General features: G+C 45.6%; 2 protein-coding genes across 2 annotated transcripts; one reads left to right on the forward strand and one right to left on the reverse strand.

Annotated features, from left to right (window-relative positions):
* The first annotated feature begins 6,150 nt into the window (after positions 1-6,150).
* On the forward strand, positions 6,151-7,263 carry LOC121047009. The gene has a single exon (XM_040501810.1). It carries the CDS (start codon positions 6,151-6,153, stop codon positions 7,261-7,263), a length of 1,113 nt encoding a protein of 370 aa, XP_040357744.1.
* Positions 7,264-11,246: 3,983 nt separating this feature from the next.
* LOC121832904 (beta-alanine-activating enzyme-like) lies at positions 11,247-32,267 on the reverse strand. The gene is made up of 7 exons (XM_042289745.1): positions 32,173-32,267; positions 29,147-29,336; positions 23,795-24,024; positions 20,133-20,230; positions 17,814-18,191; positions 15,958-16,049; positions 11,247-11,477 (listed from the first exon to the last, which is right to left on the reverse strand). The coding sequence occupies exons 1-7, from the start codon at positions 32,265-32,267 to the stop codon at positions 11,247-11,249; spliced, it is 1,314 nt and encodes a 437-aa protein (XP_042145679.1).
* Positions 32,268-72,089: the final 39,822 nt, after the last annotated feature.

Raw genomic sequence — 72,089 nt, forward strand, 5'->3', positions numbered from 1 at the left:
TGCTGTATTGGCTCGTAACAAGGAGTGAGTGGAGCAGCCAACTGTGCGAACTGTGGAACAAAACGACGAAAATAAGAAGAAAGTCCTAGAAAACGGCGAAGTTGTTTTATGTTAAGGGGAACAGGAAACTCGCGTACTGCCTTAATCTTGTCTGGGTCGGGTCGGATGCCATCTTTATTTACGAGGTGGCCAAGGATCTTAACTTGTCGAGAGGCGAAGCGGCACTTTTTTGTGTTGAGTACAAGGTTAGCTTTCTTGAGACAGCCGAGCACATCGGAGAGTCGACAGAGATGGTCGTCAAATGTACGAGAAAATATAATAATATCATCAAGGTAGCAAAGGCATATGTGCCATTTAAGACCGCGGAGGACGTTATCTATCATGCGCTCAAACGTTGCCGGAGCATTACGAAGCCCGAAAGGCATAGCATTGAACTCGAAAAGACCGTTCGATGTAATAAAAGCTGTTTTGTTTTGTCCTCTTCCTTCATTGGTATTTGCCAGTAGCCGGACTTTAAATCTAGTGACGAAAAATATTCAGCTCCTTGTAACATGTCTATTGTGTCATCAATCCGTGGTAAAGGGTATACGTCCTTGCTAGTGATCTTATTGAGCCTACGATAATCAATACAGAAACGTAGGCTGCCATCCTTCTTTTTTACAAGGACTACTGGTGAGAACCAGGGGCTCGATGACTGGTGAATGATACCTTTACGCATCATATCTGATACCTCTTGGTCAATAATACGGCGATCTGTAGGAGATACGCGATATGGACGCTGGAGTGTGCCACTGACTTTGTTGAACCTGCAAAGGACGTATAAACATCGAAGTACGATGTGAAGCGAGTGATTAAATGAATTACTTGCTTTTTATGAGTGTCTGCAAGGTTCGGATCGATGGCGTTCACTAATATTTCGTTCGAGATAATGGAAGCGCTGTTGGATCAAAATTACATGTGGATTCGAGTGACCCAAGTTCCAAAGAGGCATCAGGTTCGATATTTACGACGATTGTACTTTTTACAAAAAGCAATCGCTGATGTATACGTTACAGAGAGGCAGCACTCTGCTGCCATGGGTAAGCGTAGAAATGGAATGGGGTATAATAAACTCGTGCGATAGTAAGAGGTTTGAAAAAGGAGTTACTAGAAAAGTGCCTGAAACGCTTGGTTCACTCGAGAAATTCGTGACAAGAGATGCAAGCGGTTGAATAACAGTGTCTTCACGGGCACGTAATTTGGTTTTAGGAATACTGGAGTGAGATTCGCAGCTATTTGAATTTCCCAAAACGATCCCTTTGCAGGTAATGACAGCTTCCGCAGAGTTAAGAAAATCCCAGCCGAGAATGAGATCGTTGCGTACAAGATAATAAAACAACGAATTGAATGGTGTGGCACGTACCCTGTATAAAAACACGTGCCGTGCACTGGGCTGTTGGATGAGTAATGTCTGTGGATGCTGCCCGCAATGAACAACCATGGAGGCATGTTCTTACTTTATGAAGACGGATGCAGATGTCCTCTCTAATCACAGAAGTAGCCGCTCCTCTGTCAACCAAGGCGTACAGAAGTAAGCCGTCGATGTATACTTCAATGAGGTTAGATGGGTCGGAAGGAGGATGAGGAAGACCTTTTTGTGACGCAGTTGCTCCTCCGACAACTGCGGTGCCTAGTTTCCCGTGTTAGGCCTCGCGTCTCTCGTTGAGACCATGGGCGAGTAGGATCGAGGATAGGGAGACGGGGAGCGGCGGCGAGGAGCCTGTGGACGACGTGCTGGATAAGGGTCCGGGGGGGGGGGGGGGGGGAGGATCGATCGCGCGGCTGACTCCTGAACTCTCGGTGGCTTCGGTCTCAGTTGTAGTAGTAGTAGTCGCGGGTTGCGTGGTCTTGTTGTAGTCCCCAGCAAACTCGTGCGACGTGGCCGGTAATTCCACACTAATAGCAGACTGGCCTCTGTCGATATCCCCAAGATGCGTTGTTAACATAAGCGGGGCGACTGCGCCAGGCGGGTAAAGAACCCCCAGTGAAGGCAGGAGAGATGGCAGCCAGAGCAGGAGTATCCGAGGTCATTTGAGGAAATCCCGAACGAAGAGTTTCATCGGAAGAACAGACTCTGTCCGTGATGGAAAAGGGAGTCGCTGTTGGTGGAACTACGGAAGCAAGCTCCTGTTTAATAATGCGTCGCAACCCGGTGTCGTCGGTCTCAGGCGTGGAGTTGCTTGTAGTTGGTCGGAGAAAACGGGTAAGCTCATCTCGTACAATATTTTGTATTATCTGCTTGAGAGAGTCAGTGGATACAGAATGCAGTGCAATTGACGAGCTGTCATGCAGAGCTCGGACTTGAAGGCGGGAATTCCGGGCCTCATCTAGCCGCTGACAGTGCGCAGTGATGTCCTTCACTGTCGTCGGGTTTCGCACGAGAAGGACATTAAATGCCTCTTCAGGCCTTTCATAACATGGCGGACTCGGTGGGCCTCGGACATCTCTTTGTCGTATCGGCGGCAAAGTGAAAGAACGTCTTCACTATAAGAAGTGTACGTCTCGCCAGATGTCTGGATCCTGGCTGCCAATTTACGCTCAGCTATAGCTTTATGGTTGGTGGGTTTTCCGAACATTTCCGCCAGCTGAGTTTTGAATTGCTTCGTGGTTCGTGAAGCATATTTTCTCCACATCGGAGAGATAAAAAATAGCGTTGCGCAGCTTTGCTTGGTCGTCGCACTTGTTGTAAAGGCTCACCCGCTCATAGACGTCCAGCCAGTCCTCTACGTCGTCTTCGCGGAGTCCCGCGAAGCTTTCGGGATGTCCGAAGCTGGCTGGGGGCAGGACTGACGGCAGCTGCAGGGGCACCGGAGGAGGATTGGCCAGTGCTGGTCATCGTTGCTGGTCGCCTTCTGGGACAAAGCTCCGGAGTGATAGGAACGCCGCTACGGGGATCTGGCCACCTCCACCAATAATGTGAGGGAGACAGAGGCTTGACGACCGGTTTCAACTATGTTTACGTACGAGCTGACCCGCGCTGCCCCGAGCGTGCAGCGCGAGCTATCGGCGATGGTGGTGATGACGATAATGAGGGTGATGGCTGCACGGGACGATGGGTGGGTCACAATATATATATATATATATATCAGGGTGTCGAACAGGAACCGAACCGAACCAAAAACCGGAACCGAACCGGTATTTTTTCCGGAACTGAACCCGAACCCGAACCGTTATATTGTTATCGCGATGAACCCCAACCGGAACGGAACCGGAAAAAAAATAACGGTTACCGGCTCATGTCAAAACGGTTCGGCCACGCGCTGTTGACAATGAATGTGCTATCAATGCCATTTGTGTTTTAAGTGCCGTCAACTGACACACACCTCGCTTACATATTTTTCTTCTCCACTCAGTCTTAGGAATATAAACGCTGCATCCATGAATCTTGACAAACGCTGCATTCATGAATCTTGACATAGGAACCAGTATTGCGCTGGTCGCGGCTTGCATGGAAGAAAGAGAATTAAAAGGCTGTGCAAAAAAAAAAAAAAAAAATTGCGTCACGGGATTTCATTTTTTTACAATCTCGTAAATCCTAAATGCTGCTGTGTGCTCATTTCATAACACGTTTCTAGAACGCGCGAGTTCTTGAAGCTTGCTTCCATCGGAATGAGAAAAGAAAAGGCTGTGGAGTTTGATAATAATGCATCCGGTTTCGTATAGGCACTTAGAAGCTAACATATTTGTGAGACAGCGAACTCTTTTATTTTAATATTTATACTATTACGTCCTTCTGGCGTTGCGTTCGGTGAAGTGTTTTTCATATTCCGTATCTTGTTTAATGAAAACTTCTTTAAGGGTCTAATTTGAGTTACCGAAGGCTAGTTCAAATAAAGAAAGCTGTATTTTCTCCCCACTGTTCCTTCAATTGCTTACACGCCGAGGTGGCGGGATAGTTAGCGAGTTCTACTTGTAAGTGGGTTTGTAAGGAGGTCGCGGATTTTACAGCTACTGCGTCCGACCCAATTAGATGAAGTCCGAATGCGTAAACGTCGGTGAGGTAACCTTTGAGTGCACATAAACCATTCCTGGTAGAAATCCCTGAGCCTTACACTACGATGTATCCCGTTTCGTAAGTGCTGATTGCAGATGTTTTATTTGTAATTTATTTTGATGTTGCAATTCGTCATTTATAATTTCCGAACCGGTTCGCGAACCGGTTCGCGATCCAATTAATCGAACCGGAACTGAACCGGCACAAAATAAATTTACCTGAACCTGAACCGTAACCGAACCCGTATTTTTTTCGGTTCGACACACTGATATATATATATATATATATATATATATATATATATATATATATATATATATATATATATATATATATATATATATATATATATATATATATATAAAACTGAGAAGAAAAAACCCTTAGTGAAAGCAGCAACAACGGGCGATTTAATTTTCGACGTTTCGGCCGGAGTCCGGCCTTCGTCAGGAAGAACTTTTACAGATGAACGCGAGTGGTATTTATACAGTAGCACTGTATAAATACCACCCGCGTTAATTTTTTATTAATGGCTCAAAATATTTCCTATTTGGTCGTAATGTTCTTTCTTTAACAATTTATATTTTGTGGTTGTTGATTAAAAAGAATTTTGTGATTATGTCATATTTCAATTGATCACTAAAATAAAATACGCCTATTTCTCTATGTATCTCATCTATTAAATCGCTTCTCTTTTTGATTTGGCAACCGATTCTTCTGAATATCTGTTTTTGGAGAGTTTCAACTTTTCTTTGTAGGTATTTGGCACAGTGCCCATAAACAGTTATTCCATATTGAATTACAGATTTTCCTAACGAGTTATAAATCATTTTAAGTACAGAATGGGGGACCATATCTTGAATGTGAAACATATAGGCCATCAGTGTCCTTAATTTTTTGCAAACTTGCTCTATGTGTGAGTCCCACTTAAGATGTTGGTCTATATGAATTTCAAGGTATTTTACATTTTTTACATACTCAATTGGTAGGCATGAACAGTTATTACAATTTTTATTGTGCATTTTAATGGGTAATTCAGTTAATAGTATTTTTCTGGGATCTCTAAAGCACATTATTTGAGTTTTTGAAGTATTTACGATAATCTAATTTCTACAGTACCACTGAAAAATATTGTGAATGTCTTCTTGTACTTCTCGAACGGCAACTTCATAATTTTTATGCCGGGTTGCTCTGGCAACGCCGGGTACGCAAGTCAGCGTAAAGCGAACCTTCTCAGATCAAGTTCGTGCTTTCACCGCTTCGGGCTAACTTGAACCAGTCGACGATAGATAACATCATGTTCATCCGCGCGAACAGAAAGGGTATATATAACTCTATGAAACGTCATAACATGTAAACGCTTTAGTGGGGTTTGATCAAATATATTCCACTTTTGCTGTGTGATGAAATAATTCAAAATATAATGATTACCATGCGCCCCCGATTTTTGCGTATTTTTTATGTATTTCTTTTGTTTAAACGCTTTAAACAACTCGGGTGATATTTTATAGGAGATGGGTTACTATGAAAACAGGTAACAAACTGGTAAAAGCGCGCAAACAAACGGATGCAGAAAAGGAATGGACAGGACTAGCGCTGGCACTTCATCTAAATGTTTAATGGAAAGAAAACACAAAGGAAAACAACGAAATCACCAGGCCGTCACTGCATCAACACGTGCTCAAAAAAGCTGACGGAATGGACTTCTCCTTTTCGGTTTCCAGCAGTTCGCGTGCAGTTTTGTCAGCCCCCCTCCCCAAAACCGTGATGCTCTCAAATGTCCGCACACACAAGCAAGTGACGCAGTGTAAAGGAAGGTGGCCTCCCGAGGTTGACTACAGCGACAGTGCGTGCTCACGTGTTCCCGGTCATTGACACGACGGCCAGTTTGGACGATGTATACACGACCACAGATTAACGGGATTCGATAAACTAGCCATACCTACCTGTCTAGGGAAGCCACAAGAAGAGAAGATCCCGACTCGAAGCGGGTGACCATGGAGCATGCTGCAATGCAAAAAGCTATCGCGGAGTCCGGGGAGATGTTTAACAGGGCACATGAAGAGTACAAAGTCCATTCTTTAGGAAAACTAATCGGAAACTTGCGGAGCAAGGAGATGAAGTTTTGGAACATAATAGAAAGGGACGAAAGGCTTGTTGTTATCCACATCGTCGACGATGAGGCCCCGTGGCTGAAGTACTCTGTCTGCGTAAAAGGAGACATGAGCGTGACGCTACATGTCATGAAAACGGCGGTAAAAAAGTTAGATGAAAATCTGGTCGTTCCAGAAATTGCTGACAGTAAGAAGGGTATAGTGGAACTCCTCGAAGGCATCGAGAAGTGGGACGGGGACCTGATTTCCAACTCAGTCGAGGAAATTTGCGAGGCTATTTGCCTACTGCTGGATCAGTTGTCCATGTCCCACGCAGAAGACGGCGCCGGCTCCATTAGATTTCTGCGAGAGCAAGAAAGCTTGTTCCAAGCGAAAAAACAGCGCAGACGCTACTCTGCAGATTTCATGGTGTTCTGTTGCATTCTTTTCACCATATCGCCCCATGCGTACGCTTATATACGCAGCCATGGACGCCTCACTTTGCCGCATCCCATGACGATCAGACCGGTATGCTCTTCTTATGGCATGAGCTTTCAACAAGAGCATCAGAGCGAAGCATTCCTCAGTTACATGGCGAAAAGAATTTCTGACCTCAAAGATGACCAGCGCTTCGTCACCGTAATGGTAGACGAAATACACATCAAACCTTACTTTGAATACAAAGGGGGCCATATTACCGGAGCTGCGCTTAACTTAAATGAAGCTGCAAACTGTGCGCTCGTTTTCATGGTGCGCAGCCTGAAGTGCAAATTCAAAGAAGTTGCGCACATCGTGCCAGTGCACAGACTGGACGCGGAGTTCCCGCACAAGATGCTGAAAGATGTGATTTGCGGGCTGGAAAAAAATGGGTACTGCGTTGTGTGCGTCGTGAGTAACAACAACTCTGTGAACAGAAAAGCAATGTCCCACTTCGAATCGCCCGCTTCTAACAGAATTGTGTATCAACACCCATCAAACCCTGCAAGGCCGTTGTTTTTTGTTATAGACCCGGTACACATACTAAAATGCATACAAAACAACTGGATCAACCAGAAGAATGACCAAGTTTGCTTCTACTTCCCTGAGATGCAAACAAATGCGGCACAGTCAGAGCGCATGCAAACAGTGTCATTTTAGACAATCAGGGACCTTCACAGCAAAGAATGTGACCAGCTGTTGAAATATGGCTATGGGCTATCGAGAAAAGTCCTTTATCCGTCGAATATTGAAAGGCAGAACGTAAAGCTTGCCTTGCAAATCTTGAATGATTCCTTGCCTGTGGCGTTGCGTGCTCTTGGAGCGAAGCACAACCTGTTCTCATTTGAGGCCACTGCTACTTTCATCGACATCATACTCAAGTGGTGGAAAATTGTGAATGTGAAAACTCCGCGGAAGAGAAAGAGGCTGAGAGACCAGTTCCAACAACCAGTGTTCTCCATGGACAACGATCCAAAAATTGACTTCTTGCAGTTGCTTTTGAAATGGCTGGATGAGTGGAAAAACAAAGGCCTTGACAAAGGTACTCTGACAAAGGAGACTCACGCTGCGCTCGAGCACACTATCTATGCGCTTGTGGAGCTCGCTAGGTACAGCTTCGAAGAGTTTAAAATGACCTATGTTATTTTTGGTAAGATACAAACAGACTGCCTAGAGGACCGGTTCGGAAAGTATAGACAACTGGCAGGTACGCAGTATCATGTTTCTATCAGGCAGATTTATGAAGTCGAAAACAAGCTGTGCCTGCAGAGCACCTTGCCGACTATTTCCACTGACCAGCATTGGGAATGTGTACGAAAGCAGGTACAGGCATTGCATCCCAGCTGCAACGTAGTTGTAAGCAGCGAGACGCTTTCGAAGATACAGGACATCCTTCCGATCCTGCTCTACGTTGCAGGATATGCCGTGTACGTGACCCTCAAAAAGTTAAATTGCGAAAAATGCAAGGACGCGTTGACTGTGGATAAGACAATCACAGTGTCTGCCGCCCATGAACACTATGATCTCGTGAAGCAGTTAGACTGAGGAGGTCTAGTGTACCCATCGATGTTTGCGCTTAATGCGCAAATCTCACAACTACGTTGTCGTAGAGCAGCTCGCTACGCAACCAGAACTGCTACTAATGCCCGAACAGCGCCAGGTCATCACGAAGCTGACGCTGCATTTGCTGACCAACGAAGAGCCATCTGACTTCGACGCCTGCGAGAACGGCCACACGAGTGAATCTGTGCTGAAAGACATCCTTCGGTGCAGCACGAACGTTTTACTGAAGAACTTCTGTGGAAAGCTAAGCGACAAGCTTCTCGACGCTGCTGACAAGTAAAAAAAACGGAAAGCCGCAACTCTCCAGAAGAAATAGGTGTATTGCTCCTGATGAAGCGCAAACACAAACGAAACTGGATTGTGTAAATGAATGTTTCGCTCCTGTAATTTTAGACCAGTGAAATTTCTTTTACAGCACATGCATGCTCGTTCTTGCAAGAAAAAAAAAAGTGCCCGCGCGGTAAATCGGTGCGACAACCTCTCTTGAACAGCGCTCCGCACTTTTACCAATCCGCCCTATCGTGTGACTCACGGGAAGAGAGCTAAGACCTTATACGTTTCTAGAGGGTGTTGGTGTCCGTGTAGGTCAGCTGGTGATAGTAAATCATGATGTTTTAAACCCAGGAATTCTTTTCCTGTTTTTTTTTTTTTATTTCTAAGTATCCCTCGCCACAGTCTCGGGTTTTAAATATAATGATAATTTTTAGTTTAGGGTCCATTTAAGGTCGGTGAGAGAATATAGGCATATACTAATTTTTCGTGTAGATCATTTGAATTTGTCAAAGCTTTCCACTGAACTACACTGTGCGTCAACAAGGGTCACAGACTCTGACAAAAATGTTTTCTTTCTAGAGCAACTGCTTTCCTCTCATGCTTCAAGACACTTGGTCGTCTTTGCTGATTCATGGCTCTAATTTGGTCATAATGGAAGCTCGTGAGGTCAGTGTCATCTCACTATACAACAGCAGCAGCTTTGGCGACCTCCGGCAAAAGAACGTCGTGCGTCCGACAGATCGTCTATTTGCGTAGCGCTGTAAGTTTGGAACATACTACATTGTAATTGATTGAGGACGCTTGAAAGTTTAATGAGCGTCTACGAAACGCGTTTATTTATCAACCGGTTCTTAAAATCACATAGAATAGAAATGCCCAGGATGCAAAATTCAAAGTGAAACGTATTTATATGCCGAAATAAATGATAAAAACTCAAATTGTAGAAGTGTTAATAAACGTTTTATTCATGAAAATACAGATGGCTTCTTCAGTTATAGCTCGTGAAGCTTTGATTAGAAATTATACAACTTCACTTCAAGTAAACTAGGCAATAAGCATGTGTATGCATCAAGTCAGAAGCTCATTTAATTACTCTGTCAATTGGCGATCCCTAAACCACCATTCCTGCTCCGTTTATTAAAAGCAGATGCTACGTATGAAGTACAGCAATTACAACAATTATCAAATGTGTGAAGCGCACAGACACTAGCGGCTAGCTCAACGAATTGTATATGTTGCCTAAGCTCTCAGAAAGCCGATTCTTGAGACACGACCTCGAGCCCGGGACTCTTTGAACCTGGCAAAAAACACCTGAGACGGAGATTACAAAATTAAAATATCTGAAAACAGTATACAATCCAGCTTGTATTAAAAGAAAAAAGAAAAGAATGTATCTATTTCCTACGGATAAAGTTGGGGGATAGATTGTGCAGCTTGGCTCGAGCTGCGCTGGGCGTTTATTTAAGAGCTCCTTAACGTCGAAAGTGAAGCTAAATTTGACGGGAAGCGTTTCCCCGCTAAGTCTATAGCACTAGCAGGAATACTGAATTGCTGTAAAATTATACACCAATCAAATTTCGTAGGTTCACTAAATATAACGCTTTATATTTTCGCATAACACGCTTTTGGGACAGCCTTTTCTTTTCCGAAACACATAGAAGGAAATCATGGTTCAAACGTACCGACAGTTGAAATAACAGCTGTTAGACGCCCTTCTGGAGAAAATTCGAGAGACCGCCGATTTCGAAATTCTTTGCATGTGGATTGCATTTTATCATTCCGTCTGCACGAGACTTACAGCACACCATAGCATTTTAAGCAATTTTTGCAACATAATCTACTTAAGAAGCTTAAGAAACTTCAGCATTCTTTGGAAGCTAAGCAGCTTAAAGGGCAACTCCTGTCCAAATTGTCGAATTGGGGATTACGACTGTTTTCAGCCCCTGCAGTCTCCCTGATTAAGAAAGTCTATTTTTTTCTCGGTATTTTGTTTAGTTTCCTAAATATCGCGGCTCGAAATTTTGTTTCGGACGTCTACGGCAAAACCGAAACTATATATCTGCTAGAGAGATGGCAACACTGATCATCTGCCGTACGGCCGCTTCGTGACGTCACCGCGGTGCTGCGGTACGCGGTACAACGTGCGGAATCAACCGCAGCTTCACAGCGACGTGACGTCACGTGGGTGCGCCGCCCAGTGTTCCTTGACGAAAAGCTAACCCTCTCGCCACCCACTGAAGAGCAGCTGGGTGCATCTCTAAAAGTGATTTTAGTGGAATACGCGGCTTCACTTTAACGTAATACTTCGGCTGGGAGCAAAATTAGAGAAACTAAAGCGATACCAGTCATTTATTGTGGTTTCGTTTCCGACCCGAGTTTCCCTTTGAGTAACTTAAACAGCCTATGCTACCTAAGCTTCTTTTGCGTCCTAAGCACATAATGCAACCTAAGCAACATAAACGACTTTAGTCACTCAAATTAAAGGAGCACTAAAGTGTTTTTTGAGATCGTCTATTTATGGCGCAACCCCAATCAAGTCACTCTAAGCACCCTTAGAAAATCCAACATTACAATCGTGCGCTATACTTTAGCCTAATCAAATGCGATGAAGCATTGCGGCGCGCCCCTTTTTCTGAGATATCTAGAAAAAGGGGTGTGTCATGAATTTCTGGTCGTATTTCTAATTGCATAAAATGTGATGCGTGATCACAATTATAATTTCAGAGACGCAGGGCGCGCGTCGATTGAATTATTGCCGTAAAAACAAAATCTCAAAATTTACTTTAGTGTCGCTTTAATTAAGCAACTTAACCTTTCAAACCGAAATTTCGTGGACCGGTTCCTTCGATGATTTCGTTCAGGTAAGCGGTGACCTCCCCGAACGTTTCATGCAAAACCTTGCCGGGCAAAAGTGGCAGGGGGTGCTTTGTCGCGAACTCCATCTCTTGGCAGATGGTGGAAGCCCTCAGGGTACTTCCTCCGTTCTGAAGAAAGTTTTCCTGTGGATCAATGATGTCCGTTGTCCTGGTGGTGAATTTCTGCACAGTAATATTGCGAGGGTTACAAAATAGGATTCTATGTTTTCGTATAAATCCGAAATACTCCGAAAAACACCCGCCGGTCAGATTTTCGTTAATCCCGATTTATCGGATAAACACCGAGTTTTGAGATCACGATGTCATAAAAAAAAAAAAGTAAGAAACGTAGCAGCACGAATTTAAGCCAAGCATTAGCCAATGTCTTGCGATGGTCTTTTGGCCAATGCCCATATAGTGCCCATGCATCGGCCAATGCTTGGCCGATGGGTGATGGCCAGTGGCCAGTGGCCAAAGGCCAGAGAGAGGCCAGTCATCGGCCAATGGCTGGCCACTGGCCAAAGAACCATTGCCAGTGATTGGCCAATGATTGGCCAAATCTTTGCTTCTTGGGTCTACAAATTGTTTCGGTACAGGGTCTGAAAGTATGAGCTCCTATATTCTATTGGAGATGGTGGGAGGGCAGTTGGTGAGTTTGAATCACTATAGCATTTTACCCGATGCAGCAGGCAGAGTAGGTGAATGGGATGGAAAGGAAACAAGTTTCCCAGCTTCTAGGGCCAAAAGGTTTCTGATTTTAAGGTATGGGCGTCTTGTGAAGGAACACTTTTCTGGAAGTTTTATTCTGGCACAATTAGTAATATCAACGGCGAGGGCGCCAACGCCGAATTCATATATCACCCGATAGTTTTATTAAATTGAATTCGCCTTCATGACAGGATATTATTTTTAATAAATTCCAAAAAGCTTTGCATGTAGGACGAAAAAGAAACTCCGAAAAGCATCTCCGGAATTTTACATTAAATAAGTTCCGAAATCAAGAAACTCTAGTTATAATTAATAAAGTACCGGAATGTACCGGCTTCGATTGCGAACACGAAACCCAAGTTTTTGCTCCGCATAAAGAAACTCCCCATTGCAGAAAGCTGAACCTTTATCGAAATAAGACGCTAGCGTTGAGACAGAACGTCAGAGTTTGAGAACATGACGTTATCTGGATCAAATATTATCACAAATGACAGACGATGAGGCAGAAGAAAACGGAATGAACTAAAGATTTAATGGGGCGAACTTGTGACAGAAACGAAAAAGAGACGAACACACGTTGAGAAAGCAGCAGCGAGCCTGGACGACGGAAGCAGCAAGCGTCGGTACGTCGGCGTAACAGCTGGCTATCGCTAGAGATAACCTGGGAATGAATCGGCAATACAGCGATCGGCTCCTTGCCTACTATGCTTGTCATCTCGAATAGTCAACCTAGAATGTTCCGGCAAGAGCTCCCAGGAATCGAACGCGGTAACCACTCGGCCACCCATGTGCTCGCTCGCTTACGCGCGTGGCACTACTCCCCCTTTAAAGAGAGCATCGTCTCGATGCCAGGTAAAGGGGGAAAAAAACAAAAAAGTGAAAGCCGTTTACCACTCCCTGTAACGCCGAATTGGAGCGCAGCTCTTGAGGAGGAGGAGGGGAGGGTACTGAGGGCCACGTGTTCTCGGGGGGGGGGTCACGTGACCTCGGGGGTCACGTGCCCCCTCAGAGGTCACGTGACCTCGGGAGGGGGTCACGTGACTCCCCAGGTCACGTGACCCCCGGGTCACGTGACCAAAATTTTTCCGCTAGATTTAGCGGGGAAATTTTTTCCGCTAGATTTAGCGGGGAAAGTTTTCCGCTAGATTTAGCGGGGAAATTTTTTCCGCTAGATTTAGCGGGGAAATTTTTTCCGCTAGATTTAGCGGGGAAATTTTCCCGCTAGATTTAGCGGGGAAATTTTTTCCGCTAGATTTAGCGGGGAAAGTTTTCCGCTAGATTTAGCGGGGAAATTTTTTCCGCTACATTTAGCGGGGAAATTTTTTCCGCTAGGATTTAGCGGGGAAAGTTTTCCGCTAGATTTAGCGGGAAAATTTTTTCCGCTAGATTTGACGGGGAAATTTTCCCGCTAGATTTAGCGGGGAAATTTTTCCGCTAGATTTAGCGGGGGAATTTTTTCCGCTAGATTTAGCGGGGAAAGTTTTCCGCTAGATTTAGCGGGAAAATTTTTTCCGCTAGATTTGACGGGGAAATTTTTCCGCTAGATTTAGCGGGGAAATTTTTTTCCGCTAGATTTAGCGGGGAAATTTTTTCCGCTAGATTTAGCGGGGAAATTTTTCCGCTAGATTTAGCGGGGAAATTTTTTCCGCTAGATTTAGCGGGGAAATTTACCCATAATGCACCGCGCGGTTACGCCGACGGCGACGCCGACGCCGACGGCGACGGCGACGGCGACGGCGACGGCGACGGCGACGCCGCTCAAGCCGGGAACGGGCCCCTAAGAGCTGCGCTCTAAAACTAAAACAGAGCAAGGCAAAAAAATAATAATAGGAAAATAGGGAGGGTGGACATACACAGTTTTATCAAGCGTTGCGCTGGATCACAGTTCACAGTCTTATTGTGCGTAGTACGTCTTGAGGCGCACGACGTGAGCGACTTCAGGTCGTGGTGGGTGGCTTAGTGATTTTCTTGTTCCGTCGGGCCGCATCGACGAATGGGTGTCCACACTCACACCCTTCCTCCGGGCTGGAAGTGGACGTCCCTGCAACGAAGGTTGTAGCCGCCCGCGTCGACGCATTGCTGGTTTTGAATCAGGTGTCGGGCGAGCTGGCGGACTTCTTCGGCCCGTTGAGCAACCACCTGGGCCGGTTTGCTCATCTTGCGGTCGCGGCTGCGGCTGCGGCCAAGATTGATTTTTATGCCACGCGACGAGCTCCATGGGGACAAGGAAGTACCTAGCGTCCCTGCCTGATGGCAGAAAAGTCCGTGGCGCTTCGAGTACAAAAGTCTAATTTCGCCTGCAGAAACTGACTGCAGATGCTTTCAACTGAAGTCCAGTGTCTGACTGTAACCAAGGTATCCAGACGTCGGGTCGTCGTGACATTCTTGAAAGATCTCTCGAATGTCGGTCGGAACCACCTGCAGCCATGGCGAGTTGTTGTGCCCGAATTGCTTTTTGTAGAGTACACCTTGTCGAATGGCAAAGGTCGGCAGGGCTCGTGAGAAAGGGTACGGTACTCCCGCGCCCTTTTAGGTGCTCGATTAATGCGCGCAGCTCCGGATCGTCTCGTTGATGTCGTTCCATGTCGTCGGTGATCACTGCTCCTAGCAAGCACTCGTCGTCATCGTCGTCGCTGCTGCCGGAAGGTGTTTCAACAGGGGACCTGGACAGGCAGTCGGCGTCGCTGTGCTTGCGGCCTGACTTGTAGATTACAGTCATGGTGAACTCTTGTAGTCGGAGACTCCATGGAGCGAGGCGCCCTAAAGGGTTTTTAAGGTTCGCAAGTCAGCAGAGAGAGTGATGGTCTGTGACTGTGCGGAACGGGCTCCCGTACAAGTACGGCCGGAACTTCGTGATTGCCCAGACGACTGCAAAACATTATTTTTCAGTTGTGGAGTAATTTCTCCCCGACTTGGACAGTGTCCGACTTGCGTAGGCGATGACTTGCTCGGTGCTTTTTCGCACTTGAACCAGTACCGCCCCAACACCGCATTACTAGCGTCCGTGTGAATCTCGGTTTCCGCATCCCGATCAAAGTGTCCAAGAACAGGAGGAGTCTGGAGCCTTCGCTTCAGATCGTCGAATGCCTTCTGCTGCTCCTCGGCCCATTCTAACTTATCGGCGTCATTCGTGAGGTTTGTTAGCGGTTCGGAAATCTTTGCAAAATCCCGAATCAAGCTCGATAGTAGGCTCAAAATCCAAGGAACGTTCGCACGGTTTTCTTGTCTGTCGGCGCTGAAAATGCCGCGACGACGCTTGTTGTCGCTAGAGTGGGGGCAATCGGACATTTTTGGAGGATGTTTCCGACGGTTGTCTTTGGAAAATCCACCTACAGGGGTTGCCGAACATAGTTTCCCGACGAGTTAGGGCAGAAGAGCCCTCTCGGTGGGAAGTACGAAATGGCGACATGGGACGTCGTGCTGACGGCGAAAGGGATCTCCGGGGGGAAGCGGGTGCTGGTGGCGGCGGGCGATGCAGGTACTCCTTGATGTCCCGCGGTCATTCACCGCTCCTCGGTTGGTGTATGTGTGTGTGTGTGTGTGTGTGTGTGGGGGGGGGGGGGGGGGAGTCGTTCAGTGCGAACCCATGAACCTCAGCTGCGCCAGGTTGCTGGTGCGAGAACGTATCTGTGCGGCTTTTCTGTGCCTGCTGCACAAGTGCCATCTTTAACGCACTACGGCGCCTCCCACAGACTCACGATCATTTACGATTCAGCGGTTTTTATGATGTTCCAGCAAGAACATACCTGGCAGAATCTTTTTTTATTTTCTCTAAATAAAACATTAATAAACAAAATTAATTCGCCGACTTATCGTGACAGTTATTCTCCTATTCAATGTGCCACTGGCCGCATAACTAGACTGCACAAACATCAGTAGTCTAGGTTTCAAGGTTTTTTAAACAAATATATATATATTTTTTTTATTTATTTATTTATATGGAACTATTTATTACCTTCCACAAGGTAGACAGAAGCCGATTGTATGCAGCAGCATGATTCATCTTCTCTGAAGTTCTTTTAAGCAGCGCCTTAAGGTCGAGTTTCCCTGTGGACAAACGAACAAGAATCGGTTTCAATGCCACAATACGTTATCCCTTAAAAATGTCGCCCGAGTTCAAATCTCGGCTTTATAAAGCGAGTAGGACTATAGTTAAGACACTGCTCGCACCAGGAAGGCAAACACCAAACACCCGTTGGAAGGGGTACGAATGCTCTCAGGCTAGGTGGCGCGAGCTACCGCCCTATAAGAAGAGTATGGCAACAGCCATAGTCTCGTTTAACCATGTTAGACAGACCTTATCAGCAAACCTATAGTAAGCGCGATAAGCGTAATACACGGACTTGACAAAATATTCTGATCTAGATTTGCATCTCTACTGCATGATGCACGTTAAAGACGAGCAGTCGTACTGCCGTGGCTATATTTCCTATCAACAGCGCAAACCAGTGTCGCCATACCTCAAAGGTAGACCGGCCTTACAGTGTCTGAGGCCAACATCGAATTTGTTTGTTCTTAAAAAAAATGGCCGAATCCGACCAGGCGCCGGATACACATAACGTTACTCAAGGCGTGACGTTGAGAGGCAGCACGTAGTGCCAAGCGCGACCCTTACTTAAAAAAAGAAAGTATTGGTGTAGTGCAAATTACAGAAAATTACAGTGATAAAGTTTCAGGCATGTGGGTTGGAATTACTGCAGACATGCAAACTATTTCATATTTTAAGAGTTCTAAACTTCTCATATATTTGTGTGATAATTTTGTATTTCAATTCACGAATAATATGAATATTAGAGTGTCTACGTATTCAACCAAATGTATCTGAATGCTGTCAACGCATAACACAAGAACAAGATAGGGCATTCAAATGAGATTCGAAATACCAGAGGACGCAGTGGTCGTTGCTATACAAGAAGAACCGGAATTTATTCTTTGTATTTGTAGCTTTTACCATTCCTATTTTACCTGAAACCATCTTTGCGTAAACTCGTGTTTTTTCTGTTTTCTTTTTGAGATTCTGATTTTACCTTTGTACTACGACATCTTCTGTCTGAATATGTTTGCTTAGTCCAGTACACAGAATAGTAGTCTCCTAGAGTTGTTTACGCGCGTCTTCTGGTGTGTTTACCGCGTCCAAAAAAGGTGGTCCCTCGATTTCTGCTTTATGACGTCATGGAAGTGCATGTTGTCGAGGGCCGCGATCCTGGCGGCGTCCCAACGGCGTTGGTGGATGCGAGAGACGCCTGCTTCGCTGCAAGTCGCCCTCCAGCCTCACAGACCACAGAAGCTTCGGCAGACAGAAGTCGGGACACCGCGACGACAGCGAAGCTCGCGTTCGCTCCTCTTTTTTCGCTAACATTTTTAAAACCAACCGCCAGGATCGCGACATCTGACAGCACGACAGGCCAGTTTGCGTGACGTCATTTGTTGCGTCTGAGGGACCACTTTCGAACCTATGGGCGGGAGGTATAAGACGCTAAACACATCGGTCCAAGGCGCGTTCCAGGTACCGTAGACAAGGCATCCGTCAAAACTGTGTAAAAAACACGGTTTTTGCTGATGACTGCATTGATCGGAACTTGTTTGCTTCATACATTATGCTTCCAACAAGAAAGATTTTTTTACATCCTCATCTTGACGGAACCTTCATTCGACGAAGGCCTCACGCAGTATCTGCAAACTGTCTTTTGTATGGTGTAGTAGCAGTGTCAAAAGCGGCTAGAAAGTTCGAAGAAACAAAGTAGAAACGTTCCATGGGCCACGGACGGAGGGCCCCTTTTTGCCCTACTGCGGACATCGCAAAGAGCTCACCGTGTCTGTTCAGCGGCGACGAGTTCAGCGCGACGATTTCGAACGGGCAGAGGCACTCCATCTCGATGCTTTTGGTCAGAGAGGGCAGGGCGTCTTCGGCATCGCAGCCGGGCGACAGCGTGACGAAGATGTACAGCATCTTTTCTTCCTTCGAGAAGTGGGTCCGACAGGTTTCGACGGAAGGCGAGCGGAGCAGGATGGCTGTCGCGGGATCACCGCGCACCTTCCGGCCATTGTACTGGAAACTCGAGTCGTTCCTATGTAGGAACGTCAAGACGTTCCCGCATTTTTTCACTCGATCGCCAGAGTCTCGAAGAAGTACCGGGTCGACGTCTTGCCACGTCTCGTTGCCCACGAGACACCGGCGGTTGGTTCCACCTGAAATATCGAGTCCACAATAACTGAACGAACTAATCTTTTAGATAGATGACTGGATGAATGCCCTCCTTGAATCGGGCGGTGACTTGCGCCACCCAGCCAAATCGTATTGTCTAGCTCCAGATTGAATGATGTTAAGCGAGTTTAATCATTTTTAACCGTTATCCGCCCCTTAATTTTAGTCACCATTCCTCTAATTTTTTCAAGTAAGCTGCTTTACTTATTGAAAACGTTTTGATACACGGTGTTTCAGGTTCCTGAGGTAGTCAGCCTCGGATGGATGGATGGATGAATACGGCTGAGCCCTTTGGATCGGGCGGTAGCTTACGCCACCTAGCCATTTTGTTTTACCATTTAAGCTTAGAATATTTAAATGTGAAATCTATATTCACTCCGCAGTGCAAAGAAAGTGAGGCTATGAAACCCCCTTGCCATCAGTGGATAAGAAAATACCTAGTTTTCTCTCGATTTCTGCCACCATTCACTTAATCTTTGCTTGGTAATCTCCTCCTCGCGAATGGTCAGCGCCATCTACCGGCAAATCAGAAAGCGTGATTGGTGGCCTTCTAAAAACCTGTAACGAGACGTTTGTTTAAATGAAGACTTGGGAAAGTTGCTGAAACATTATCGACAGCAATAGAGAGCAGCTCTGTTGTCTGGTATTTTTATGCTGTTCCAGCCCCTAATAGCTATTACGTCTATACCACTGTTGCAAAAGAAGACGGAACATATTTGCGGCGTGTTGCAGTTAAAACACTTAGGTGCCCCCGGCTCCGTGCTGTTATTGACTGCTGATACCGTCCCATTACCGCCATTCACAATGGCGGACAACGCGCTTTACACCACCACGCACGCGCATAAACGACCGCCAAAAAGAAAAATACAAGAAAAGGCCACAGATAACCCTGGGAAAGGCTCATTGACCTATTTCGTGCGAAGCTTAGAGTAACCTGCGGGAAGACTGGAACCGATGTTTTGCTAAAAACATTTAGGAGCCGAGTATCTCAGAGAAACATCTGTCGGCAGTATTATCCAAGAGGTTCCTTTAATCGTCTTAGTACTAACTTGGACCGCCTTTTCTGTTTTGTTTGAAATGTCTCCAGTGAAGGGATCAAGTTGAATACAATAAATAATACCTATGAGTAAGCGAACGTACGATCGCTGGAATAATTTTCGGAGGAATTTATTTCTGAACGCGGTTAACAGTAAATGGCCCTAAAGTTATATCAATGCTCAACTTCATTGTTTGAAAAACAAGATGGTGTAAACGAAACGTAATACAGTCATGCCACTTTAATATCGACCACGTAAATATCGTACTCGTTATTACAATATTTTCGTGGACGAACTGGGAAAATATTATTTTTATTTCTCCTTATGATGAATAAGTCACACTACGAACCATATTTGATGGAAAAATGTCCATGTTAACCTGCACTATCTTAGAGTTTTTTCTGGATGTAAAGAATTCAAGCTCAGTTCTTCACCTGGCAAAATTAAAAAAAATCGTTTATTGAACCGATTGTTTAGATTTTTTGTGCTTTTTTGCTCTTTAAACGCCGGATTTTAACAAGTCCCTACATTCTTAATGGCACCGACCGGCATGACGATGCAAGTATTGTAAAACAAATTGCGGCATATATATAGATCGTAATATAGCAGAAGAATAAGCTCGAAGACGCCACGTTCTTTCACTCAAAAATGAGCCTATACTCGGAGACAACGTTTCTTGACGTTCCCAAGGTGAGGACTGGCGCTCACAGCTTCAATCAGCGCTCAAAAGGGAAGAGGGCACGCGTGCTCCTAGCTTTGACTGCACTGCCAAGAAAAGTTGCCCCCGAACATTGTTGTGGATGTTGACTGTACTTACTCTTAAAAAAGAAAAGCGGTTCCCAGCGTCTGGGAACCATATTTTAACTTGTACGATGGTACAACACTTACCGACGAAAAGCGTGCCTTCCCCTTCTTCAATGACTTCCCCTGAATCCTTCCGCACTTCGAGTAAGGTTCCATCTAACGGATCGCCGAGGGGGACAGCGCTGTGAATAGAGCGAACACCCTCTCAATCAGTAGGCCTCTTGCACTCGGACAGTGGGCGCGAGCGCGTCTAAAAGACGTGACCATGTAATCTTGGCTTCGACATCTGCAAGATGCCTTTATAATGGTGGCGCTGTAGCGTCCGATTATGCACGAGCCATGTTCGGATACAAGAGTCTGTCAGCGTCTGTTTATGGGCGTAAAAGGAAATGAAAATAAAATAAACAAAATGCACCCTAATGTTCTATCGAAACGCTAAGCAGGGCACTTTGTAGACTCTAACCAATATCTTCAATGTGCCCGACGTTTCGAAGCCTGCTCGGCTCCTTGATCACGGGTGACTCTATGTGGGCCCAAAGGTAGCAATATGTCGTTGTTTTCTTCTTCTCTCTCTTAGCATTGTTGTCTTGTTCTGTTTTTGTGTGTGGCACATCTTTGCCCGTGGATATAGCTGTTTGGCAGCGTTCCGGTAAATCGGTTCACATTGTGGTTAGTACATTTGTATGTGCCAAGATTCGAATAAGAGACGCTTTCTCCAGTTTCTTTCTCTATCGAGGATGGAACTGCTGTCAAAGCCGATGACGTGGCCGGTTTTCTGAGCTTTCCCGAAGAACTTTCCCGAACGCCTGCGCAGATATAAGTATGACGTAAAGAAGAAAGACATCCAAGGCAACGCGCTGGCGGAACATGCTCAGAAGACCGGCCACGTTATCGGCTTTGACAGCAGTTCTGTCCTCGATAGAGAAAGAAGCTGAAGAGAGTGTCCCTTCTTAGATACTTGGCACATACAAAGTACTAACCACAATCTGAGCCGACCCACCGGAACGCTGCCAAGCAGCTATATCCGCGAGCTAAGATGCGCTACTCACAGAAACAGAAGAAGAAAACAATGCTAAGAGAGATAAGAAGAAAACAACGACAGATTGCTACCCTTGGGCCCACACACAGTCACCCGTGATCAAGGAGCCGAGCAGGCTTCGAAACGTCGGGCACATTGAAGATATTGGCTAGAGTCTACAAATTACCCTGTCTTACTACTTACCTAACCAGGCAGAGTTCAGTCGAAATGTTTACTGTTAAACGTTAAGCATGTATTCCTTTTAGCTGCCATGTTCATGATTTTCTTTGATGGCGCCTTTCCGCAACGCGAGGGAGCGTACGAACGCGCAATCTGCTCCTCGTTGGCGTCCTGTCCTCACTTCGTCCTCGTCTTTGCTGCGCACGCACAAATCTTATACGAAGCGACCTAAAATATTCAATTTGGCTCGCGAGGGGCGCTGCTGAAAGCGCGAGAGCCACAAGCCGTCGAGAAGCTGAGGAAGAGGAGAATTGGGGCGCGCGCAAGGACGCCGGAACGTCGAACTCTGATTCGAACAATTAGTGGGGAGACCACTCCTTATGCAGTGCACTCGGCATCTCGAAACTTTGACCTGGAATGTTGGCGACTGACTAGACGAGGATCATCCTGGTCTTCTTATCTTTTACACTCGGTGTGAGAGGAAACACGATATGGTTTAGATGCAAGGAGAAGCGTCCCTTCTCTGTCATGCGCGCGGATATCTAACTCGCTCGACGTTAATATTCAGCTTCTTCGCTATTGGGGGGCTTACTTAGAACTAATGAATCTGTAGGATGTTTTATCAGTGCGATGCCTATAAATAGAAACAAAACACGCACCCATATTGCGAGCCAGAAAAAACCAAGTTCGGGAATTCGAACGCTTATGTGGGAGTCAAAATAACTTCTCCTTCATTACAACTGTCAAGTGCAAAATGAAAAAGAGGGCCCGACGCTGGTTTGATGTCATGTTCTAATTCCCGCCGTAGTTTTAGCAGATCTGCGTGCATGTTATGATTTGTGCCAGCCAGTATGGCATCGCACTCAAATACAGATCGTTCTTAGAAACCTGGTGAGTTTTCTTTAGCCTGCTATGTTCCAAACATTTACTACATCAAAATCGGATCATTGTGAACACGATTTCAACTGTTGGAGACGGCAAACTTCAGACATTCCTTGTACGATCGTCATCCGTTCGTCGTCTGCAAAACGCATCTCGTATGGACGTATCAGTATGGCAATTAATGTTAAAATATATCAAAAGAGGTTTCGAAAACTCTAAAGCAGAAGAGTGATAGTTTAATGCTGCCCGAGGTTTGTCCGTGTGTGTGCGCACGCATTTGAAGAATCAAATAATGTCACCGATCGCATATTTTTTGGGTAATCCACTTCCAAGTACTTAGTTACCGAAAAGCACGGGACATTCACACACTTTCGACTGCTTACAACTGTACAGGCTAAAGAGTGGTTTTTAAAGGGATACTGAACCAAAGAATTTAGTGCCCATAATAAGTGGCGCACGTTCTTTCCACCAGCCGGCAGCCGCCGGTGTGCGCCAGCACACGCAACAAAAATGACGTCACAGACCTCCATTCGCGGTTGAGATGACAGTGAAATGCATGGGCTTCGGACTAAAGGAGAATAAAGACAGGCTTTTCATCTCTACAAGTGAAAGCTACGTGCTTGTTAGACCAATTCATCGCTTACTTTTTTCACCAGGCACCACTGTGTAGATGAAATACTTGTCTTTATTCTCCTTTGGTCCGAAGCCCATACGTTTCACTGTCATCTCAACCACGAATGGAGGTCTGTGACGTCATTTTTGTTGCGTGTGCTCGAGCACACCGGCGGCTGCTGGCTCGTGGAAAGAACGTGCGCCACTTATTATGGACACCAAATTCCTTGGTTCAGTATCCCTTTAAGCCGTTCCTCACGGTTTACCACCGGCTCCGAAGCAGCGCAGCCGGTGCTAGGCCGCCACAAGACACTTAAATACCGGCTTTGTTTAACCACTCATTCACACTGGAATCGGATTCGCGTTTGCAAAGCGGTTGCGGACGCGGTTGTATAAAGATACAGTACAATCGCACGCGCACTGGATGACAACAAGTGCGCGTGCATTTCTACTGGATCTTTATACAACCGCGTTCGCAACCGCTTTGCAAACGCGGATCCGCTTCCATTGTGGATGAGCGGTTAGGCGGTCGGAGTCAAACGCAACTGTGTGACTGGGCGTTAACACGCAACCGTGCCTCCGCTTCTGCCCCACCACATGTACACACTTTTGCGTAACATAACAGTACAATGGACGACCGGTGGCTGCTAGTTAAGCATTGCAGTAAACCCAGTGCGGCATTTAATATGATGACGAGTTTATTCCTATTGCCAGATGCGTAGTGAAAAATCTGCTATATTGACAAAGCTCTCGTCAACTTTCAAAAAATATAATGTAATAGTACTACCGCTTAACACTTCACAAAATTATTGCCGTTGCCGATCTATGTCGGCATCCTTCAAAAGTTTCCTGGATTACTCCTGGTGAAAGAAGTTTTTTACTGTTTCCAATAGCTAAGAGAAATACACCCTCATTTGTTTCGCTAATTTTTTTTCGACCTTCAAAATGTTCGGAACTTTTGCATCCCTAATTGTACGTCACGTACGAAACTGCCCTATACAAACCTGCTGAAGCACTGCTGAGGAAATTGTTCAGGAAAAAAGTGCTTACATACCCATCTGTTCCGAAATCAATTTTTTGGCAGGTGGCAAAACACGACACCTCGGTGATGCCGTACAAGTTGAACAACTGCGTCGCATTTCCATTGCTCTTCCAGCGCTTGAGCACGCTAACTGAAGGACACTCTTCGCCTCCCATAGCAAGGATGCGAAGACTCGTGTCCTGGGACAGCAGGGATTTCTTCAGGAGGTCGGCTCTGATGGTGAAGAAGAAGCTAGGAGTTGCCTGCGCGGAAATGGCAAGTTTAATAGAGCTTTAGTTCTATAACCCTGAAACTCTTAAGCAGCGCCTGGCAAAAGTATTCTAAAAATGTATCCCGGGATAGCAAATACTGAGATACGTGTATTTTCAGGCCAAAATACAAATACTGAGGTAGATTTTTTTACGGAACAAGATATGCATGAGGTGCTTTTACAAAAGTGTGAAAAAAGTGTCCAGGAATACTGATACAGATACATACTGAATATATTTTTTCCCCTAACGAGGCCATGCTGCGCGAATGGATATAATGACGAAGTGCATTTCAAACAACCTCATTTGGATAGCAAGTATGAAATATTAGCGAAATAGAAACACTCAATTCGTCAAGCGATACAAATGTTTGTTTGAGCAGAAAACGAATTTGCTAACTTTGAAAGTGAACTACTTAAAGGAGCGATGCAACAATTTTTGTACTGTGCACAAATACCGCTTAAAACGGATCCCTGACGTTAACGACCTATGAAACACGCGTTCGTTTTTCACCCCACGCAATAGAAATCCCAGAAAAAAATTTATGAAAAATGAGCAGCGCTCACCCCCTCAACTCGCAGCCAGAACAAGCGGCCACGTGATCTGGAGCCGGTTATATGCCGCCAGTGTTGATCAAAGCCACGCGCTGGTGTTGGCAAAGCGCAGGACACGCGCTGAGTTCCAGACATTGTTATGGCTCGGCTGTTGTCGTCGTTGCAGCGATTGGACACGGGTCACAACCCGAATGCTTCTCGAGCTAGCAATTGTCACGAGCCCAAGTCGAGTGCCCACGCAATGCTCGGGTCCAATCTATGAACCGCATTCAAATATCGTCACTTGGGTGTACTGCGATCCCCGAGTTACGTCATCAAATTTTGCAAAGGAGAGATTGAATGAAAATTATCGCTTTTGTCCTTGAAACTACACCGCAACAAAGGAGTTTCTTGGCCAATGGCGTTGCGTGTGAGTATCCTTGAGTCCCAGGTGTGCCAGTAAGCTCGTGTGGAGAGAAAAACATTCCAATTGAATCTCGTTGCACAGCTGCTTTAAACAGTAGCATCATTCAAAGGGCCAATCACCACGGCACCGACGATTTCGTCGCAATACCAGAGTAGCGAGAAGAAAAAAAAAGCCTCTCTACCGGTGCCGAAATGTATAAATACCACCTTGATGGAAGGGAAATTCTGGAGCATTGAGGCACCATTTCTGGTGTTCGACAAGGCAGCGAAAAACTTCCGCCCTCACATTTTTGTGGTCTGATTTTGCTAAAAAGGACGAGGAATCATTTTCTTCGGAGTCGCAGAAGACGTTGACGTGGTCTGCCCGAAATGAGCCCTGCTTTGCCTCCTTTCCTATTGGGAACATTAATATTTTCATTTTGTCCGATAACTTTGAAATGCTAGGGTGCGTCGTAAAATTTGGTCTTAAGTTCTTCCGAGTAACCCTGGAGAGGGGGGGGGGGAGGGCGAGAAAAAGATATTTAACAAGAAAGCGGGCCCACGGAATCTACAGGAAACGAGAGACCTGGGAAAAACGATTGAGCCAACTGATCTTTCTTCGAACGACTTTTTTTTTCTTTCAAGTTTGTTGATTCCTTTGTGCAATGTGCAAGGCAATCTCTCTCCCCCCTCCCCCGACACAAACACACACGTTTAGGTGATGTTATATGGCGGTTTCAGATGACAAATTTTGAAATTCTAGAACCCTTTGCACCAGTAAATGTTTCACAAGAAATGCATCGAAATAATTAAGCCTGGCTAAGTATCGCGAAAAAATTCATGCCCCGTAAAAGTACTTCACCATTGAGATACAAATACATTTCTGAAATGTTTCTCAATGCAGAGATGCAGATACTCAAAAGTATCTGGAAGATGAAAAAATATTTGACTCCAACCAATAATTAAACTCGGACCCAACGTTTCAAAACCAGTTCGGTTTCTTCTTCAGGGGCGATTGATCTCGTGCGTGGGAGCAGCCTCGTCTTCTTTGGTGATACGAATATTTTCTAATCGCGCTTCCGCCTTGCCATCCAGTCTTTTTCTAATCACGTGTCGTAGTCCGCTCACATAAACAGATGGTAAGGTACCCATAGATCTGTTGATGTTTCCTGGTGTATTTTGGATGTGCCATGATTCAAGGTGATGTCTTTTTCGGAGATTGGTTTCAACATCAAGAATGGACGCGTTCGCGAAGTCTATCGGATGGTCAAAGGTGTCACAGTGCTCCGCAAGAGCACTGCGTTCTCGGTCGAATTTGCGTACATCGTTCTTGTGCTGGCGTAACCTTTCTATGAAGTTCTTTGTTTCGCCGATATAAGATGCAGGACATTTTAAGCAGGGGATCCGGTAAACAATTCCCGGTGCTTTTTCCTTCGGGGGGCGATCTTTTGGTCTTGGCATGAACCGTCCAAGAGTGGATACCGGTTTGTGAGCCACGTGAATGCCTTGTTTTGCAAGCACCCGTGATAGTGCTTCGCTAGTACCCTGAACGTAGGGAACGCTGATGCGCGTGATGTTGGGTTTGAAACGTTGGGTCCGAGTTTAATTTTTGGTTGGAGTCAAATATTTTTCCATTATCACTTCCCAACCAGACAGACGTCTGTCGAAGATGTTTACCTATCTGGAAGATGATATTGTGATATATTTGTATCGCGATACTGCTGCCCTGCTTTCAAGTTTGGGGAGTACCTCTGGTGAGCAAAATAGAAAAGCGAGTTTGGTCGCGTTTTGGCTGTGCGTAGTTGCGCTTCGCCACGTTGCTCGCGTACGCTAAACCGGCAGGATTTTTTTGATCATACTGGTGGACATAAATATGTCAACGAGAAAGAAAGCTAGAAGAAAAACATTTTTATTGCTTAAATAAGACTAAAAGAAAAAAGCTGCATTTGTTATAATTTACACATTGTTGCTTCTTTCGGACGTCACCACGCTGATGCTGACAGCCTGACCAGGACTCGCGCATAACCGAACGCTGCCTCGCCGCTTAATGATCGATGCAAGCATTACATGTCCGCATCTATTGTGCCTCGAAGGCATCCCCGACTGGTGTGGTCATCCAACACTAGCCAGAAGACAAGGCTGGGACATCCCTTCCAAACGCCATCAGTAGTGAACACAAGCATCGCCGCCTAGAGTAGGTAACAACTCAATAACGGAGTGAAAAATGCTCCTTAATGGAAATGCCAATCTTCCGCGAGGAAATCAGTCATTCACGTCTAAGCGTGTCCTTGACGTCATGATTTTGCGAACCAATCCCGTTTTCGTGATCCCGTTTTCGTGATCAGAAATGTTTTCAACAACTACAAGGAGTTCAATATTAACGTTGCAGTAGCATTGTACACTGCACCTTTTGATTTAGAGATAACGGCTTTTGTTTTACTTTAATTTATTTTTTATAAATTGGAAACTGTTCACAAACTAAGCTTCTCTAAGTTGATTTTTGCATCGGCAACCCAACCTATCAACATTGTTGCCTAGAAACAGATATTCTAGTATCGTCGGCATAAATGACAAATCGGGTATTACTTGCAATGGCGACTATATCTTTTAGAAACAAATTAAAAAGCTGTCGTCCGAAAACAGCACTTTAAGGTACTCCTTCCGCACTAGTTTCAGTACTGAAAGAAAAACCATTTATTTCAACTGTTTGCTGCTTATACAGCATTGAAATATTGCAAAAGAATGCCCTCGAATTCCATAAAAATTAAGTTTTTATTGTTGAATTTTATGATTCAGCCGGCCAAAGGCTGTCGAGAAATCAATAAAAGTCCCCAAAATTACAATTTTGTTTTCGGTATTGCTTAGGAGTATTTATTTTGGCTGTAGAGAACCCAGTTCTGTTGACCGACTTTCTCGGAAGCGATATTGAAAATAAGCAAGTATCGCATTTTTTCACAATAAATGTTAAGTCTTCCATGTAGAGTCTTCTCGAAGCCTTCAAAAAAAAAAATAAAAAATTAACTGGCAAGATTGAAATCGGTTTTGTAATTCCACATAATATTTCTATTTCCGGACTTATATAAAACAGATACCTTCGCAATCTTCATAGCCCTAAGGAAAACACCAGACCAGAGCATCAAATTAAAAATATGCGTGAGACAGGGCGTAATACTGTCAATCACGTATTTTACCAGCTGCACCTGTATTCCACAAATCGATACTTTTACTGTTCTTAAGGTTTAAAAACGCCCAAAGTACTTCATTCTTATCGGTATAAAATAAGAAGTAATTTTCTGCGATGCTTTGAGTTAAGCAGAAGCCACCACTTGCTAATTGAACGGGAGAAAATAGATCCGTAAAATAGTCACGGAATGTATTTCCTAAATTTACCCCAGTCAACGTATTTCCTTCAATTACGAGTTCTTTGATAAAGTTTTCTTGACCGTTTTGCTCTAAAATAATATTAATGATTCTACAGATAACGTCACTTCTATTTTCGTTCACATCGCTGCGGCGATATTTCAGAGGACATTCGTGGACAACTCCCTTCGTGCGAGGTGTGCGGACGGTCCTTGTTTCTGATACCAGCGCAAGCTCATCCAGTCCCCGTTCTGGTCCAAGAGTTCCCCGGCCAAGATGTGTGTAGTTCTAAAAATCTCCGCAACCTGCACGTCGCCTCGCAAAGGACAGAGCACCAAACCTCTCTTCAAGGAGCAAACCTTCTAAAGCACATCTTTCAGGAACGAACATCTACCGGTGTTAATTGCAGGACACCTTTGTTAAGTTTTGCTGCACCAAAACATAAAGTGACAATATAATGCTTGACGCACATGCCAGTCTAAATAAGAACTATATTTCGCTTGTTGGCGACCCAGTTAACGTAACGCATTTTCTTGTTAGTAAATCTTTCTTTTAAATTTTCAGGCTGTCGCTAAAAAAAGTAAATGATGATGAACACGGATATATTAAGACTAACCATTTTGATCAATGTGCGATACGAGTCTCCTTTTTGCGACATTTTTCTTCCCAACTAAGTGAAAGTTAAGAGCGGTTGTCTCGTGTTTAGTTCTGCCTGTCCTTTGTTTTTGCGCGGAGACTATGGATTGAATACGTACAGATGAGTAGCAGATTACTGCTGCGAACATCTACGCAGCAATCATCAGAAAAGGCATATTTACCTGCAGGACGCTGACTTTGTGGGCCGTCACAAGTTTAACAATCTCTGAAGGTGTCTCCCCGATAACATCGGACGGGAGGAGTAGGGTCGCTCCCGATGTCAACGCCAAGAACATTTGTATCACAATGGGATCGAAGGTCAGAGGACACGGCCCGCAAATGACGTCCTCCGGTGTGATGTTGCAAATCTCCCTGCAGAAACAATATTTTGTTTTTAAAGCGGAAAAATGAAAGACCGTGTGGAAAAAAGTTCGTTAAGCCGCCGCTCATAACAACACGCTCTTTAGACATGTTTGGAGCGCACATGTTTTAAACATGCCCGAGTCCTGTGCGCAGATACTAATTCTATAATCGTGTTTCTTAGCGAACACTGCGTTTTTTATGATGTGTTAGCTATGTTACTGTGTTTTAACAGAGCTGAGTAGACGTCGTCAGAACGGTGAGAACTCGAGCCACCAATTTTGGTTTAATATTTTTCTCCACCCCTTAAAACCGGATACCAATTGACGTCATGGTCGAGTTAAGAAATGCATGAACGTAATCTAGAACGTTTTATTTACAGCGTGCAAGGGAGTTTTCTTTAGCATAATTTCGAAACAAGTTTGGTGGGAAATGCATTTTGCGTTATAAACAGACAGCGGTCTGAATGCAATATGTCGTATCGATCTCACTTTTAGAAGAGGTCATCTTCAATCTAGCTTGTTCAAACGTATTAGGGGCGAGTAGAGATAAATTATGAAAAAAAAGAGGTTACACACAAGTTCATGCGTTTTGTGATAGCTAGAATTTACGAACGGAGTGATATTTTTCTCGTTATTTTGTTTACTTGTTTTAGCGAGAAATTGAAAGCCATGTTTCAGTTCTGTAAATATAAAAAAAAAAAAAATTGAACCATCATAAATAATAGACTTGAAGGCTTTTTTTTTATTAAAAACAATGTCATAATCTTAGGCGACTATGAATTTCAAGGCATAGGTCTACAAAGCAAGCTTTTCTTGGCATCAAAGGTAAAAGAATTTCGAACATTGAAAATAAAATATACACTGTGGGAATCCTTCTTGACCTAAAGAAGGCTTTTTATGCAGTGCAGCACGTAATAATATTGCGGAAGCTTGAGAAATATTGCATTTGTGGTGTAGCGCTAACACTAATAAAGAGTTATTTGCCTGATCGTTATCAATTTGTCAACGTCAATAAAAGACCCTCCTCCAAGATAGAAAATACAGCATGGTGTTCCCCATGAATCCACCCTACGCCCCTTATTATTTCTGATATACATAAATGATTTAACAACGATACCCGGTCTGCAGGAAGTAATTATGTACGCTGATGACTCAAGGATATTTTTAGTGGCTTAACAAAACAAAATGTTGAAACCACAACAAACTTTTATCCATTAAAGCTCTTACAATGGCTGCAAATGAATAAACTTCAACTGTACACAAACGAAACTAACTACATAATCTTTGAACAAGACTGAATCCATAAACTTGAAATTTAAACTCGATATTGGAACAACAGAATGCGCGAAAATTTCCTGGTGTTTTGTTCAGGGAAGATCATTCTTGAAATAGCCATATTGCCGAGGTAAATGCCGATTTGTGTAAAACTGTTGGCATTATGTTTAAAATACAAAAAATAACTGTTCCGCTCTGGCTACAAACGAATATATATTTTACTTTATTTCACTCCAAATTAAATTAAACAATTTTAATATTGGGTACGACAACCACTTTAAATTAGGAGAAATTATTAACCGTACAAAAAGTTGTAAGAATGAACGAAAACTACATTTGAGATTATAGAAACTTGCGCACTAATCCACTTTTTCTTAAACATAATATGCGGAAGGTCAATCAGATATATTATTTTCAACTGCTGCAAATAATCCATAGAAATAAATCCTACCTGACACCAGATGATGAACAATCAGCAGTGTATAACAGTGTACGAAACGCTAATTATCTAGTATAAGACTTAACTATGGGCGAAAAACTTTCACTTTTCAAATCGCAACCTTCCTAAGTCCCGAGGAGTTCGAAATTAATTATCAAGTGCCTATACCGCAGTTTAAACGAAATATTATAGAGAATCTTGCTGCCAGTGATTTCGTTTTCTGTGAATGTTGTTTTGAGGTTTTTACTCTGCTGGAAATGAGTATTGCATCGAGTGCCGTATACCATGTAAATTTATAAACACCTGAAGGCTTCTGAGTTTTTTTTTGTGCCTCTTAGATTATATCGTAAACTTGCCATATTTCCATGTGTGCTTATCGCTTATGTGTCGACATTTTTCTTGATTGTGTAGATGTTATTTTCTTCGGTACTTCTTGGTTCTCATTTCAATTTGATATATCTGTTGAACATTTACCTATATTTGTTTGCACTTTAATTATTTTTTTTTTATTCAAGGACATTATTGTTGAAAAAGTTATTGTACGCTAGTATGACTCGTAGACTAGTATGACATTTTTTTGTGCTTATTTGTGCTTTCTGTATAGACTTTTATAACTCATATTGAAAGTGTTTGTCTTGTGTTCACTTTGTTCTTATGTCATGTGTTGTACGCCAAGAGGGGGCAAAGGCCTTGCACTCTTTTTGCCTTGAGCCCCCTCTGCGGACCAAATCCGCAGAAAGAAATAAAGAATGAATGAATGTGTGAATGAATGAACAAAACGCGCGAAATACTGCCTTTGGTAGGCTGCCTGCTCAACTTGCAGGTTATGCATCGCGTGGCCTGGCTCCGATAGAGAGCCTGGGAGGATTTCAATATTAGTTTTTTTCATAAGCTTCATTTGCCTTTTTTCTCTTTAGCTACTTTGAATTCAGAGATAATGCATAGCATGTCGGGAAGATTAAAACCTGAGTATTTCAAGAATGTGTTTTCTTTGGGAATCTAAAAAAAGTCGCCGGTACTTGTGGTAATCATTTCTACACTCTTAATACTTGTTCAACTTAATCGCTTACTCAATCAGTCAGTAAAAGCAGCACTCTATAGAAAAAGCATTGAGATGGGAGAGTACTATTACCTCAAGTGAAGCACGTTGGGTACGATGCAAGAGTGGGGCACCTGCACCGTCTTTGGTTCTCCAGTTGATCCCGAAGTCCACATTGTGTAAGCCATCTCCGGATCCGCCGACCTTTCTGAAGCCTTGGTGTCTGTAACGGTGCCGAGACACTTTGCGAGGACATGGGTCTGGTTCAGCACCTTTCCTAGGACTTTCCATGAGCCACTCTTTGACAAGGGGCTCTGAAAGTTGGAAACTGTGAGTTATTATCTCTCAGCTAGGGATGCTGAGAACTTCGGTTGAACCCGAGGTTCTAACCCGAGGTTCGACGATATACCTCAAAGTTCGACTGATTCGGCTATCTTTCGAACATTGGGCAAAAGTCGATGTTCGACTTCTTAAACGATGTTGCCCGGCATTGAAATAAAAAATGACTTTTAGAAACAAAAATGTATCAATCAAATAAGTCGTATAAAATGTTAGCTAATTCAATTACAATCATGCATCATTAATACGGACCCCTTTCATATGGAGACCTCGCTATAAAGACCACATTAAGGAGTTCTCGATTTGGGGGCCCTAACCCTTGGGCGCCTCATACCGTTAGGGTCGTCGTATTGCGCATGCCCAGTGCAACTCCCCAGGTTGCTCGGGGCATCCATAGCGCCGGGGCACCCGTTTCTAAAACTCTTTATTTTCGGGGACGAAGTGAGCGAATACTTACATTTTTATTTTGTTATTACGTGCACCTCGTGTTATGGACACATTCTGAGGGAACTGAGGCGCCCATATTAACCAGACAGTGCTGTATCTCTTTGATCTATGACAAGTTACGAGTGCAGCTAGGACAAGCTCCTCCCACAAAGCCCTCCGCTCTTTCCACTTTAGTAGAGCGAAGGCTGGAGAGGAGGAGAAGATGGGACACGCCTCCTCTTTAGCGTTCGCTCCGCTAATGCGGAAAGAGCGAAGGGCTTTGTAAGAGGAGCTTGTCCTCCACTCTTAAGGCTGGTTTGCGCACTGGCATTTGCTTTACACCAACTTTTCGCAATCTCTTACGGCGAGGGAACAAACTGTTTGCGAAATCAAGTGTTCGAATTGTCTATGAGAAATAGTTCGATGTAACCTTGCGAAAAGTGCTTCAAGCAAGTAAAAAAAGAATAATATCCGAAGGAATAAGAAATTTACCAAACATTGCAAGTGTTCCGCGGCCACCCAAGATATGGCGCTAGTGTGTTCTCTTTTCGTAAGGTATCTCAAGATGTTGTAAGGCACTCGGGCGTACGCTGTCGCGTGTGTGTGGCCAGCCTTTACCCGCCTATAACCTCAACTCGGTGCGTGCTTTGGGCAAGAAGGCCGAATACCTGGCTGAAGAGGACTTCCTCGGCGAGCAGAAGCGACACCGGTATGGACTCCTGGAGGTTTTCGAGGCTCTCTACGGAGTTCTCCACATCAAGGCAGGCAAAGGAACAGGATGCCTTTAAAATCCTAATCGAAGAGAACCAGAAACGAGAAATGTGGTTACAGTATTAGGAGATATGACGCGCATGTAATGCTCATGAGGGTCCTCTGATTTCACCATCTCATTCAGAACTGCGGCTTTGTTATCTAAGAAATTTTGCGCGGCTCATCTTCCTGTATAGTTCCACTTCAGTTGTGCGTGAGGCTTTGCGGAAAGCGACGGGGCTCATTTTGAGAAAGACCAGGCGGTGTCTGTCAGTTTGTCGCGCCCGAGAGAGAGAGGGAGAGGTTGAGGCGTGCTGACTTCAGCGCATCAGACAAATGGAAGCGTCGCACGCGTCACACTCTCCCCTCCTTTTCCGTCTTTCCCCGGCGCTGACAAACGAAAGACACCGCCGTGTTCTAATGTTACCGCATTAAAACAACAACATATAAATTTCTGTTTGTACAGCAAAAGGTCAGTGTGCCTTCGAGGTGCAATGAAGGTGCAATTGCACTTGATAGGGCTAATCGGATGGGGCTTGCTCGTGGTGCTCTCACCGTAAGAGGGCGCCGGAGGAGGAGGGAAGAAGAGAGGGGGAGGGGAGGGAGGTGGGGAGGAAGGAGAGAGGGACGGAAAGATTAAGGCAGCGACCGTGGGAAGCGGGGTAAGGAGAGGGAAGGCGGAGGGAGAAGAGGGTCATTGGAAGAGGGAAGGAGGGGATGGAGGGAAAGGGCGGTGGGTCAACATCTCCATGAAGCTAACGCCGTAGCGCTCCGAGTCGTGACGTCACGTGACGTGACGCGGATGTAAACATTTCGGCGTCGGCAATGGCGGACGTGCTGTAGCAGCTGTGGCTGTAAACCGTAAATTCTTCGCGTGGTTGCTGGTTAAAAAAAAAGAGAGAAAAGAACGTTCCGCACCTTGTGGTTCTCTGCACCTTGCACCCTTCTTAGACGGACAGGCCTATAGCCGCACGAAACAGAGCAATAACAGGTCTGTGATGCCGTTAGATGTCCGGGGTCGCACGCGCGCTACACTGAAGGAAACAGCGTGTTTTTATGCCTGTCTGTTAAGACAGCTTAGAAAAAAGTGGCTTGAGCAAATACAAAAGGGCTAATTGAATAGAAATTAAAACAGCGCAAGGACAAGAACAAGAAGGTAGACGGACAAGGCGCTGTCCGTCTACCTTCAAATTCTTGTCTGTGTCCTTGCGCTGTTTTAAGTTTTAATCATGAAATACCAACTAGCCCAAACTTCTACGTTAGTCAACTTCATGGCTAATTAAAGTCCAACGGATTACCCCCGAGCAAGTGTTCGTCTATTTAAATAACAGAGCATAGAAAGTAAGTTTCCATAAAATTTCGCCAAAAATAAAAACAATAATTATTCCTTGGTGTCAACGTGTACGTTATAAGTTCCGCGACATGCTCGACGCCGCTCGGGTAGCTCGATCGATCTTGCTGTGATTCTCTTCCACGAATTCGCACAGCTTTTCAGACTTGTACCACTTAGGTTTATGCCAAACAAACGTACCCAAATACGCTAATCGACAATAGCCTTTTCGTCGCGCGAGAGAAATGTGACAACAAGCAGCGATCGAGCACTTTTGGGCTATGATGTGCTCACAGCAGCGATCGCACCGCCGCATTTGTTTATTTCTAGTCACTACATTGGCTGCCATCTCTGCCTTTAGCTGATTATTTCTGAACAACTCGTGAAACGCGAAGTACCATTCTTTGCTCGCTCGCCCGCTCCTTGATACGGGTCTGTTAGACAAAGACACATCGTACCGCTCGAGTTATTTCGTCTGCCCTCTCTGAAAGGCGAAGTCGAGCTCGGTCGTAAAGGTAAGACAGCTGTAGAATAGCAGACGACGTTGCAAAGAAGCAGGCGACGCTCAGATAGTGGGTCGCGGCGACCCCCTATCTTTCCAATCGTAGCCAATCAGAGCTCGGCGTTCTGACGTCACCGCAGCCCCCTGCGCAAGAAGCAGACGAACTTGCCCTCCGCATAGCATAGGCCTTGACGACAGCCAGCAGAGCGTGCACGTGTCTATCCGGAACCACGTGATGAGCACATTCTAAGCCTCTGTCCGAGGGCTCCAGCGTTAGGAACAGGTAAGGAAACACGTCTTCTTTACACAGCCCTGTACTTCACATGCCTTTTTGAATACGCGTCCTGGAACGTAACTGAAAGTGCGTTTCATTTCATCCTACCAGGCAGAGATTTTGACGTACCCCAGTATTGCCGGAACGGTGTAGAGGGACTTGCGACAGAGGCAGGGCACGGTTTCCGGAGGCGCTCCGTTGCGAAGAATCTCGGCGGCAACTTCCGAGGCCAGCTGAGACACTTGGAGGTAAGTAAGACTCGGCGATCCGTCGCCATCGTCGTACAAGACGGCCGTTCTGTTGGAATGCCTCCGAGCTGCTTCCTCGAAGCAGGTATCCAATCGGCGATGAGCTGCTTTACTCATTTCCCGCTCCTGGAACTCTCCTGGGCTTGTGGCTAGAACACGTAATAAGCGTACAAAACAATCTCTGGTGCCATTTACAAAACACGACTTTGTATTTGCGCTGCTGCGACCTTATTGGGCCAGAGGAAAAATAGACAAGCAACGGGCAAGTTTTTGATGCCAGCCAAAAAAAAAAAGAATAGATAAGTAAATAGCAGTCACGGGCGAACGCATCCGGGAAATACAGTTTTAACTTTTTTTGTGTTTGCATATCGTTGTAAATACATTCCCCGTTGGCATCCCTTTATAACTTTGCCAGGATGAAGTTAAAAAAAATAGCAAGTGCGGACTTCATGGAATGTAGAGGGAATAGTCAGAACTGTTTTCCGCAAGTGCAGGACGGCTTCCATATGCGTCATAGATGACAGGTGCGGTGTGGGTATTATATATAGTATAATATATACAAGTAACTGTATAAGGAATTTCATAGAGTTTTTTCGACGGGAACTGTTTGTCCTCTTTCCCGGACTTTTCGGCGCATGTGCGTGAGATAAAAGTTGTTTACAACTACGAGAAATTCTTAGAATGGCGATTTTATGCGGACGATGCAATAACAACTGCACATGCGCGCTTGAATTATTAAGAAGCTCGGGCATGATTCTCGGAGTAATGAATTGTGCAGGATGCCAAACGTGTCATTAATATGGTTCTCTTCGTGTTCGGGTTTGTTTCGGTTCGGTTACCGGTTCCAACAAGCACGAACCGGTTCAGAACGAGTCATAACTAGTTTAGACCATGGCCGCCAATACATTTCCTCCGGCATTTGTTCAGCACGCGCTACTTGCACTAGCCAGACACAAAGATAGAGTGTAATGTTTTTGCCGCACCAAAATAACATCACAGCATAGGAGAGACACGAATGATATTTTGCTCAAAATATGCGAACTGCGCTGGGTCACCACGGATGCCACGCACACTCTCACTGTACGTAGCAAAACTGTGTTCAGCACGGTCACATTTTCGGCAACGATGTAAAAATAAAGCCCGTTGAAGTGAACTTAAATTTTGATTAAGTGCAACAAGCCAAGATACGTGACGAGCGTGGTTTCGTCTCGCAAATAATTGATGGAACTGATATAATTAGGTGGCATCGCAACTGAGAGATCTGTTTGCAGTTATTGAAATCAGAAGTGAAGCTTTACCTCTTTCGGGATAACAAACACTCGTTAAATGTTGAGCAATGTGTTTCATGTATCGTTAGATTAAAGTCGTGAATAAGTGTATGCTCCGAAACAAACATTAAAAATAGACTCATCATACTGTCACGAATGAAGGCGACGAGAGGATGAACCGTGAACTGAAAATACAGGTTGAGTCGGCGAACTTGTCCCAAACAAAATAAAGAACGAGCCTCGAGACGCGAAAAAGCGGGCGGCGATTTGGCGGCGTAACAGCAAGCGAGAGCGAGACTGACTCGGCAAGGTCCCGCGCGGATTCTTATCTAGTGTGCGTCACTATCTAGAATATTCGTCAAAAAAGGTTCGAGACTCGAGCGCTCGGGGCGTGAATGAACAGGCACTTCTTAGAACAAAAAAGCAGGAATAAAAGTTGCGTCCGGAGCAAGAATGAATGCGAATGCAAGAATGAGGCCTGGTTCACACTTGCGAATCGGCGGGCGAATCTGCAAGAATTCGGCCGCCGGGCGTAGCGTCCACTGTGCATTGCCGCGGCCGATTCCGCTTCGGCGGCAGCGGATTAGCTGTAAGTGTGAACCAGGCCTGAATGCGATCTCCCTGTAGCAACTCTTCAGGTCCATCGACGAGAGGTATCGGGAGTGGCTCAGCCGGTCCAGTGTGTCGTCGACGCGGGGGAGCGGATACACGCCTTCAAGGCTTACCATCGAGGCTTACAGCTTTCTGTAGATGAAATTTGACTTATAGGGAAGCACGTATTTCATTCATATTGAAATGAGCCACTGCCAAGAAAAAAAAAAGAAAGAAAACGTATCAAGAAAATGTATTACACTGCGTCGTATAGTGTCAAGTATCAATGTCGTATTCAAAAGCGTTTTTTTACACACTTAAAAGGGCACGGCAATGCTATTTAAGCGTCTACCTTTTTTGCTGTTTCCACATTTCTTGTGGATCGGGCAGCCCAGCGGGAACAGAGAGAGTCACGAAATATCAGTGCGTTATATTTTAATTGAACTACGCGGGAGCCTCCTCCTCCTCTTACGGGGACGCCCCGTGGCGCCGGACTCATGCGGCATGTGACGAATTCATGACGTTGTCGGTCCCGGTCAGCTCCTGGCTCACGACTGGTCAGAGCCGCTAAAATCGTTTTTTTAGTCGAAGTACAAATTATGAGTGGCGCGAACCGTTTCAATTATTTATGAAAGTAGTTTTTCTTCAGTATCTTAGATCAGAAAAGAAAGAAATGCAGTTTAGAAAGTACGGTCACGAGAAAAAACGCGAAATCATAGAGTTATTACAATAAACGCTAGAGGCTCAGGTACACAGCAGTCTGCTGTTGCATCTTGAAGCAGACAGCAAGCAGTTTGAAGTTCACTTCTGCTAATGCAGCTCTGTAGAAAGACGCAAATGCGTTTAGCCTTCGTGCTCCATTATAAGAAAATATTGCTCAGTGAAAGAATACAAATTTCTGAACGTCTTACAATCGAATGTAAGAAAAGATGTGTCAGTTAAAGCGTTTTTCTTTAGAATTCATGGCGTCGAACGCTGCGCTAAAATATACCAGTACACACGTGTAATACGTGTTGATGTTGCAGATTGCTATTATAGGACACACATTTACGCATTTAGTCAAAGTCATAAAGCAGACAGAGTGAATCAACTTGACAAAACACCAAAGGATTCTAATATATGCCAAACCAAACAATCAAAACAACGACACGAACGAGGTATGAAGTTATGGAACTAACAACACGTACTGAATTAGTGACCAACTGTGCATGGATACTTAAAATAAAGCAGTAACCAAGTTTTTTTTCATCTTGTTGCTTTTTAATTGTTTTTTTTTTGCTTGAATTGACAGCTTGTATTGACATATCATGCTGTACAACATAGACCTGGGCCTCAATTTTTGCTAAGGGAAACATGGCTCAGTAATTAAAAAAAAACAGTAACCAAATAGATTACTCTTTTATAATGTGAATGAGGCTCCATAGCACCTGTTACGAGTAAAAGAACTACGCTGATTTCCATTACTCCATGGCGAACAAAAAAAAAAAAGATCACGTACGTCTTCCCTGAGGAATACACAGGAAGACTGGAAAAGTAGACTGGTTGCTGTGTGCTTCAATTTGCAACCGGAAGTCCTGTAGACATTAGCGCCAGCTGAGCCTCTAGAATTCAATGACCCGTCGAGATACGCGCCACCAAACGGTGGAAGAGGCGGCGCAGGCGCCCCTGCGGAACATAGCAGACGACGCTCGACGCCGGTGGCACATTTTGCAAGAAGTGAAAGTACCAATATACCTCTTACTATATTACCCAAGCATCAAGGAGAATGCAGGGATTGGTGTTCCACGCGCCACACGTGCTGGCCTCAGCAGTAGTAACTTTTCTAAAGCAAATACCTAAAACAAATATTGTCACGGGTGGTGACCAATAAACAAGAAATAAACAGGATTAAATAAACGTTTATTGTGGCGAACTTGTGCCAAAAGTAAAAGGGTACAAAAGATAATAACAGAGCGTCGCGGGCGTCGAAGTCGGCGTGGCAGCAGAGTCGAACGCTGGGGCGAAACTGGCTCCGCTCGCCTTGCGGAATCCCTTATGTACCCTCGTGGGTTTCTGGATCGTTCGGCGTGGAAGGTTCGGCGCGTAGAACATTCTGGCCTCTTTATTTTGGGTATTTACTTCGAATCTTTTATACGGGGAAGGCATGCCCGCGTGGAACACCAATCCCTGCATTCTCCTTGATGCTTGGGTAATATAGCAAATGGTCTATTGGTCTCAGGAGACCCGCCTGGAACTTGCCCGGTACTTTTCAAGGAGTTTCAAGGAGTGCTGCTTCATCGTTAGGCGAGGAGTCGGATCCAGTCACGTGCTTTCTGCCCAAGAAATGGCGACCGGCGATGTTGCTTGGCGGCATTTTGAAAGGGGCATATTCCCAGCAATAGTTCCATTCGAAAGTGACGGCTTCGGAACCAGACTTCAATCTCTTGTCGTCTGCCTTGGCCTTATATTTGTACTACGGAAATACCCAGGTAGCACAGCGCGTCGGCCGGTCCTGGTAATATAGGATGGCGGCGCCCAGCCATTGGCGCCGGTGGGCTACCGGCCCCGGCCGGCGTCGGGGTTTTGTCTTGCTCACTGACCAGTTCACCCGTAGAAGTTACAGAGACTGACCGGCATCGGGGTTTTGCTGTCTTTGCTGGCCAGTCTTTCCATGTAGGTTCCAGTCCTCGTCCGGCTTCAGCGCTTTGCTGTTCACGCTGCCGAGTCCCGCCATGGAAGTTCCGTTTACTGACCGACATCGTTTTATTTATTTATTTTTTTTTGCCGTTTTCATTATGCAGTCAAGTCATTGAGATTCTGACGAACTGTGGCAATTCATGGATAGCGAGTGGAAATGTTTGCGTTGACGAATCCTTCGTAAATGACTGCCGACTCTTGCGTATTTGATCCCAGCACTTCGCGCGCTTGTTTTCCAATTGTTCCATTGTGTGGTTATTATTCATAATTGTGAAACAATCGTAGTTATTTTGGCATTTTCTCCGTGAATCGGGAGGTTGACAATACCCCAAATTTGCTGTTTACGGACCCGTTTGCTTCGATGAATGATTTCACATATATGTATACACACTGAAGGTAGGCTGATAGCTCGGCATATTCATTTCACTTCTGGCTAGGCGTCTGCCTCCGTGCTGAACAATCGCGTACCCGCCCTTACGCCATTTTTCATCAGAGATTCAATGACGACAGTGCGGAAAGGGCGAACGCTTCTTTCGCATGCCAATGCTCGGAGTCTTTCTTCTTCGACCAATGCCGAGCAGATGGCGTCCTTAGAAATCGCATGCAGTATAGTTCCTCTTGCATCGTTGGTTGGCGTCTGTGAAATATGTGGATGCAATTTTGCAGTGCGGTCAAATCTTCCACGTGTTTTCCTTGCCTTTACGCTTCTCACTGTACTGTGGGGAGAAACGGGTCGCGGAGAACAGGAGCGGTTCGTCTCTCCAGTCGGGATGAGGAGCTCGCGTTGCCCCGTTGAAGCATGCCCTGAACCGTGTCTATGCTCTACCTCACAAGTTGCTTCAGTGCAGAAAAAGACACTTCTGCACGAGCATTTACGGAAGAAAAGAGTCTTTTAAACCCTCCCGAAAGTAGCCTGTGACAGGCATTACAATTCCTTTGCAATGTCACTTCCCTCTTTTAACCCTCAGAGCCACCAAAGAGTGTCGGTAGACTAACACCGGGGGTTACGGTACGTCGAAGCGTCTGGCTGATGGCTGCAAAGTGACGAGACGCTCCTTCAAGCACAAGCGAAAGAAGGCTAAAAAGTTAATGTGACGCGCGGGCCGCAGCAAGGTAAGCATCAAAGGCGGCCCGGACATGCTCGATGTCAATGAACCAATCTGGCACTCATCTCAAACAACAACGATCCTCAAATATTACACGCTTCCCTCAACAACTGTGCGCACTCACGCAGCCGTGCGTTCTCTTTTCACTCACACGGGATCATCAGTGTTAACAGCCGCATGTGTTCGGTGTCCGCGACAAAAGTTAAACCAATGCATAAAAAAAAAGAATTATCAGAAAACATTGACCGCAAACAAAATGAGGCTATACAGCATGAATAGTTTGAACTGAAACACGTTTTTGGACGTAAATGAAGCAAATTATATTTCTCGCTCCTACCGTTCACGTTGGAAATCAGACTGGCGCGGTCGTTTCGAAAGGTCGGAGCAACCAAAAAACTTAATACGTAACAAAAAAAAAAAAACAAAAAAAAAACAAAAAAAAAACATTTTGACATTGGAATGAGGTTATGCTCTGGAATGCTGTCGGAGGAGTTGTTCGATCCTGGTTGTTTCCTCGTGATCGCCCGATGAATGGGGGTTCACAAGATGCCGCACCCAAAACCAACTTTAAAGGGAAGATGGGGCACTTCTACATTTGAGAAAAAACGCTTGAATTGTGTTCATTTGGCCTTTAGATTAACAGATATCAAAATTGTATTTCAATGCGAAGCGCCGGAGAGCCATACGAGATATTTCAAAATAGGACTGAAGCCCCGCCTCCCTAGCCTTGGGCAGCCAAAAGAGCCGTCGATGACGTCACGGACAGCGACACTCTTTCGCAATTTTCTCGCGTTTACCAATACTTACGCAGCAAATGGTTTGGGTATTTGGGTTCACGAGGTAAAAATACACTAGAATTCACTTCTAACTCATTTTTTCCAAGAAGCTCCGTAGCTTCCCTTTAATAAGCCACGTGCCAGGAGCCTTGACGCGCCCAGCTAGGCTTATCTCACCTAAATAAGCGGCGACAAAAAAAAAAAAAAACTTTTTTTTTTGAGTGGGAAAGGGTGAGAGGAAAAGTGTGAGAAGGAACATTTTGATCCAGTAGAAGAAAAGGTTGACGTCGTATCTTGCTTTCCGGGACGGTGTCGACCTGCCCATCTCAAAGCAAGAAACCGCTGCGGCCAGGTCAGGCCTGGAGATCCCAATCCCCTCACACGAAAAGCCTTAAAAAAACCCTAAGAATGACCAAAAACGAGGAAACTGACCACGAGAGCTGGTGCTGCCTGGTTTCAGTCAACAGACGACGTTACACCGGGGGACGCCGACTCCAATGTGATTCTTCCACGATGAACACGGTCGAAGAAGGCTTGTAAGATAACGGACCACACGGCTGGGATGGACCGGTCTGACGCTCGACGCAACAATACTCCTATCTATAGTCGGTTACAAGTCAAGAATGTAGTAGAAGCTCCTCCCCACAAACGTGATGCGCCCGCTTCAAACGCCTCCACAGTCGAGAAAATAGTTTGCTGGAAACGCCCCTTCTGCTTCAATGGAAACGCCCCTTCCGCTTCAATATTGGCTACACACAGACCTTGTAGCGGGCGGCAGCTTGCGCGACCCAGCCGTGGCGAATTATCTATTTTAGGCTTCTACATTACTCGCTCCGGAAGGTTTCAATAAAACAAAAATGCTTTGTTGGCAACGAAAATTGTTCGTTACTAAAGAGATACAATAAAATCGGTGTCTATTACAGACCTGAGTTGGAGCAGTAGCTCAATTATATGAAATAAGAGGCGAAAAGAAAGAGTCCTTCGCTCTGAAAACAAATATAAATTGTAGTTTTTGCAAGTAATGTATATATGGTTGTTGGCTTTATCTTCATAACCTTCCCACACGAGCTAGCTGTATTCCGTGCATTCGCTGCGTTTGTTAATCATGTAAAGGGGAGAAAACCAAAATCCCCTGCGTTTCGGGTTTTAAAAACCTCTGCATTTCATGTTTCAAAAACCCCTGCCATTCAGGTCTTGACAAATCCGAAGGTTTCCTTGTTTTCCGTAATGAATCCCAACGTGGAAACAGCGGAATGCGATTCCTCCGATTCTTCTTCGTCAAGAGAGTCTGGTGCAGCCTCGCCGTCAACGCCAAGGCTCCGCTACAGGAAGCATAAGAGCGGCAATGTCCTCAACCGAGTTGCACGGCAGCTGATAATGAACGCGTACGTTCTGGTGCGACACGCACCGCCCGCCAAGCCCCGCCAGCCCGGCCTCACTGTGGAGGAGTCCTGCATTGAAATCAGCAAACTGCTTCGCGTTGGTGTACGGACCATCCTCGAGACCAAGAAGCAGGCGAAAGCAACCGAAGGACGAGTTGTGACACCCTCTCGGAAGGGCCCAGCAAGTGAAGGGAAGAAGCGGCGCAAAGTCAGGTACGGTGACTTCACGTTGTGCGCGCTGAGATCGTGCGTCCACCGTTTCTTTTCACAGAACGAGGTCCCCATGGTCAAGAAGATAACGGCCGAATTCTCCACGAGCACTGAACGCCCCTCGTTGAAGGCTTGGAGTGACCGTCGCCTTCTCCCGGACATCGGATTCGAGCATGACAAGAAGGCACGAAGCTCGCGGCTGATTGAACGAGAGGACATCGTCGCCTGGCAGCAGAGGTGCCTACATGAGATCGCACGTGAACGACAAGATGGTCGGAAGATCTTCTATCTGGACGAGACGTGGGTGACGGTAGGGCACACTGTCTCAAGGGTGTGGGTAGACACGCCCGTGGCTTACGACGCCTTCATGCCTGGTCTCTCGACGGCCATCGGGGGAGGGCCAGTGTCTTATTGTAACCCACATCGGCAGCGATGAAGGCTTCGTCGGCAGCTGCCTGAGCGTGTTCCGTGGCCAAAAGACTGCCGATTACCACGAGGAAATGGATGGCGCTTGCTTCGAGTAGTGGTTCGACGGTTTTTGTGGCAAACTGCCGACAGGAAGCGTTATCGTCATGGGCAACGCTTCTTACAATTCACGGCGGTTGGAAGCAGTGCCGACGACGAGTTTCCGCAAGGACGACATCCGACAGTGGCCGACGTCTAAAATATTTTCATGGGACCCCAAGGTGCTGAACAAGCAGCTCCTCGACATTGTGGATTTGGTGATACCACAGCACCGAAAGTATCGTATGGACACTGCTGCCGAGACGGCTGGCTGCGCTATGGTCAGGCTCCTACCGTATCACTGCGAGTTCAATCCCATTGAACTAATATGGGCCCAGATCAAGAACGGATTTGCTGCCCGAAACACGACGTTCAAGGTCTTCGATATGGGGACACTCCTCAACGAATAAGTTGGCAAGGAACAACTGGATTAATACTGGGAGGCATGTGATTAACATTGAAGAACGTTCAGACGAGGCGGTGCCACAGGTGCCCCCATCCAGCCCATCGTCATCCAGCTGGATGGAGTGGACACCACATCTGAGAGTGACCTATCTGGTGTCGAGCCCCTTTCAGAAGCTTAACGCCAACATTAACAAGAAAGCGTGCCAGGTCTCGGAACACAAAACGGTCCTCTTAAGGACCACTCATATGCTGTAAAATCGGATTGTCGTTCTTCTCCACGACTGACCTTCTTTGTCTCAAGTTGTCATGCTTCTCTGTTTCGTTGTCGTATAGCATCGTTCGCGGCTTTTCGATATGGCAGCCCCCAGACAAACTTTTCTTTTAATTGCGATAATGTCTAAGCTGGTCTACACATTTCACTGCGCCATGAATCGCCCAGTATAGAGTTCAACTTCGCAAAAACAAAAAGTTGCAGCCCATCTACGGGAGAGACATCAGATGCCATATTGGCTTCCCGCTGCCTAAATATCTTTGCTACTTAGCAAATCGGATTTTGATTGCAAATATGCTGTTTTTGGTTTCTAAGAAAAACAACACAACTGATCACTGTCAATGCTCCGCTTTAAAACATAAAAAAGGATGTCTGTGGCCATTCACACGAGTGAGGCATCTCTGGGAATAACAATACCATGTGTTAGCACAGCGGAGAGTAAAATCCTAGTTCCAGTGCTCTGTTTCAAAGTTTAAAGGGGACGCCTGTGGCCAATCACAGGACTGAGGCCACTCTCACGATAACAATAACGTGCGTCAGCACTGCGGGCAGCGAGCTATCACTGCCAGTGATCAGTTTCGAAGCATTAACAGGACCCCTGTAGCCATTCACACGGTTGAGGCAACTCTGAGAATAGCAGTAACGTGTGGAAGCACAGAAGACAGCAAAATCTTAGTTCCAGTGATCCGTTTCCGGATCACTGGAACTGGAAATAAACGGGACGCCTGTGGCCACACACACGACAAGCCACTTTATGAATAACAATAACGTGCGTTAGCACAGTGGAGAGCAAAGTACCAGTGCCAATGCTCCGTTTCGTAGCATGAACAGGACGCCTGTGGCCATTCAGACGACCGAGGCCACCCTGGGAATAACAATAACTCGTGCTAGCACAGTGGAGAGAGAAGTTCCAGCGCTAGTACTCTGTTTCGAAGCATAATAGGGACGTCGAAAGCTCCCTTGATGTTGACGGCCAATATGACTTTTGGGTCGCACTTCGGCGAGTTGGCTAACACCTTATGGTGGATGAGGAGGAGGCTGCCCTGTGCGTCGAGGTGCGATCTGAAGGGGTATGGCCTAAATCCCTGAATTTCAGAAATGCCATTGTACTCGCTTAAAATATATCGTAAGACAGCACCGATTGCTTAAGGCGAGGGAAAGTCTGCTACAGCAATGATGAAGGGTGGTTGAGAGGACTGAGATCTGGGGAATGTGAATGCCGGTAACTGGGTCTTGTTCAGTCCGGCTCAAGCTTGATATCGTCAGTCTTGCAGGAACGCTGTGAGGAAGTGAAGCGCTCTTCCGTAGAAACCTCAGTTTTGACCCCCCCCCCTCCCCCCCCGGACTAGTGCCATGATTAAATCGAACCTATTTGGAGCCGATAGAACCACAGTGCACAGATTGAAGCCAGACTTCTTGCCGAGGACAGTGTTGCGAAGTAATAAAACGCCATTTTTGAGTGCTTGGGTGGCTTCTGAAACTGGTTTAGAATGAATGGTGGTGTTTCCCGGTTCGGTGATACTGTGGTCTGCAACAGACCTAATCCTCTTTTCCGTTGGAGCGGAATTGTAGGATCCGTTTAATAAACAGCTGAGAAGTTATCCCACATGAGGAATGATGCAGAGCCCTTTGAAGACTCAAGTCATAAGGCTTGCAACGAGATCGAATGGGTAGGTGGTCGCTTTCCACTGTCGGTGTGCACTCGCCATACCCCACGGCTTAGGGAGCCCCACGTTAAACCTTAACTCTAAAGCTGGAGCCCTCTGCACTCGTCATAATTTTGCACTAATAAATGCCGATAACGAGTCAGTTTTGACCAGTCCAGAACCTTTTCAATTTGCTTGATGGAGACGAACCTGCTGCTCCTCATCCAACTGCAGGTCGTGAAATTTAACATCAAAAGGACGTCAAATTCACTAGTTTTTTTTTTTTTTTTCGTTTTTTGTTTAGAGTGCATTTTGTCTGGCAATGAGTATCCAAAAATGATGCCAGTTGCGATGGCGTTGAAGTAACGCGGCTCGGAAACAGGCTTTTTGTGCGGTGGTACCCGTTTCGTCAAACGACATTTCCCCGAAAGTTTGTTTCATCGACACTGCCACGTTTTATCAAAAGATCGTTTCATCGAGATATTTTGGTATGTTACGTTGACGACATTTTTTTGTTTTGTTAGGGGTACGCTGGTCTGTTGGTGTACGAGGGTACGGCTGCAGGACCACCCGTACACGCTGCTGCGAAGCTGCTTGTACGGGTGGGTCGGGTGCGTTCGCATTTTTTGTAATGAACTGCCGCAGACTGTAACCGCAGAGTGTCGTGAACTGGGTGGGTCGGATAGTTTAACACGTGCCCAGTGATAAACGCACGACGTATTGTTCCTTCAGCGTGCGATTTGCCTTTCGATGAAACTTCACAGCGCGGTGTGGTAGTGTCGAAGAAACGATTGTCAATAAAACGTTGATGAAACATGTGTCAGTGAAACATGTGTCGATGAAACAAGTGTCGATGAAACTACAGGGACCCTTTTTTTGATGGTTTTATGAAAGCTCTGGCAATGAGGACTGCGAGGTTGCCTCCAAGAAGAAGCTTGACATGTTTCTACAAGAGTCTGACTTTGCCAAGATAGCCCCAAAAGACGATGGCGAACTCTCAAGAGGTAATTCCCGGCTATGGCCTGGTATGATGCAGAGATAAACATACGTCAGAATCGTAATTAGGTGGCTCAAGCCGTTGCTTGATTCAAACATTGTCGATTTTATTGTTAAAAAGACAAACCATTATGCCGCTTGCATTCATTTCAGACCAATATCAGGACATCAGGGTATTTGGTATGTTTTTAAACATTTTATTTAAATTAATATTTCGCATATAAGAAACTCACAATTTATGAATTGAAGTCAAGCTTCCCTTGAAATCAATTTTTATTAACATACTTTTCAGCTGTTGCAAATTATGAAACCAATGTCGCAATGAAATACTGCGGACAAAAGTTTCCTTCTGAATTATATTGGAAAAGTTGGTGCGTGTTCGCCGGTAATGCTTTAGGCCGATACGCGAGGGGGGTGCACTCGTCACGTGCCCGGGTTTCGAAGCGTAAACATACGACTGACAGGGCCTCTGACAGCAAGCAGAAGAACGCCACGTTTCACAGATGAATACATACTGCTTCGAAGGCGTCATTTCAATAGACAGACTATTCATTAACGCCAGTAACGATACGGTCGAAATCGGGTGAAGACACTCACTGTGTTCGCGTTTCACTCGTGCCCATCCCGCACAGCCCACTACACTTATAAACAAGAGTTTGGTGACCGCTGAATTATAACGTCGCTCCACGGAAACCACAGCGAACAAAAGCCGATGCCGTCACGATGTTGAGGCGCAACCTCAGGCAGAGAAGCAGACGGCGTTCGACCAACGCTGGTAAGCATAACGCCCAATGCGAACTTTTCGATGACAATGCTATCGCCGGTTTCGCACGCTGTCGCGCAGAACCTATTGCGAATAAAAGTGGACGCGGTTGCGACTTAGCGACGTACGCCCGGGGAAGTCAATAACCACGGTAAAGAGCAGAAGTATTGCTGCAAGATGCTGGAGTCGTAGAAAATATGCGCGGCAGCCATGTTGGGAATATTTTTTTGCAAGAACGAGATTGGTTCGCGCGGGTCGTGACGTCACGAAACGATGGGACGCGAATGGTGGCGGAGGAATACAAGATTCCCTTTGAGGGGTGTTTGACTCTACCTTCTTGACTTGTAACCGACTTATACGGTAGAATGCTTCAAGCACGCCCCGGACTAACGACGCTTGAGCTATCTTGTTGCTCAAGTTATTGTTGCGGGTTATCTGAAGCTTTACCTGTGATCGCGGTCGATTGTGGGGGTTGCCGTCGTGACAAAAATATAATCGTCCATTGACGCCTTCTTGAGTTCTGCCTCGGCAGCACGTACTTCACTTTCAAGTGGGAGCTCTTCAAACGAGTAAGCTGGTCGGCAATGGGCGCTTCTATTTCTGTCACGACGGCAAACCTCGCAATGGAAATGGTCAAACAAAGGGCACTAAGCACTTTCGCCAAGGCAAGATGAGTTTATGAGCTATGTAAATTATGGTTTTTGCATCGTGAAAGAATCAGAGGTGAACTGTTTTTTGGCCCACCTGAACTCCATAGAACCGGCCATCCAGTTCACCGTAGAATACGAGAGAGATGAAGTTTTGCCGTTATTGGATGCTCTGGTGAAAAGGCAAGGCGACCAGCTGAGATTCTCGGTCTACAACCCCGCAGGGGGCACCTGTGAAAGCAGGTGTTTGGAGAGTGGCGTCTCCACAGACCCTGAGCCCCGCGGGGGGCGCCTGCACCTTAGGTGCTAGGTGCTTGGTGAGTTGCGTCACCACGGACCCCAGCCACGTGGGCCACCATACCCGCACGCAGGGGGCACCTACTCTAGTAGGTGCTTGGTGAGTGGCGTCACTACGAACCCCGAGCCATGTGGGTTCGCCCACCCAGACTTGTACACGTTACTGAAAAATAATGACGAATTACATCTACAATTACTCGAGGCTAAGTTGTAATTTATTACAATTACAATTACCCTCCGATGAAAGTAACTGACCGTTACCCCAAAAAGTTATCCGTTACTTTCGTGCGTTACTTTCAACATTGTTGTCCTCAAGTAAGAAACAAAGGGAAGAGGGTTATTCAAGTTCTTATTGTTGCCACCGTTTAATGACCTTGAGTATGTTGAGCAACAGCTGGCTCTCGAAAGTCTCGTCAGACATTTTCCATTATCTCTTACTCAATATGTTGACTGCTACGCTGAACACCATTTGAGCTGAGGCACTGGATGGGAGTGCCATACTGTTCCCCACGAATGCTTCATGCTCTGCATTGAGCTTTTTCAGCGAAGCAAGGTAAGTACTTTTTACCTCGAATGTAGACCAAAGCTTCGTCGTTGCAGCCGTTGCCTGCTATTCGAGAGATTAAGTAGATCCTTCCGATACCTCGGATACCCGCGATAACGGTACCCGATAACGATATGATGAATACGCAAAGACGACGGCGAAGTATCGGATATCATTATCGGAGTCATCGGATCGATCTACTAAAATTCTCCATTGTCTAAATCGCGAAGCTGTAGAAGTCATCAACAGCAAATCATAGTTGTAACAGTAAGGGGATAATTAAAGAATAAATAAGGTTTGGCTCGATATTCTTCTTCCTTTGGTTCTGAACAGTTCGAGCCTCACTTGAGACATTGGTGAATAAAAAAAAGTTTCCAGTATATAAATATAAGTAATAAAAGAAAAAGAAGGACACTCACAACAACAATTAATTAGAACGTCGGTTAAAGCAAGGAAATGTAAACGCACGTTTGCCGTGTGTACTTTTCTTGGTGCCGCTCAAAAACGCACGGAGCACGGACCGACCGCAGTTTACTCCGGTGTTCTCCAGATAGACGACCGCTGATGCCACGGGCAGCAAAGGGTAGAGTACTAAGTAAGCCGCACTATGGCCCCACTCCCGAATTTCACTCTCTCCTCAAGCCCAGAATATCAAGTCTACGTCAGCCACCATTATGTTTTATTTGTAAAAATATCTGCTTGAGATAAGATGCGTCCTGCTGGGGCAAAACAGGAAGAAGAAGAAAGAAAGACTATTACCATTTTATAAGTGCTCGCAGAAAGCTGATTCACAAAAAGGGTAGGGTCGACGGAGCGTTGTCTCGTGTTGTGACATTATGAAAATGTCATCAGTCATCAGTCACTATAACCGAGAAGGACATTGTTAATTATTTTCAGTGCACTTACCGCCTCGAGCTTCTCGAAGAGGCGCACAATCGTCGTTTGTTAACAGCACGTCATGTATGTTTACCGATGTTCCGGTTTATGATTTTATTCCGATGGATCCAATAGTTCTTGACTGGGCAGGCGTAATGAAATTAATTCAAAATATGAAGCTTTCCTCTTCTCCAGGTGATGATGGCATTAACCCCAAATTTTTGAAGAACACCGAAGTGTATTCATCTATAATATTGTCGAAGATTTTTGCACAATCATTAGAATCCTGTACGCTCCCGGACGACTGGAAGGTGGGAAAGGTGGTTCCTCTGCACAAATCAGGTAACACTCATTGTCCCAATAATTATAGACCCATTTCATTAACCAGTATACCGTGCAAACTCATGGAACATGTCATATATTGTCATATGGTGTCCTTCCTCGAAACTAATTCTTTTTTTAGTATGCATCAACACGGCTTCAGAAAAAATTACTCATGTGAAACTCAACTACTCTCCTTTACTAACGACTTATTCTCTGCTGCAGATCACTTAATCACTGTTGACTGCATTTTCATCGACTTTTCTAATGCATTCGATAGTGTCTGTCATAGTCTGCTCCTCTATAAATTAAGTAAACTTAACATGGACCCTATTATTTTTAAATGGATAGAATGCTTCTTGTCTAATCGCACGCAATATGTAACCGCCAATGACCATAACTCCCCTCACTGTCCTGTAACGTCCGGTGTCCCGCAGGGGTCAGTGCTAGGGCCCTTGCTTTTTCTTATTTATATTAACGACTTACCTAGCTGCATTTCTTCATCTATAAAACTTTTTGCTGACGACTGTGTTGTTTATCGCAAAATTCTGGAACCTGCTGATCATCATGCTCTTCAGTCTGACCTCGATAACATTTCATTTTGGTGTGACACCTGGCTAATGAAACTTAACCCTGCCAAATGTAAGTCAATGAGAATTGCACGTCATTCAAATCACATCCTACCGTGTGACTACTTACTTAACGGTGTTCGCCTAACGCAAGTTTCGTCCTACAAATATCTTGGCATTATCATTTCTGCTAACCTTTCATGGCAAGATCACGTCGACTACATCCCTAGTAATGCTAATCGCGCACTCGGTTATCTACGGCGTAATTTTTCTTTAGCCCCAGCTAACTTGAAACTCATACTTTATAAAACTTTAGTGATGTCAAATCTTGAATATGCATCATCAATCTGGGACTCCCATATTAACTCCATTATTCTTCAAATAGAAGCCATTCAAAACCGTTCCGCGCGCTTCATCTTCTCAAATTACTTTCGGACAGCCAGTGTCACTTCTATGAAATCTAATCTTAACTTACCCGATCTTTCATTGCGTCGTAAACTATCTCGTCTTTGTCTCTTTCATAAGGTTTATCATTTCAATTCTCTACTCAGTGACTCTCTCTTTCTGCCACCATCGTACATTTCTTCCCTCAGCGACCATCAGTTCAAGGTTGGCGTCCCAAGCAGCCGCACCAATTTGCACTTCCACTCGTTCATTCCCAAAACCTGCACAGACTGGAACCACCTCCCCGCCTCCATCGCTTCAATCACTGACACCGACCGTTCCAAAAGTGCCGTTTGCAACCATTTTTTGTAATCCCCCTGCTGTGTTTATGTTCATGTTGTATTTTTTATTTTTTTTGCTTCACCACTCTTCTCTGTAATGCTTCGGCCTTGAGAGTAAATAAATGAAATGAAATGAAATGAAATCATTTGGTGTCCTCCTCCCCCCGTCTTCGATCGCAAAGAAAAAACAAAGGAACTAAAAAAAAGCGGAAGTGACTTGCCCCCCCCCCCCCCCCCCCCCGTTTTTTTTTTGTTTGTAGAATTGTTCATTTGGATTTTTTGACATTGATGTTAGGGTCTAAAAAAAGATAGATTCAGGGGCTTGGTGTTGCAAGAAAAGGGTTTGCGGAACTGAAGAGTGCCAAGCCTCCCTTTGCGCTGGTCGATTCGCGTGACAGTGTCATTGCGCTCGACTTTGCAAAAATGAAAAAAAAAAAAAAATTTAGATTGGGGGGGGGGGGGGTTTTGACAAAAAAAAAATGTAACGTAACAGATTACAAGGAATCCGTTACGTCAAAAATGTAAGGGAATCACTTTAAAAGTACTCTAGAAAATATGTAATTATTCCGTTACTAAATTACCGATAAATGTAAGGAATTACAAGTAATTTCGTTACTTGTAACGGATTACGTACAAGTCTGCGCCCACCCACTTCTGGCTGTGCGTGGCGTACCCGTGTCCGGGGAAAAGGGGACCCTGGTGGTTGAGCTGAGCCCGGGGTATGTTTGGACCCTTCGGACCCCCCTCGGGCGAGGCAATACACCGCTTCGGCCTCTGCTTCTCGTAGACGCGTGTCCTGGCTTGGCCCGACCAGGATGATTCGGTCAGTCGCCTCTTCTACCTTCTTCTTACTTCTTTCACTTTTCCTTCCACCTCTTTCTCTTTTCTTCTGCACTCTCTTCCTTCCTTTTTCACCTCCTTAGGCAGCAAGGGCTAACCTTGAGTTTAAACAGGTCCTGTCCCTGCATCCACCCTCGGTTATAGTGCCCGGGCAGCAATGGTAGAGTAATTGTGTCAGCCAAGCCTTTCTTGTTATGGCACATTACCTACCCCCGCGTTGGACTCCGTGGTGGGCGGTGCACCTGGGCACTGAAATGCCTTCCCATCTTTATGGGTTCCAGAACTAAACCAACTGATCGGGCCCTGAAAAGGACCCGCACCGAAGTCCTTGACATTTTCACTAAGACCCCTGATCTTTTCAAATTTCCAAAGTTTCTTGTTCTGCACTCTGAGGACGAAAAGCCACTGGCTAAACTTTCTCCTTTTTTAGTTTCCAAAGTGCTTGCAGGTGTTATCGGTTTTAACTTTAGCGCCAAAAAGATGGCATCAGGCGACCTCCTTGTGGAGTTAAATACAAAAAAACAAAGTGACTCACTTTTAGCCCTGGACTCCGTCTCAGACTACAAGGTCAGTGTGACCCCTTATCGAAAGTTAAACACCATCGAAGGGGTCATTTCTGAAGATGACAATTGCTCGACTTGACAGATACAGAGCTAGTTGAGGGTCTCTCTGGACAGGGAGTTGTTGCAGCACGACGCATCACCGTCCGTTGTGACGGCGTAGAACGCAAAACAAGGCATGTTATTCTCACTTTTGACTCCACGACTCTACCCACTAATGTAAGTGCAGGCTACCTTCAGTGCCGTGTCCGGCCTTATGTGCCGAACCCTCAGCGCTGCTTTAAGTGCCAGAGGTTCGGCCATGGGTCGCGGAGCTGTCGGGGTAGCGAGACCCGCGCCAAATGCTCCAGTAAGGAGCACGTCGCTGATGTGTGTGAGAACGAAGCTCAGTGCACTAACTGTAATGGAAAACATCCACCATACTCCCGACCTTGCCCGTTATGGAAGCAAAAAAAAAATTCTCACTTTGAAGGTTAAAGAAAACATTTCCTACATTGATGCAAAAAAGCGTTTTGCCTTTGTCTCCAAAGGCTCTTATGCCCAGGCCGTACATAGGGGACCGGTACGGCCTATGGTTTCGACTGGAACACAGACGTCTACGGACGATCTGCGCCTCCCGTCGAGGTCTCTGGCGTCCTCGGGAGCGGTGCCAATGACACCGCTTTCGAATCGCAAGGTGGATGCTGCCTCCTCAGCATCCACCTCAGGGCAGGGGCTGATCTCTTCTGCTCCACCTGGCCCTTTGGCCCCTAAGGGCCGAGGCCTACCCCCTCGCACCTCTGCTCCCCAGGGGAAGCTCGGGGAGCCGCCAAAGCAGTCGACCTCCAGGGGTCAACTGCCGGCGGCAACAGACGAGCCCATGGACGTAAGTGGCCCCAGGTCCGAGGAGGATGCTCCCCTCTCAGGATCGGAGTCGTCTCTTTCTGTCGCCAGTGACCCCACTTGGAAACAGAAAGATCCTCCTAAAAAGCAGGGTACCCCACGAGTAAAAATAGATTTTAAACCTTAACGGATCTCCCTTTTAGGTCACTTTTGTATATATCTTTTCGTCTCTAAATGGCAAAGAACTATAGCATCATGCAGTGGAATTGCCGAGGTCTTTTCCCTAATATTGATGACATAAATTTTTTTCTTGGTGAGCTTCGACCTGTCGCTATATGCCTACAGGAGACTCATCTCAAGGACGCACAAACAAATGTTCTACGTCGTCATCAGGTTTTTAGAAAGGACCGTGCATCCCATAGCAACTCCTCTGGTGGAGTAGCTGTGGTTGTGCAGAGTGGTATTGCCTGTGCTTCTGTTCCTCTCACAACCTCTCTAGAAGCAGTGGCGGTTCGTATTCTTCTTGACCGCCTTATTACGCTTGTTTCACTTTACTTGCCACCAAATATTCCAGTGCATTTACATGACCTGCATGGACTTGTAGCGCAACCTCCGCAACCTTTTTTAATCTTGGGGGATTTTAACGCCCACCACCCCATGTGGGGTAGTGCTCGCCAAGACTCCCGTGGCTGTGTCATTGAAATATTTTTATTGTCATCCGGTCTTTGCCTTTTAAATGGACACAATCCTACATTTTTTAGTGCAGCTGATAATGCTTTCACTTCCATCGATTTGTCTCTTTCATCCCCAACTTTACTTCCCTGTTTTCTTTGGAAGGTTTTAGATAACACTTTTGGGAGCGACCATTTTCTTGTTATTTTAGAAAGTACTGTAGCACCTTCTTCACTTTCAACACGTATCCCCAGGTGGAATTTAGACAAAGCTGACTGGGCTCCTTTTGCATTGGAAGCAGTGCTTGATTCAACTGAACTTTTAGCTGACTCCGGAAAATGCCACATTGTACGTTACTGACCGTATCATAAATGCTGCTTCTGCCTCCATTCCACAAACATCTGAAAATCTTCCTAAGCGCTGCAAGCCTTGGTGGACCAAAGACTGTTCTGTTACGCTTAAACGTCAGAACAGGGCCTGGGGCACTTTCTGCCGCTACCCAACGGTCTGGAACAAGATAGAGTTTAAAAAAATGTAAAGCAAAGGCTCGTTGGACAAGGAAACGAGCTAAGAAAAGCTCATGGATGAGATATGTTTCCAAGGTGAACAGTTTTGTCACTACTAAAGAGGTGTGGGACTGAATGAGGAAAATTCGGGGTAGCTACCTCTCTTTTAGGACGCCTCTTTTTCCCTCGGCTTCGCCAACCTTGAAGGGCCAGGCAAATGTTCTTGCGGAACATTTTTGTGAAGTGTCTAGCTCAAGTAATTATTCGGCAAAATTTAAGAAGTTCAAAGCTGTAGCAGAAAAGCGACCAATTGCTATGTCAGGATCAGACACTCTTGTATACAACCAGCCTTCCACAATGTGCGAACTCGAGGTGGCCCTTGGGTCAAAAAAGCAGTCGGCAGCTGGCTCTGACAAAATCCACTATGAAATGTTGCGGCACTTGTCTCCTGAATCTCTAGGCCATTTGTTAACCTTTTTTAATCATTTGTGGATTGCTTCTGCCTTTCCTCAGTGCTGGAAGCGGGCACATATAATTCCTCTCCTAAAACCCGGTAAAGACTCTACTCTACCAGAAAGTCATCGTCCCATTGGAATGACCAGTTGCCTTGGGAAAACTTATGAAAAACTAATAAATAAACGATTAGTACACTTTTTAGAGACTAAGGGAATTCTAGATCCCAATCAGTGTGGGTTTAGAATGGGGCGATCAACATTGGATCATCTTGTTCGCCTGGAAACTTTCATACGTGAAGCGTTTGTTCATCGACAGCACTGTGTTTCGGTATTTTTTGACCTAGAGAGAGCATATGATATTGCTTGGCGTTACGGGATTCTAAAGGACTTATACACACATGGTGTCCGTGGCCGCATGTTACGCTGCATAAGGGAGTTTTTGACTAACCGAACTTTTCAGGTTAGGTTTGGTTCCACACTTTTGGATGTTTTTCCTCAGGAAAATGGCGTCCCTCAAGGGGCTGTATTGAGCGGCACTTTGTTTGTGGTAAAGATAAACAGCCTTGCTGCAGTGATATCTCCATCAGTTTCATATTCATTAGATGTAGATGATGTGCAGATTTCCTTTTCGTCCTGCAATCTCTCAAGTTGCGAGCGCCAGCTTCAACTCTCAATAAACAAAATGAGCTATTGGACCAATGAAAATGGTTTTAAGTTTTCATCTGAAAAAACAGTGTGTGTGCCCTTTTCACTATGTCGTGGTCCGTTGCTTGGTCCTTGTTTGCAGCTCAATAGCGCTGCAATATCTGTAAAATACGAGCACAAATTTTTAGGGGTTATTTTCGACAACAAACGTACTTTTCTGGCTCGCGTCAAGGAGCTGAAGCAGAAATGCTCTCGGTCGTCTAACATTCTCAAAGTTCTTTCACACACATTCTGGGGGTCTGACAGGCGATGTCTCATCCGATTGTACAACTCACTGGTCCGTTCCCGTCTCGACTATGGTGCGATTGTGTACGGATCAGCACGGCAATCTGTCTTAAAAAATGCTGGATCCGGTCCATCACCTTGGCCTTCGACTTGCCACAGGAGCATTTAGGACGTCGCCTGTTTTGAGCCTGTATGTAGATACACATCAAATGTCACTAGAGAACCGCAGACAATATCTTAGCTTGTGTTATGGGTACAAAGTGAAATCTGATCCTATGCATCCATCAAACAATGCTGTTCACACCTCCATGTTTTTGCGGCTTTTTGAAAACAAACCTAGCATCATACGTCCATTAAGCTTCCGGCTTCAGAGCATTTCTGCCTCCCTGCAGCTGGCTCTTCCTGAAAGTAACTTGATTAAGGAAACACAAACTGTTGCCCCTTGGAAGGCAGTAAGATTGTCATGTGACTGGTCGCCTACAAAATGTAATAAAAGGTCAGTTAACCATCAGGTTCTTCACAAGGAATTTCTTGCATTACAAGAGAGATATCAAGACTATGTGGAATTTTTTACTGACGGGTCCAAAAGCTCGTCTTTCGTAGGTTCTGCAGTTTATTCGGAACACTTTAGTAGAGCGAGACGTATTGACAGTGTTGCAAGTATTTTCACTGCTGAGCTTTACGCTGTGCTCATGGCGCTTGAACACATTTTAGAAGACCGTGTGAGGAAGGCTATTTTGTTCGTAGATTCCCAAGAGTGCTCTACTGGCTGTATGTTCTCTTACCATTACGAAGAATCGCCTCGTTCAACAAGCGCGTGTCCAAATAAATCGCGCTCTCCTACTTGGCCTTGATATAAAACTATGCTGCGTGCCAAGCCATGTAGGTATTCCAGGTAATGAGGCAGCAGATAGATTGGCTGCCTCTGTTAATGGTGGCCTAAAAGCATCGGTTGGCCTACCCTATGAGGATTTTAAACCAGTTATTAAAAAATCAGTTTATGAACTTTAGGTGTTAGAATGGAATCAAGAAACAGACAATAAACTACATAATATCAAACCTTGTTTAGGATTATGGGAGAGTTCCCACCAGAGGAACCGGTTCCACGAGGTCTTGATGTGCCGCTTGCGTATTGGACGCACTCGTTTACCGCATCTATATTTACTTTGTAATGATGATACCCCGCGCTGTGAGCATTGTGGCAAAACATTGACTGTCCTACATATTCTGTGGCACTGTAGGTACTTGGATCAAAAACGACAAGTATTTTTTTCCACTATTTTTAGATCCCATCTTCCATTTCATCCCAAATTTTTGCTAGAAAATGAACCTCTTGTACCTTTCAGTAAAGTTTTGGAATTTCTTAAAATAACAGGCTATCTACACCTCCTATAACCCCTCCTTTTTCACCGTTTTTTTATTTTCAGATAATTTCTTATTGATTATAACTTTTATACTTACATGAAATTCATATACATCTTTTACACGATTCATGTTCATACTTTTATTGCATCACTAGCTACTATAGCTCTGTCTCCTCCCTAACCCTTTTCCTGCAATAGTGTATGCGCCTGACGCATTTTGGCCTAGTTTCTCTCGCGCCATAAAACTACAATCAATCAATCAATCGGTCTACAAGAAACCAACAGACACCGGACGTTACCTTGATTTTGACTCGAACCACCCACTAAATCTCAAGGCGTAAGTGGTCTCTACTCTCCTGTCTAGAGCAATGACCATCTGCTCGTCGGAAACGGATTGAAGAAAGGAGAAAAAGACCATCCTTGCTGACCTCCAAAGAAACGGCTACACAAGCAGTTTTGTTCAGCGCGTCGTCCGCCGACAGTGTTTTACGCGCCCTAACCATGGATCGCCGGGTAACGCACAGCCCCGCCCCATCGCGCGCATGAGCGTCCCCTATGGCAAAGGGACCAGCGAGGCACTGGCGCGCGTTTTCGAAAAGAAGGAAATCAAGTGGCGCACAAACCAGTGTCAACATTAGGACGGCTCATGCCAAGGCCGAAAGATCGCCTCCCAAAAAGCTAGTACAAGGCGTGGTGTACAAGCTACCGTGCGCAGAGTGCCCCGCAGCCTACATCGGCGAAACTAAATCTTTTCCCGAACGCATGCGCCAGCACCAGAACGATGTGCGCAATTTTGATCGCGAGCGTAGAGCCGTCGGCGAACCTTGTGACGTGCTGGATCATCGGATGGACTTCGCGAACGCGCACGTGATAGACACGGAGCCACATATCCGAAAACGTCTGTTCTTGGAGTCGTGGCACATTCAGAACACACCGGGGAACATTAACAGGTCCCTCGGTGCCTAAGCCTCTACTTACGCCCAGGGCCTGCGTCACGCTAACAAAACATCAACTCGGTAGAAGAGGTCGAAGCTCTCGCTGTCCCATTCCATTTAGTCTCACCCCCTGAAGGCGTCAAGTCGACCCCGAAACGTTGGGAACTGATTGTTTCTGAGCTTTCGGTTTGAAATTTCCTTCTTTCTCAGTGAAGCAATACAGCATGAATAGTTTGAACTCATACGCGTTTTTGTGCGTAAATGAAGCAAGTTATATTTCTCGCACCTACCGTTTACGTTGCAAATTAGACTGGCGTGATTGTGCGGGAATATTACATTTCCACTTTCAAATGCTCGGAGCAGCCAAAAAAGTTAACACATAACCACAAAAAAAAAAAGAAAAAAAAAGAGCAGGACACAAGTGACGGGCTATGCTATGGAATGCTCTCGAAGGAGCTGTTCGATCCTGGTTGTTTAATTGTGATCGCCCGATGGAAGGAGTTTACAAGATGCCGCACCTGCCAGGAGCCATGACGCGTTGAGCTAGGATTATCTGTCCGCGACAAGCGCCGACTAGAGCCACTAAATGAGCTGCGCCTAGAGTATCGACACTCCGTTCCCCGACAATGTTGTGGGCGCCGCCATTTTGGTTCGTATGCAGAGCAGACGCAACTGCTGATCGTCATTCGTCATAATTCAAAAGTGCGACTTCCACAGCATTAGATTCGGTGTTAGGATGCTCATGTAATAGTGCTTTTGCACTATCGTGCACTGCTTAAACATTTGTGGAGGGCGGAAAAGCGTTTCCTGTGATTTCAGCTAAAGCTTCAGATAACTGGCAATCATGATTTTAAGCCACAAAATGGCCAAGTATCGTTACTTTGGAGCGCAGCTTATTTAATGGCTCCAGCGCCGACAAAAAAAATGACCCCCCCCCCCCCCCCCGACGCTGCGAATGCATTCGAACCTGATGGAACCTAAAGTCTTTTGATAAAAGCTTCCTACAAGTAGCGACATTATTTGAAGCGCCGACTACGTGACGCTGAAGGTTTTAGGAAGTGAATGGCGGCGTACTGCAGAGGTTTGAACTGAATGCCGCCATTTGTTTCCAGCGAAATGTGCTTTGTCATTTTTATTGGTTCTCGTTACCTGTAAAAGAACTATTAAGGGACTTTAATGGCGCCCAGTCGCCGAGCTGCTGTGACTGTGCAACTTTGATTTTAATAGCAGATTGACAGGCACCGCACCGATTTCGGACACAGATCGCTGCATGTGAAACAGGTTAATGTTTGCTCAGCCTCTGACTGCCAGCGATATTTACTGGCATGGCTGGCGCCCGTGCTACGGCAATCTGGAGTTCGCTTATCTTTTTTTGATGACTTAATGAAGGGAGACAACATGGAGAAACACTTTACTGCGATAAGGAGCCACCTGGGAACGCATGCAAACTCCGCTCTTCTGTTCTCAAGTGGTTCCTTATCTCAGTGAACTGTTTCTCGGTGCGTGGGGACTTGCCATTCAAGAAAACACCGAAGATTCGAAAATTGCGGCTATATTCCGGTATGTGGACGATTTTCTAATTTTGTGTACTATGGAAGTTGACAAACAAAATGACGGGTGCCTCAATACCATACTGAGGAGTTTCCAACAATGGTTGCATCGGGCTCACCTTCACATATGACATGAGATTCCCATTAGAAAAACCATCAAGTATCTTGATTTGGCGTTAGAAATCAGTGCTACGCATGTATACTAGAGGTACCAAGCCTGATCGGTTAAAGGGTTTTTCCCCTTCAACTCTGAGCATTCCAAAATCGTAAACCAGGGAGTAGCAACCACAGCCCTATCATCCAGCCTAAAAAAAGCCATGTGAACATCAAATCACACGAAGCTTCGAGACACAAATATCCAGACTTCAGGATGCTGGCTACCCCCAACACGTATTGGCCTCCATATGCGAAAGAATATGCCATAGCATCAAGTAGACTAACCGCCATATTGACTCCACAATACAAAAGATACAGGAAAACCTTTTGCTCACACATATCACACATAGATTAAATCAGGGTCTCAAACCGAAAAATATAACGTTTTGGTTACGGTTACGGTTACCCCTTCTGGTTGAGAACGGTTTCGTTTCGGTTTTTTACGGTTTTAATTTTTACGGTTTCGGTTACCGGTTACACGTTCCTAAAAACCGGTTTATTTCGGTTTCTGTTGGTAAGTGGTAAAGGGAAGCGATGGGTAGCGGTGGGTGGTAGGGTTTCAAGCGGTTCACATGTAGAACCTCTGAAGTACGACGGCGGCCATCGCAGGAGGAGGACACGGGTTTGGCGAGGTACGACACGGGGGATGTTTGCGCGATGACTCGGTAGGGGCCGATGCACTTGTGAAGAAACTTGTCAATTCGGGCGGGTTGTCGGGCGAGGGTCCAAACCCACACAAGGGCACCGGGAGCGTACACTCTTAGAAAAAAGGGTATGGATAGTCCTCCCTTAGGGGAGGAACGGTCTTGTAACCTATGTTCCTTTAGAAAGGGAGAAACGTGAGTCCCTGAAGCAAGGGAGCAAAGTTCCTCCGTCGCTTGCATCTCAATATGGCGGCCCCGAATCGAGCAAATCGAGCCCAATAAGGCTTGACGAGGACGCTACGTCTCTTGTACGGGACGAGAGCAGCAGCAAATAAAAGCGTAACACGAGCTTTCCGCAAACTGTGTTTATTTCCGAAGCCAGATTCCCCCCACAGGTACAGAAACTTGCGTTTCGAAAGCAGTTACTCAGTCTTCTCGTCGACAGCACTGCGATGTTAAACGGAGACAGCCGATACCCAGTTACTTCGCGCACTTTGCGTCTTACCTTTGGTGTTCCTCGAGTCACAATTCCTTCGTCAACCGCATATCACAGAGAAGGGCAAACTCAATCCGCGAAACCAAAAGCCGCTCTCGAAAGAACAAACCCGAAGCCGCTCTTTATCGCGTGGCGTGAAAAGTTAAATCGCTAGCCACCAGATGGCGGGATCAAGCAGAGTAATTGCAAGTAGCTAGGCTAGGTGGCGCTAGGTACCGCCTAATTTATGTTCTACAAAAAAAAATTTGATTTTCTTAGGCCACAACTGCGCTTGGGGATCCTCTAATATACACAGTATACACAGATTACGCTTATTAGAAGCATCAGGTGAACATACATGCAGAGCCCTATTAGTAGAGAGTTTGGCCATTCGTTGGGAAGTATAGGAGACAAATGAAGCGGCGCCATTGGTCGAAAGCGGGCTGGGCGTGTTCCAGGGCGTCTTCAGAAATTCGAATGTGGCTAACCAGAAGCCGGAAATAATACCCTGGCGGTGGTCGCAAAAAATAAACCTGATAACTGCATTGAAGTAACTCTCGATGGCTGAAAATATGGTACACGTGATGTTTTAATCACGCTCATCAAAAATGATGGTGGAAGAGTGCGACTAGCGGAACGATCGACATAATCCGTACGCCAAACGCCGAGGGCCGGGAATCTGCCGTCCGAGCGGTCACACTCTGTCCGCGCAAAACAGAGTTGAGCGGCGCATTCGTTTCTTACATCTTTCTGCATGATCATGATGAAACAACACGTGAACCCTATTTTCAACCACAAAGAGTTACTACACTTCACTCTTACACACTTATTTAAACCATATACGAACATAGACCTTCGATGATCGATCGGCTCAGAACTGTTTCTCGCTACCACCGCTAGGGGATTCTTTTCGGCTTCTGGTTGGTCAAGAGAGCATGCCAAGCCCTCTTTCCGAGTCTGCCGCACGCCCTGGCTCTGCCCGCGCCTCCCATTGACCAAACTCTCTACATATACGGCTCTGCATATATGGAGCACATACACGGCACACACAAATGACAACACAACGGAACACCACACTAACCCGAACACTACACCCGTACTCTGCGTTTCCGTCTTTTATACTGGTCGTTTTGAACGTACGGAACTTTCCGGTGACTGCCTAAGCAATAAAGAATATTCCCAGCATGTTGATTTTTTCCCAGCAACCTCATACCTGTGAGTGTATTTTGAATGGCTCAGGGGATTAATCTCTTATTAAAAAGTAAACGCTCGATCATGCCGTAATTATTTGAAAGCCAATAAATCAAGCCGCTCCAATGCGGTTCGAAGCCATGAGTTTGTTTCCCCACACGGCACGCCGAGGCCTGTATTTCTATTGGTTTTTCTATTTGTGATGTTCGCGCAAAGCTACAATTGCCGTCTTGAATTAATCTCTGTAGAGCGGATATTCACTCAGCTGGAAGTGATGCTTCACGGGCTAAGAAATCGCTTTTCGATCAACTTGAATGCAGTCAAAGCCGCGACTTGCGGCAGGTGTTAAGTGTACGGAGCTACGCCGTGGCGAGCCCGAAAATTTCTAGCGCTCATCCCAGCGCGCCACTTGGAGGGCAGTTTCTCCAGGAACCGTAGTATATTTAAACAGCAAAATAAAGGGTAGCTTTTTTTTTTTTTCGATTTTACCTACTATTGTTTTTTAATGCCGAAATTCCATACTATAAATATACGTACTTTCCGTCACGATTTCGTACTGTTCAGTCCTTGCCCCAGAGCGCAATCGCTCTCGGGGTCGAGACAATTCCCACAGTCACACTGGCCACTGTACGATAGCGATAGGAGCTTCTACAGTTCAGACCAGCGTTCCAACATGACCATCCGCACGTTGATCGATTGCACGTAATCCCTCAAGTGGTATTAAACTTTTTAATGTAAAGCGGAATGGTCAACCTGCTACACCCCGCCCCCTCTGATCACGGCCCGACCAACGGCATCATGCAATGCCCGACAGTTTACGATCTCAGCTTGTTACACCACTGATACGCGAACACACGGTCACATCGGCGACAATTCAAGTCTTCTTTTCACAACCCACAACACTGCCATCACGATGTTGCAGCTATGTTGCTGACACGCACAAATACAGAACCAGGTTGACGCCGGTTGCACTCGGCATCGGAAAACAGAACCGAACTCAGGACGGAAGGCACCCAGGCAGCCGGCAACAAAACCTGCCTGTCTTGGACGCAGTTCCTGCGGTGTCCCTAACGTCGAAAACGTCGACACAGTTCCGCGTGGTTTCGCTACTGTAGTTTCGCGTCGCCCGAGTCCCGCAATCCGGAGACGGCCATCCCCCAGTGTACGTGGCGCTGCTGGCACTGCTCCGGAACTTCGCTGTTTCTAGCGGCTTTGCTTGCTCGTTTGATAAAATTAGTGGTAAAAACGTCAATGCAACCGAAATGTTCTGCACGTTTGGACTAGAAGACGGAATTACAGGCGGCCTTCGCTGCCACTGAATTTTAATCAACTCAAGATTAATTTATTAAACAACGTGCGCGACGCTCGAAAAACGAAACCGAAAGAAGATGAGTCGGGAGGGCGAAAGCTTTCTCCCGTCTGCCTGGAGAAGGAGTAAAACGTCTCGTTCCTCCCTTCTTCTCGTGTCCGCTTGGGGGCGCGTAAGTAGAAGGGAGGAAGACGCGCCGTTGCTACTTTTTTCCTCCATTTTTTCTTAGAGTGTAGGAGGTATGTGTATGATGCTTGTCGTAGCGATCCTTGGATATATGTTGTTGTCGCGATGTGCGTAGCTGTGTGAGCTGGCGGCACTCTTCGGCACGGGAGATGAAATTGGTGAGGAGGTCATTTTGGTCGGTTGACGGAGAAACAGGAAAGATGGTGTCCATTGTGCATGAAGCTTCGCGACCGTACACTAAATGGTAGCCGTAGTAGACAGGAGGGCAGTGTTGTAGGCGAAAGTTACAAAGGGGAGTACTGTGTCCCAGTTTGAATGATCACTGGAGATATACATAGATATCATGTCAGCGAGAGTCTTATGGAAACGTTCGGGGAGCCCGTTTGTCTGAGGATGATATGATGATGTTGTCTTGTGAACTACCCGACATGCTTTCAAAATGGCTGCAAGTGTGCTCGAAAGAAACTGCCGTCCGCGGTCGCTTAAGAGAACTTGTGGCGCCCCGTGACATAGGAGTATATTATGTACAAAGAATTGAGCTACTTCTTCAGATGTTGCAGAGGTCAGCGCGGCGGTCTCAGCGTATCTAGTCAAGTGGTCAACGGCTGGGACAATCCAACGATGACCGTGCGAGGAAACTGAGAATGGGCCAAACAAATCGATCCCCACTCTTTCGAAGGGCGTACTGGGGCAAACTAAAGGTTGGAGTAGTCCAGCAGGTGTTTCGGTTGGGCGTTTTCTACGCTGGCATTTCAAGCAGGACTGAACTTATTTAAAAACGAACGTCTGAAGGTGGGGCCAGAAGTCGCGTCGCCTAATTCGAGCGTATCTTTTTTGGAATCCCATGTGTCCTGAGGTGGGATCATCATGAAACGATTGAAGAATATCCTTGTGCATTTGGCGAGGAACGACAACTAGCCATCTGTTGCCTTCAGAAGAAAAGTTATGCCGGTAGAGTACACCATCTTGAAGGGAAAAGTGCTGTAACTGTTTACGCAACTTTTTATTAAGGAAGTGAGTCGGTTTATTGAGATGCTCGATTATTTCTTTGATCCATGGATTCTTGGATTGCTCTAAAGTGATATGTTCGCAGTTGACAGCGGAAACATCAAATACATCGTCCATGTTTTCGAGACGTTCATCAGGTTCGTCTACGGGGCATCGAGATAGGCCGTCAGCGTCTGTATGTTTGCGACCAGATTTGTATACTAGTGTATAATTGTACTCCTGAAGTGAAAGAGTTCATCGGCCAAGTCTTCCAGTGAGGTCTTTTAGGAAAGAGAGCCAACATAAGGCTCTTTTCCTTTGGCCGTCAACAAGTTCCGGTCATAAAGGTATGGCCGGAACTTGTTGACGGCCCAAACGACAGCCAGACATTCTTCTTCTGTTATGGTGTAATTTTGTTCAGCGGTAGAGAGCATTCGACGTGCATAAGCTATGACGTATTCTTTTGTTGTGTTGTGGTCACGCCGCAATAGGACGACACCAAGGCCATAACCACTGGCATCGGTATGCAACTCCGTATGCGCAAAGTCATTAAAGTGCCCCAGGATGGGATCGGACTGGAGAGCGGTTTTAAGAACATGAAATGAGTCACGACATTCAGGGGACCAGGTAAGTGCTGTATTGGCTCGTAACAAGGAGTGAGTGGAGCAGCCAACTCTGCGAACTGTGGAACAAAACGACGAAAATAAGAACAGAAGTAACAGAAAAAACAGACAGGTCTCATTTTTTTCTGTTACTTCTGCTCTTCAAAAAAAACCCCCAGTCTCAGGGTAAACGACGAAATGGTTGACTTCCACCAGCTAGCCTGTACTTTGACTCTTTTCTCGAAAATAAGAAGAAAGTCCTAGAAAACTGCGAAGTTGTTTTATGTTAAGGGGAACAGGAAACTCGCGTACTGCCTTAATCTTGTCTGGGTCGGGTCGGATGCCATCTTTATTTACGAGGTGGCCAAGGATCTTAATTTGTCGAGAGGCGAAGCGGCACTTTTTTGTGTTGAGTACAAGGTTAGCTTTCTTGAGACAGCCGAGCACATCGGAGAGTCGACAGAGATGGTCGTCAAATGTACGAGAAAATATAATAATATCATCAAGGTAGCAAAGGCATATGTGCCATTTAAGATCGCGGAGGACGTTATCTATCATGCGCTCAAACGTTGCCGGAGCATTACGATGCCCGAAAGGCATAGCATTGAACTCGAAAAGACCGTCCGATGTAATAAAAGCTGTTTTTTTTTTGTCCTCTTCCTTCATTGGTATTTGCCAGTAGCCGGACTTTAAATCTAGTGACGAAAAATATTCAGCTCCTTGTAACATGTCTATTGTGTCATCAATCCGTGGTAAAGGGTATACGTCCTTGCGAGTGATCTTATTGAGCCTACGATAACCAATACAGAAACGTATGCTGCCATCCTTCTTTTTTACAAGGACTACTGGTGAGAACCAGGGGCTCGATGACTGGTGAATGATACCTTTACGCATCATATCTGATACCTCTTGGTCAATAATACGGCGTTCTGTAGGAGATACGCGATATGGACGCTGGTGTGTGCCACTGACTTTGTTGAACCAGCAAAGGACGTATAAACATCGAAGTACGATGTGAAGCGAGTGATTAAATGAATTACTTGCTTTTTTATGAGTGTCTGCAAGGTTTGGATCGATGACGTTCACTAATATTTCGTTCGAGATAATGGAAGCGCTGTTGGATCAAAATTACATGTGGATTCGAGTGACGCAAGTTCCAAAGAGGCATCAGGTTCGGTATTTACGACGATTGTACTTTTTACAAAAAGCAATCGCTGATGTGTTACGTTACAGAGAGGCAGCACTCTGCTGCCATGGGTAAGTGTAGAAATAGAATGGGGTATAATAAACTCGTGCGATAGTAAGAGGTTTGAAAAAGGAGTTACTAGAAAAGTGCCTGAAACGCTTGGTTCACTCGAGAAATTCGTGACAAGAGATGCTAGCGGTTGAATAGCAGTGTCTTCACGGGCACGTAATTTGGTTTTAGGAATACTGGAGTGAGATTCGCAGCTATTTGAATTTCCCAAAACGATCCCTTTGCAGGTAATGACAGCTTCCGCAGAGTTAAGAAAATCCCAGCCGAGAATGAGATCGTTGCGTACAAGATGATAAAACAACGAATTGAATGGTGTGGCACGTACCCTGTATAAAAACACGTGCCGTGCACTGGGCTGTTGGATGAGTAATGTCTGTGGATGCTGCCCGCAATGAACAACCACGGAGGCATGTTCTTACTTTATGAAGACGGATGCAGATGTCCTCTCTAATCACAGAAGTAGCCGCCCCTCTGTCAACCAAGGCGTACAGAAGTAAGCCGTCGATGTATACTTCAATGAGGTTAGATGGGTCGGAAGGAGGATGAGGAAGACCTTTTTGTGACGCAGTTGCTCCTCCGACTACTGCGGGGCCTAGTTTCCCGTGTTAGGCCTCGCGTCTCTCGTTGAGACCATGGGCGAGTAGGATCGAGGATAGGGAGACGGGGAGCGGCGGCGAGGAGCCTGTGGACGACGTGCTGGATGAGGGTCCGGGGAGGGGGGGGGGGGGGGATCGATCGCGCGGCTGACTCCTGAACTCTCGGTGGCTTCGGTCTCAGTTGTAGTAGTAGTAGTCGCGGGTTGCGTGGTCTTGTTGTAGTCCCCAGCAAACTCGTGCGACGTGGCCGGTAATTCCACACTAATAGCACTCTGGCCTCTGTCGATATCCCCAAGATGCGTCGTTAACATAAGCGAGGCGACTGCGCCAGGCGGGTAAAGAACCCCCAGTGAAGGCAGGAGAGATGGCAGCCAGAGCAGGAGTATCCGAGGTCATTTGAGGAAATCCCGAACGAAGAGTTTCATCGGAAGAACAGACTCTGACCGTGATGGAAAAGGGAGTCGCTGTTGGTGGAACTACGGAAGCAAGCTCCTCTTTAATAATGCGTCGCAACCCGGTGTCGTCGGTCTCAGGCGTGGAGTTGCTTGTAGTTGGTCGGAGAAAACGGGTAAGCTCATCTCGTACAATATTTTGTATTATCTGCTCGAGAGAGTCAGCGGATACAGAATGCAGTGCAATTGACAAGCTGTCATGCAGAGCTCGGACTTGAAGGCGGGAATTCCGGGCCTCATCTAGCCGCTGACAGTGCGCAGTGATGTCCTTCACTGTCGTCGGGTTTCGCACGAGAAGGACATTAAATGCCTCTTCAGGCCTTTCATAACATGGCGGACTCGGTGGGCCTCGGACATCTCTTTGTCGTATCGGCGGCAAAGTGAAAGAACGTCTTCACTATAAGAAGTGTACGTCTCGCCAGATGTCTGGATCCTGGCTGCCAATTTACGCTCAGCTATAGCTTTATGGTTGGTGGGTTTTCCGAACATTTCCGCCAGCTGAGTTTTGAATTGCTTCGTGGTTCGTGAAGCATATTTTCTCCACATCGGAGAGATAAAAAATAGCGTTGCGCAGCTTTGCTTGGTCGTCGCACTTGTTGTAAAGGCTCACCCGCTCATAGACGTCCAGCCAGTCCTCTACGTCGTCTTCGCGGAGTCCCGCGAAGCTTTCGGGATGTCCGAAGCTGGCTGGGGGCAGGACTGACGGCAGCTGCAGGGGCACCGGAGGAGGATTGGCCAGTGCTGGTCATCGTTGCTGGTCGCCTTCTGGGACAAAGCTCCGGAGTGATAGGAACGCCGGTACGGGGATCTGGCCACCCCGCACCTCCACCAATAATGTCAGGGAGACAGAGGCCTGACGACCGGTTTCAACCATGTTGACGTACGAGCTGACCCGCGCTGCCCCGAGCGTGCAGCGCGAGCTATCGGCGATGGTGGTGATGACGATAATGAGGGTGATGGCTGCACGGGACGATGGATGGGTCACTATATATATATATATATATATATATATATATATATATATATATATATATATATATCAGGGTGTCGAACCGGAACCGAACCGAACCGAAAACCGGAACCGAACCGGTATTTTTTCCGGAACTGAAGCCGAACCCGAACCGTTATATTGTTATCGCGATGAACCCGAACCGGAACTGAACCGGAAAAAAAATAACGGTTACCGGCTCATGTCAAAACGGTTCGGCCACGCGCTGTTGACAATGAATGTGCTATCAATGCCATTCGTGTTTTAAGTGCCGTCAACTGACACACACCTCGCTTAGATATTTTTCTTCTCCACTCAGTCTTAGGAATATAAACGCTGCATCCATGAATCTTGACAAACGCTGCATTCATGAATCTTGACATAGGAACCAGTATTGCGCTGGTCGCGGCTTGCACGGAAGAAAGAGAATTAAAAAGCTGTGCAAAAGAAAAAAAAAAAATTGCGTCACGGGATTTCATTTTCCTACAATCTCGTAAATCCTAAATGCTGCTGTGTGCTCATTTCATAACACGTTTCTAGAACGCGCGAGTTCTTGAAGCTTGCTTCCATCGGAATGAGAAAAGAAAAGGCTGTGGAGTTTGATAATAATGCATCCGGTTTCGTATAGGCACTTAGAAGCTAACATATTTGTGAGACAGCGAACTCTTCTATTTTAATATTTATCCTATTACGTCCTTCTGGCGTTGCGTTCGGTGAAGTGTTTTTCATATTCCGTATCTTGTTTAATGAAAACTTCTTTAAGGGTCTAATTTGAGTTACCGCAGGCTAGTTCAAATAAAGAAAGCTGTATTTTCTCCCCACTGTTCCTTGAATTGCTTACACGCCGAGGTGGCGGGATAGTTAGCGAGTTCTACTTGTAAGTGGGTTTGTAAGGAGATCGCGGATCTTACAGCTACTGCGTCGGACCCAATTAGATGAAGTCCGAATGCGTAAACGTCGGTGAGATAACCTTTGAGTGCACATAAAGAAACCATTCCTGGTAGAAATCCCTGAGCCTTACGCTACGATGTATCCCGTTTCGTATGTGCTGATTTCAGATGTTTTATTTGTAATTTATTTTGATGTTGCAATTTGTCATTTATAATTTCCGAACATGTTCGCGAACCGGTTCAGCGCCCCGAACCGGTTCGCGAACCGGTTCGAGGATTGAATTAATCGAACCGGAACTGAACCGAAACAAAATGAATTTTCCTGAAGCTGAACCGTAACCGAACCCGTATTTTTTTCGGTTCGACACACTGATATATATATATACAGTGCTACTGTATAAATACCACTCGCGTTCATCTGTAAAAGTTCTTCCTGACGAAGGCCGGACTCCGGCCGAAACGTCGAAGATTAAATCGTCCGTTGTTGCTGCTTTAACTAAGGGTTTTTCTTCTCAGTTTTACATATATATATATATATATATATATATATATATATATATATATATATATATATATATATATATATATATATATATATATATATATATATATAAATACCACCCGCGTTCATTTTTTATTAATGGCTCAAAATATTTCCTATTTGGTCGTAATGTTCTTTCGTTAACAATTTCTATTTGGTGGTTGTTGATTAAAAAGAATTTTGTGATTATGTCATATTTCAATTGATCACTAAAATAAAATACGCCTATTTCCCTATGTATGTCATCTATTAAATCGCTTCTCTTTTTGATTTGGTAACCGATTCTTCTGAATATCTGTTTTTGGAGAGTTTCAACTTTTCTTTGTAGGTATTTGGCACAGTGCCCATAAATAGTTATTCCATATTGAATTACAGATTTTCCTAACGAGTTATAAATCATTTTAAGTACAGAATGGGGGACCTTATCTTGAATGTGAAACATATAGGCCATCAGTGTCCTTAATGTTTTGCAAACTTGCTCTATGTGTGAGTCCCATTTAAGATGTTGGTCTATATACATTCCAAGGTATTTTATATTTTTTACATACTCAATTGGTAGGCATGAATAGTTATTACAATTTTTATTGTGCATTTTAATGGGTAATTCAGTTAATAGTATTTTTCTGGGATCTCTAAAGCACATTATTTGAGTTTTTGAAGTA

The sequence above is a fragment of the Ixodes scapularis genome, unplaced genomic scaffold (genome assembly GCF_016920785.2).
Source record: "Ixodes scapularis isolate PalLabHiFi unplaced genomic scaffold, ASM1692078v2 PGA_scaffold13__105_contigs__length_92229423, whole genome shotgun sequence".
NCBI classification, from domain to species: Eukaryota; Metazoa; Arthropoda; class Arachnida; order Ixodida; family Ixodidae; genus Ixodes; species Ixodes scapularis.

What these genes read in the sequence shown, in the direction of transcription:
- LOC121047009 (XM_040501810.1), top strand. Translation starts at nt 6,151, where the DNA reads ATGAAGTTTTGGAACATAATAGAAAGGGACGAAAGGCTTGTTGTTATC.
- LOC121832904 (XM_042289745.1), bottom strand. Translation starts at nt 32,267, where the DNA reads ATGGCTTACACAATGTGGACTTCGGGATCAACTGGAGAACCAAAGACG. An exon ending in GTCGCCGCTGAACAGACACG is followed by an intron (nt 16,050 to 17,813) that starts GTGAGCTCTTTG and finishes GTTTGTCCACAG; the next exon opens with GGAAACTCGACCTTAAGGCG. An exon ending in TTCTGTCTACCTTGTGGAAG is followed by an intron (nt 11,478 to 15,957) that starts GTAATAAATAGT and finishes ATTACTGTGCAG; the next exon opens with AAATTCACCACCAGGACAAC.